The sequence below is a fragment of the Eretmochelys imbricata genome, chromosome 1, assembly GCF_965152235.1.
Source record: "Eretmochelys imbricata isolate rEreImb1 chromosome 1, rEreImb1.hap1, whole genome shotgun sequence".
Taxonomy (NCBI): Eukaryota; Metazoa; Chordata; order Testudines; family Cheloniidae; genus Eretmochelys; species Eretmochelys imbricata.
In genome coordinates, this window is record NC_135572.1 from 164,710,705 (window position 1) to 164,780,728 (window position 70,024).

The following is a 70,024-nucleotide window of genomic DNA, read 5'->3' on the forward strand; positions in this document are numbered from 1 at the left end:
TGAAGCAGGGCTTTTGTTGAGCTGATCCACAGCTCCCGGGAATATAGAGTTGTTGCTTTTGAAAGAGGGAGTTGGTTACACATCAAACCTGATCTTTCTTCTGGATAAACCAGCCTGCTGTGCAGCCAACAGCAATTGTGCGGTCTTCCCAGATTTATGCAGCCCACAAGGTCACAGATACTTTTGGTTAGCTATATCTTGAGAGAAAAATGTTCCTCTGCCTCTCAGACAGATCTCTAAGTCAACTGTCAGTTTTGACAGGAGTGCTGAAATAAACTGAGAAATTAGGGGCAGTAATAATCACACTAAATGTGTAAGAAGCAGGGAATTTTAGTATCAAAATTCAATATTTTTACCAAGAGTAACCAGCCAAATTGTAATAATTGTGTGCCAAGCCCATTACCGTAATTTCAACGAATGTTTGAATTTTGATCTGAAACCTTTAACTCAGAATGTGTAATACGTGTGTGTGCGTGTGTGTACACACACATAAGCAGACATACATACATATAATTTAAGGGTGAGCTTAATATAACGCAAGAAAAGAAAGAAGAATTGGCCAGTCACAGAACTTAAAATTATGCTGCATAATGTACTCTGTATTTATCTTGGTTTGTTCCCATCCAGCTCTCCGAAGAAATGTAGACTAGAGAGATCTTTTAATCCATCACTTCATTCTTTTTGCAACATCCAAATATGCAAACTCAATTTCTCGATCAGCAGGACAAGTATTTGTGAATTCATCTCTCGCATAAGCACTGTTCAAATATCTCCAGATCCCAGTCATTTCAGGTGGAAACTCAAAATTCCTATATTTTTTTGCCACAACCTTAAAAAAATAAAAAATAAAAGAGACTGCTAGAGGCATGAGCTGTGTAAACAAAGTGCACACAATGCTTGTAATCAATAGGTTTCTTCCATTCTTCTGTCTTAGCAATCCATTTTTGACGTTTTAAATTTTGAAAAAAGACAAAGAGGAGAAAGATATCAGATGTGGGGGAGGTGGGCTGGTTAGTTAGAGAGGGACTGTCAAGTAGTTTAAGCTCAAAATGTAGGTTTTGGGATGAAAAGATTTTACAAAACCAAATAACTGAGAGTTTCAGTGCTACTTAAGGACTTCAGTTGCCCATTTCCCATACATTTCTACCTGCATACCCAAATTCCACAGGTGGATTTGAAAAGCCCACCGAATATGAAGAGAAATCTTTTAATAGATGTTTGGTTGATATTTTAAAGCAAACATCTTATTTGGAACATACACAACTTGTGACACATTCCAGTTTTAATTAATACTTACTTCACATACTGAAACTTGAGATAAAAGATATTAGGGGAATATACCCTACCAGAGGTGATCTAAAAACCAAAATGGAAGCCAAATTTTTGAATAAAACATGCACTTGCGTACTCACAAATGACGTGTCAACTGTACCTTCTCCCTTACTGAAAAACTTTGCCTAGTCAGGTAAAAGCGCAACTCCTGCACCTCTGGGTCCTGCTAACTGACATAGCAGTCAACCTGCATGGTCTTAGGCACTGACAGAAAAGAGCACTACAGAGAGAGTTCATTGCCTGTGAGAAGTACCGAAAAACTCTCACGTCAAATTTCAGCCCCAAATTTATGAGGGAATAATGAAGGAGTGAAAAATGTTCTGAATCAGTCCATATATGGCAATTGGGTGGGTACAGTCCCCCTGAGGGAAGCGAGCTGACTTAGGAAGGCATGTAAGGCTAAAATGTCATTATGTGTGTGAGAGTTTGGGGAATCTGTCTGTTTTATGGATTTCATTTTGTTTTATGAAGGGGTGAGTAAGCGACTGGGGAGACTTGAAGGATCAGCAATGGTTCTGGGCCTAGGGCCATTGGACCTCAGGGTTCCACAGCCCAAGAAGAGATACTAGGCACATACTCTGTACCCTAGGAGAGGCTGGATGCTGCTCCGGCCCAGTAGACTAGGAAGCAGTTGGGATCCAGCAGTGGAGTCCAATAAAGCAGCCCGGGCCTGAATGCACAAAAGGCATTAGTCAGGGGTGAGGGCAGAGGAGGACCTCCCTCATAACTTTTAGCCCAATGGTTAGGATACTCACTTGGGATGAGGGAGACCCCTCACCTCAGGGGGAAAAGTGATTTGAACAGGGATCTGCTACCTCTCAGGAGAGTGCTCTAACCATTGGGCTATGAAATATTGTGATGTAGGGTGTCCCTCAATCTCGCCTACTGAAGCTGTTGCACAGTGGATAAATAATGAAACTCTCACTGGACCAGGGGGTGCAGATCCTAGGTCTCCCACATCCTCAGTAAGTCTGCTAACCACCAGGCTATGCTCATGCTCATGCTTGTACTCTCGAGTGAGCGAGAGAGCACATGTACTTTTTCAGGTCCCACAGGTGAGTTAAACAACCAAACACATGTCTTCCCCTGGTTTATGAATCACTCTGGGGCATAGGCAGAAACTAGGCATCCAGATGCCCACAGGGAGGCAACAGCATGCATGCTTAGAGACAGAAACATAGATTTATAGATATTAAGGTCAGAAGGGACCATTATGATCATCTAGTTTGACCTCCTGCACAATGCAGGCCACAGAATCTCACCCACCCACTCCTGCAATAAACCTCTCACCTATGTCTGAGCTATTGAAGTCCTCAAATTATGGTTTAAAAACTTCAAGGTGCAGAGAATCCTCCAGCAAGTGACCTGTGCCCCATGCTACAGAGGAAGGTGAAAAACCCCCAGGGCCTCTTCCAATCTGCCCTGGAGGAAAATTCCTTCCTGACCCCAAATATGGCGATCAGCTGAACCCTGAGCATATGGGCAAGATTCACCAACCAGATACCCAGGAAAGAATTCTCTGTAGTAACTCAGCTCTCACCCCATCTAACATCCCATCACAGGCCATTGGGCCTATTTACCATGAAACATAGGTGCCTAAGGAACTTTTACCGCAAAAACCTAGGCGTCAAGCAAGTTTAGGCACTTACAGGGTTTCAGCGTGACTTTTATGATGACACAGTGGTCCCGAAACTGGAACTAAGACACACAAAATAAGGACTTAGGCTCCTAACTCCTTTTGTGCATCCAGGCCCTTGTGTCCAACCACAAGGAGAATCTCAGCGATGGTCATAACAATGTGACTGTAGCCAAGGCAGTAATGCTATCTTGGAATCCATAAGCCTCCACAGCTGCCTAATGTGAGAGGCTGCAGAGCGTCTATCTGCTAGCAGCAGTACTCTTAGCTAAATTATTTATTTTTAGCTAGGCCATCTAACAAGTGTGGAATCCAGACATTAGGAATTACATTGTCAGATAAAAAAAGGAACTAGGTCATTATGCTGTTGTTTGGGTACCCCCAAAGGATGTTAGACATGCTAGGCTAAATTTTACTCTGACTCCATTCTCACCCTGGGTTGAGACAGCATTTGTGAGTCTGTTTCAGTAAAGGTGTGTCAATTTTTGTGTCATTTTTAAATGCACTTGTGCATCAGTGTTGCCAGTCTTTGCACATCATGAAAGAGAAAATCCAAACCTTAATGATGTGGAGCTTGGGTAAGAGGTTGCAGTCTGCTAAGGTGAGCTCATCTCCATCCAGGAATTTTCTGCTGGAAACAGTGATGTCTTCAGTGCTATAGGCATCAATTTCATCAGGCAAGGGGGTATTTAAATAGTTATCCAGCCTCCTTAGAGCCTTAAGTAAGGATTTTTCCAAATCTACATTCAGAAAAATAGACATTAGAGAAAAGTGAACTGAGTTCTCTCTAAAAGTAGAAGAATCCCAGGAGATCAGATATTTCCAAACACTAAGCCCACTCACACTGAGGTTCTCCCATGCCAACCCCAGTGCAAAGGAAAAACTCTGTCATATTCCAAAAGCTGCCCCTTGTCCTAATTCAAATCCCTCCTGAGAACTACCTGTGCTATGATGGTTATAAAACATTTCCATCTGACATCAGTTAGCTGCGATCTCTGTTTTTTTTCTAATCTGTTCAGTTTATTATTACCCCATTCTCTGAAACCATCCATACTGTTTATCTGTTTCCGCCATCAATTGAATCCTATCCGAAATGTAGGCCTAGTCCAGACCATAAAAGGTTTGCCAGTATAGCTATACTGGTATAGTCAATAGTCACACTGACAAACCATCCTACTGTAGATGCAGCTCCTGCTGGCATGACAGAAGAGTGCTTTTGCTGGTATAGTTCACACTGGTCCTCAAGCAAAATAAGCTGTATCAATAAAAGCACTTTTATGCTGGTTTAACTGTATCTACACTAGGGATTTTGCTGGGATAGAAATGTCATTAAAAATCACCTCCCCCATAACCAGTAATACTCTAGAGGCAAATGTTTTAAGTGTGTACCTGTCCATAGAGCTCTCTGGGATATAATGTTTGTTAAGTATAGCTGCCGTATCTATACCATCTCTGTCACAATGGGGCTCTGATCCTTTACTGGGCTTGCTAAATGCTAATGTAATAAGGGAATAACAAAAGTGCTAGTGAGGTCAATTGGTACAGAATTGCCAAAATCAGGTTTGGTGTAGCTAAACTTAATGGATTTACATTAAAGATGAATTTGGTTCTGTGATTCCTGCTGATGTTTATTTACCTTTACCCCCATTTAAAAAGGTGTATTTATAAAAAAAAAAAAAAAAAAAAAACCCCAACACACCCTTCAAACCCCCTGAAACATACTTTAACATAAAAGTACATCACTTCAAAGGATTAGATTAGTGCAATTTAAAAAACAAAGTTTGCCCTTTTCTTTCTTAGAGTGGTGGATGGGGGTGGAGAATGTCTGTCTGCAAATCAAACAAAAACTGTTCTCTTTTTACTTTCTTTAGAAGAATGGTAAAGCCAATTGAGTTGAAATGGTTTACAAAATATCCTTCTTGACACGTTTATGCCAAATTTCAGCATTAAGGGTAGGGCTGATTGAGAATATTCAATCAAAACAGTTTTTGACAGAAAATTGGGTTTGCAACTAACAATTTTCTTTTGTGAAAAGTGTTTTCTTTCTGTGAAAAAGTTTGATTTTTCATCCAAAAACCAAACACCTGAAAATCTAAATATTTCAGCCAAAACCAAAGATTTTGATTTGGAAATGCTGCCATGGTGCCTCATGAGAGCTGTAATTTAGGGTATGTCTACACTGCAATTAAAAACCCATGGCTGACCCATGCCAGCTGACTCAGGTTTGTGGGACTGGGGCTAATGAGCTGTTTAATTGCTGTGTGCATGTTTGGGCTTGGGCTGCAGCTCTCAGACCCTTCAGCTCGGGCTCCAACTGGAGCCCAAATGTCTACATCACAATTAAACAACTCCTTCGCCTGAGCCCCACGAGCCCAAATCAGCTGGCATGGACCAGTCATGGCATGGGTTTTTAATTGCAGTGCCGACATACCTTTAGTTGACTCATGTCTCCATTCTCCTCTATGAGCCGGGCTACCCAGGCAGACTACATCTCCAATAACAGAATATGGGCAAGAGTTCCCCTTAATTCCCTTCTCTCTCACAGAGGGAAGACCACAGTGCATCAAGGGAAATGTAGTTTGACCAGGGAGCCCACCCTCTAGAGGAGCAAGGGGTCATGAAGCACCTGAAATACAAATCTTATGAAGCACTAGGGCAGCATTTCCAAAAACTGTACTCTTTCAGTTTTTGTCCCAATTATTTTGGTATTTGAATTTTTGCTAAAGATCACAATTTTCCTGTCGGGGGGAAAAAAAATACTTTTCAACCAGCTCTAAAGAAGGGTGAAAATTCCCTAAGTGCAGACAGACAGGTGCAAGTACAAAGCATTCCACACCACTCAAGCCCCCATGTCAGCATACTGGGACATTAAGGATAGAGATGGTTATACTGGAAGGTGTTAATGGCTGACATCAAGTGGATCTTTGACCCACAGACATTTACAGGCCTAGATAAAGCTAATGGGGTATGCTAAGCACCTTTATTTCAGGCAGAGCAACTAAGCCCCTTTATGCAGTTATACAGCTGAAAACAACAGAAGCCACAGTCCAAGGCAATGGGACACATGGTAAGGCCTGATCAGAAGCTAAGACTTGTGCTTTTAAGGGTTCTATGATTTCAAATGCAGGGTCTTGGGGATTGGCTGTAGCTGTGTGTATGTCAGAGGCAGAAATGCCTGAAGAAAGCTAGGGGACAGTGAGAAAAGCAGTTGTGAGCTTGGCCCTGAAAAGGAGCAAAACCAGAACCCATTGGGGCACATAACTGACTAGAGAGACAGACTTGGAAACTGTGAGCAAGGAAACTGCCTGATGTTGGTTGTTTCTATTGTGTTCGAGGAAACAGGACTCTGTACATTCTTTGTAAATAAACAGAATTGCACCAAAGAAATGCCTGCTTTGTATCACCCATTTTTCCTCCTAACAGAAACAATCCAGCAAGGCCCTGAATATTGGAGAACAGCTCAGAGCAACAGAGAGATGGTAGTGGGCACCTTCACACTGTGTGTGCCCCGGATAATGGGTGGTGGGCTCCTCACCACCTGGCAGAAGAAGGGAGGTGTTGAAGGAAGGTTCAGCCATTGGACCCTTGCTTATACGAATGCAGTAGCTGGATAAACAGGAGCTATGAATTATGGATGTGGCAGTGTAGCCCCTCAGCAATGCTGGTAGGCTGAGAAAGGTGAATTCCAATCCTTGCTTGGTTTCCTACTTAAAGCTTATTGATTTCAGTTTTGTAAAGGGAGAGGGGAGGGGATTTCACCCACAGTGAATGTCGATGGCTGGTCCAGAGACTGAGGAATTTCTGTCAAATTCTCATCTATCTCTAGGCCAGGAAACATGATGACCATTTGTAGAATTATGTACCATAATTCCATTATCTTGGAAAAAAAATTAATTATTTGATTTAAAAAACTGCACTGGAATGAAAATTCCCACATTTTGGAGCTAATCAAATTGTTTCACAGAAATCCTAGAAAAGTCATTACTACACAAAAAGTACTATTCCAAATTAATTCTCTTAGCTATTTCAATTTCACTGTCAAAAAAATTAGACTATATTATACTTATGTATAACAAGGAGTCCGGTGGCATCTTAAAGACTAACAGATTTATTTGAGCATAAGCTTTCGTGGGTAAAAACCCCACTTCTTCAGATGCATGGAGTGAAAATTACAGATGTAGACATAAATATACTGGTACACGAAGAGAAGAGCACTCTTACAGCAGGATTATCTGGCTATTTGGACTCTCTCCTCAGACCCTCTGCTTCGAGACACCACCGACTTTCTGAGGAAACTACAATGCATTGGTGATCTTCCTGAAAACACCATCCTGGCCACCATGGATGTAGAAGCTCTTTATACCAATATTCCACATGAGGATGGACTACAAGCTGTCAGGAACAGTATCCCTGATGAGGCCATGGCACACCTGGTGGATGAGCTTTGTGACTTTGTCCTCACCCACAACCATTTCAGATTTGGGGATGACTTATACCTTCAAGTCAGTGGCACTGCTATGGGTACCCGCATGGCTCCACAGTATGCCAACATTTTTATGGCTGACTTAGAACAACGCTTCCTCAGCTCTCATCCCCTAGCGCTCCTCCTCTATTTGCGCTACATTGATGACATCTTCATCATATGGATGCACAGGAAGGAAGCCCTTGAAGAATTCCATCTGGATTTCAACAGTTTTCACCCCACCATCCACCTCAGCCTGGACCAGTCCACACAAGAGATCCACTTCCTGGACACTACAGTGCAAATAAGTGATGGTCACATAAACACCACCCTATACCGGAAACCTACTGACCGCTATACTTACCTACATGCCTCCAGCTTCCATCCAGGACACATCACACGATCCATTGTCTACAGCCAAGCCCTAAGATACAACCGATTTGCTCCAATCCCTCAGCCAGAGACAAACACCTACAAGATCTTTATCAAGCATTCTTACAACTACAATACCCACCTGGGGAAGTGAGGAAACAGATTGATAGAGCAAGACGGGTACCCAGAAATCGCCTACTACAGGACAGGCCTAACAAGGAAAATAACAGAACACCACTGGCCATCACGTACAGCCCCCAGCTAAAACCTCTGCAGCACATTATCCACGATCTACAACCTATCCTGGAAAATGATCCCTCACTCTCCCAGATCTTGGGAGACAGGCCAGTCCTTGCTTACAGACAGCCCCCCAACCTGAAGCAAATGCTCACCAGCAACTACACACCACACCACAGAAACACTAACCCAGGAACCAATCCCTGTAGCAAACCTCGTTGCCTACTCTGTCCCCATATCTACTCTGGCGACACCATCAGAGGACCAAACCACATCAGCCACACCATCAGAGGCTCATTCACCTGGAAGTCTACTAATGTTATATATGCCATCATGTGCCAGCAATGCCCCTCTGCCATGTACATTGGCCAAACCGGAGAGTCCCTACGTAAAAGAATAAATGGACACAAATCGGACATCAGGAATGGTAACATACAAAAGCCAGTAGGAGAACACTTCAATCTTTCTGGACATTCTGTAACAGATTTGAAAGTAGCTATACTTGAACAAAAAAACTTCAGAAACAGACTTCAAAGAGAAACAGCAGAACTAAAATTCATTTGCAAATTTAACACCATGAATTTGGGCTTGAATAGGGACTGGGAGTGGCTGGCTCATTACAAAAGCAGCTTTGCCTCTCCTGGAATTGACACTTCCTCATCTATTATTGAGAGTGGATTATATCCACCCTGATTGAATTGGCCCTGTCAACACTGGCTCTCCACTTGTGAGGTAACTCCCTTCTCTTCATGTGCCAGTATATTTATGTCTGCATCTGTAACTTTCACTCCATGCATCTGAAGAAGTGGGGTTTTTACCCACAAAAGCTTATGCTCAAATAAATCTGTTAGTCTTTAAGGTACCACTGGACTCCTTGTTGTTTTTGTGGATACAGACTAACACAGCTACCCCCTGATACTTGATACTTATATATACTTACTTAGTATGTTCATTTCATTAAATTTATACCCCTTCTTTTAAAGTTGAAGAAAAAAGCATTTGCTTTTTTGTATTCCATTCATAGGTCTGATCCTGCAAATTCTTAGGCACATGCCTAGCTTTTTGGACATGTGTAGTTTTATTTAAGTCAGTGGAACTACTCACCTTCAGCAAGTTAAGCATTTGCACGATCAGGGCCTTAAATACTATTCAGCCAAGCCATTGCGGTATGGTGAAGTTTGTTGACAAAAACAACAAGCTACTAATTCTTCCTTTCACCATAGTGCATATGTGTTGGCCTTTCTCTTGAACAGATTACCCTCCTCAGGATCTGCAGCTTTCCAAAGCTTTCATGTCCTGGAAAGCCATAGATAGCTTTTGCTTAGAATGAGTCCTTAGTGCAAATACAGATAGGTTTTGTTACTCTAGATTGAAAGTTCGTGCAAAACTTTATGCTGTAATTATGTAACTTCAACTCATTCAAGTTATCAACGATAATGATGTAGAGATTGCAGGTTCTTACTTTCATTAGCATCTTTTCTTGTGTTCTTTATGAAAGCAGAGAATTTTGCAAACACATCATTTCCTGCAGAATTAGATTCGGGGTGCTTTGGCCCAAGTTTGGGGTACCTGAGGAATTAAAAATACAAGGATGTCAAATAACTAGCAGGTTCTTTTCTGACATTCAGCTACTCCTGTATTACATGAACAGCAGTTTATTCCACCCCATTGCGAACAAAGTATGGCTAAGTATTTTTCATAGGAAACATTCCTAAAATGGAAACCACTTAGACCATACAAAATATATACTGTGTCAAATGTTTTTCAATTACTCCTAGTATCCAGAAGTTTAATTCTATTTCTTGCCATAATTACTCATCACTTTCATCATTTTACAACTTGAAGAAAATGAGGGAAATCTCAAAGCACAAATATAGAGAAATAGTAGGTTACTATAATGGTATGGAGGTCCTTGCATGAGCCCTCTGCACTAGAGTGAATTTTACTCTTTGAGAATTACTGTAGTGACATCATCAGTATTCCCAATTTCAAGAGGTCAAAAATGGTGAGTCAGACCCTCAAAAAGCATGAGATTTTTATTTTTTTTTAAAGATAATATTGTGGTGTTTTAGGTCAGAATCTTGATTTTTGAACTCCCCCTTGCTCTTTGCAAGGGTATGTGCATGTGACAATTAGCATTGCCCACTCTCCCACATGTACTGGAGATGGTGATTTTGGCCCCTGCTGCAGAAGCTCTCACCTCCACATCTGTCCATCTCCTGCCCAACAATTAATCCTGTCACCCAATCTTCCATCAGTTCTGTCCCCACCCAACCCCCCTCAATTCAGCCCCCCTCAGTTCAGTCCCCCAATCCCCATCATCAGCCCATCAGTTCAGTCCTCATTGACCCCCACTACACTCAGTTCGCTCTCCCAGCATTTACCACATCTGCTCAGAACCTACCATCAATACACCCACACACACAATCAGCGCTCCCCCTACACACACACACTTCAACCCCCCCTGCAGCCACCAGGCAGTATTTCAGCCCTACCAGCCTTACCTCTGCTCCTCTTAAGGTTCTTCTCCTTCCCCATGCCTAAGGTGGGCTGCAGTGGGGTCCCCTCTCCTATTTCCCAATCTGGCAGCAGGAGCCAGGCTTAATTTTACTTACAAATTGCATCTCTCACTATCAATTCGCGAGAGTTGGCATGTCTGTATCATAACAAACTTGCGGGATATAATCAGTTGATTAGTGCCATAAAGGACAGCTCCTATTGACTTAAATCGGCACTGGAGTCTTTTAATTGATTTCAATAGGTGTTGGCTCAGACCCTTTATTAACTCTAGGGAGTTGCTATTTTTGCCATCTCTTTGAAAAGGAAATTTTGATACTGAAATTGCAGACAGTTATTGCACGTTACACAAAGCAAATTAGTAGTTAATCTCCATTGCATGGATGATGAAACTTAATAATTTCTGATAACTTGCCCTTAACTAACAGCACATGCAGAGAGCCAGATCCTTGGCTGGTGTAAACCAACATAGCTCCATTGAAATCAATGGACCTGTGCTAATTAACAGCAGCTGAGGATTTGGCCCAGAGGAAATACTGCTGGAAGAGCAAATTTAAATAGAGATTTTTTAACACTGAAAATGTTTCTTTAATTTACAATAATTGAATCAAAACCTGTGAGGTGCTGAACACTGTCAATTCCCATTTACTTCAGTCATTGGGAGTCTAGCAATCAGCATCTAACACTCATGAGCTCACAGGAACAACACCATTATGCTAGGTCTCACTACTGCTTCCATCGGAGTCAACCGCAGCGCTCATTGAGTTCAATTGCAGCAGAATCAGTATTTCTAAATCTAATATATTTCATACATATTTTTTAAGGCAAGAAAGTAACCAAGGACCTGATCCTGCTGTCACTGAAACCAGTGGGAAATTTGTCAGGGAGTGCAGTGAAGGCACTTTGAAGGACTAAAAGCAAAACATGACACGCAAGAGCACAGTACCTTGGTGGTGGTAATTTTTCCTCTAGGAACTCCTCGATCTTATTGACATCAGTTTTCACTTCACCATCAAAAGTCATAAAGGGAGGGTTTGTTCCTGGGGCTAGATTCTGTAAGTCTGCAGGTTTTCTAAAAGGGTACAAACACCTGGGGTAAGTAGCTATGTGAGAGACATGCAGTAGTAGCAGTAGTAATCTGTTCCACTTTTGCAATAGTATACTGGTATTATTTAAAGCAAATAAAATAGTTTAAATTATCCTTGCAATTACTGAGTAGCCTTGGACAAACCACTTCCCCTTTTCTATCTCAGCTTACCTCTCTGTAAAGGTAAGACATAATCTCCTGCCTCATAGAGATGTTGTGAGCATTCATTAGTATTAATTAATTAATATCTGTTCCATGCATTGACCATATAGAACCTGAGTCTCCTCTCACTTACACCTATTTTACACCATGTTAACCCCATCAATTTCAGTGGAATTATTACTGTTTTACATCAGTTTAAATCAGATAATAATCAGGCCTATAAAGAGCTATGAAAATACCAATTAGCTGTATAAATAAGGTCTGTCAGTTTGCATGTGTATTTCAAAGTTACCACAAGCAATAAATTCTTTAAAAGTATCATTTTGGTAATTTTCTTCTGAAAATGAAAATATATACTGTAATCTTACCTTTTCAAGTCTACAGTTGTTACATTAAATATAACACCTTTTAGCCACAGAATCATAAAGAGACGCTGAGAAAATGGGCAATTTCCAATGCTTTCCCCATCACTACCAGCCTACAATGAAAAACAATAAAATATGCTTTTAGCAAAACTATTTTTATAATGGCAAAGTCAGTCAGCTGTCTGCTGTTTAAAGGATATGGACAAAATTGAGATCTGGTGAAAGCAGGTGCAACTCACTGTAATCATTTATAATGAAATAGTTTTATACAATGTTTCTTTATATACTCCTCCAAACACTTGTAATGTCTCCTTAGAAATGGATGTTCTAAAATGGTTTGTTTAGTGTATAACTAATGTTTTTATAAACTAGTGAACAAAATTCAAATCATAGCATTACTTGAAAAGAAAGATTCCATATTAACATAAATCTCTCTAAATAATTATATGTATTCTTAACATGTTTATACCAGTTATGACTTCTGGAAACACCAGTCCAAAAAGATGTAGCAAAATATATTACGTCATAAATTGAGATGTAGTGCCAAGAGCAGTTAGGAGGCTAAATCAGATAATTCTCTTGTGCGTCCTGTGCTTGCAATGCTCATCACAACAGTCAGAGTAGTGCAGGCGCCATGCTTCTGTCAGAGACGGTGGACAGCGAGAAGGGTCGTGCAGGTCCATGGGATTTTTCTTTTTTTAAAACGGCATGAAAATTGTGGGATAGAAATGACAGTATGGGAGGGAGAAAGTTGCATGCTGCGAAGTTGACCATTTGCTCCCAGTCAGCTCTGTGTGATCTGTTTCTGCCTCACCATGCGTTGCAAAGACTTCCCAAAGATAGAGTACTGGATGGTGGCAAGTTGCACCTGCTCATGGTGCACTGCACTGTGAATCAACACAAGCGCTCCTGGTGAGTATGAGCAGTGCCGATGAAAGAAGCAAAGTATGTAGGTGCACAAGCAATATACTAACTGTGGTGGCTTTATTCCAATGTAATTTGTGGTGGCAAAAGTTTGTAGTGTAGTTATGCCCTCTGTCTTTCCTTATACCCGTGTACCCCTTTCAGGAGTCTGATTTGTCTTGTGCGTCCTCAAGTTTCACTTCACTTAAAAACTACTTGCTTTCAACAATCAGACATAAAAATACAAAAGTGTCACAGCCCACTATTATTGAAAACCTGTTTACTTTCTCATTTTACCATATACTGTACTTATAAAATAAATCAATTGGAATATATTGTACTTACATTTCAGAGTATATAAACAAGTTATTGTCTGTATGAAATTCTAGTTTGTACAGACTTTGCTAGTGCTTTTTATGTAACCTGTTGTAAAACTAGGCAAATATCTAGATGAGCTGATGTACCCCCTAGAAGACCTCTCCGTACCCCTGGTTAAGAACCACTGCTTTATACAGCTTTGGCCTTTGATCTTCAGATTCAGGAAACAAATAATCTTCAGGGCCCAGCTTCAAAAGGCTAGTTTTTTGCATAACTAGAGCAGGTTACATTTGTATTTACCTCCTGCTAGAGATTCCCTCTTAACTCTGTCATTCTTGTCTGGCCCACTGTTCAGCATAGTTCTTTGAAGCTTATAACACTTTCCAAGGTTTACACTGGACACATCTCCTCCCTAGAAAAGTTATGTACAATCTCACAATAATACATAAACTTTGCATTTTTAATACAATAGACTCCATGCCTGTCACATGAGGGTTTTACAAAAACAAGATAGGAGTTACTGGCACACCTAACTTCTTGACTTCATTATGCTCCATTGCTAGGATGCATCAACAGTAATAAAGGCTATGATTATCAAGCTGATAAACACCACCATAATATCACAGAGAATTTTGTTTGGAAACATTAGTTAAATCAGATATAAATATTGTAGTACAAAGTTATACATCAGCCTAAGCTCTTGTTTTCAAGTTCTGGCTGAAGAAGGGTGCTATTGTATAACAGAGCTGGGGACGCCTATCTGCCCACCCAGGCTGCTTTTAATTTCACCAGCTCAAGTGAGCAGTCTGCCACGACTTACCAAAGTAAGGACAAAACACAGGCGTCAGCTTCCTCATTTCCCCAGGGGTGCTTGACCCCTCTCTGAACCCAGGCCCTACCTCCACTCCACCCCTTCCCCCAAGGCCCCACCTTGCCTCGCCTCTTTCCACCCCATTCCATCCCCTCCCCTGAGTGCCCTGCCCTCACTCCTTCCCCTCCCCACCTCACCTCCTGCATGCCACTGAACAGCTGATCCGTCCTGGGCAGGAGGTGCTGGGAGGGAGAGGGAGGAGCTGTTTGGCAGGGCTACCGGTAGGTGGAGCACCCACGGAGTCGGCGCCTAAGGGACAAAACACTATTTTCTATAAAAAACTGATGGGACCAGCCCTGAAAACAGGGATATGCCTGTCTTTAGGGACACATGTTTACCCTATTTATTTATAAAAAAACAGATAGTACAGAGGGAGGTGTGAGAATGGTGAACAAGTCAGTTAATTTTTATTTTATTTGGGGATGGTGGGACACCACACCTGTCCCCGCTACTAAATAATGATCAATGGTGGCATTTCAAAATGAAATGAAAATGAAAATGGAATTCTAGAGTTTTACGAATAGTGCGGAAAAGTAAGGTACAAAGGCTTTTAAACTCATCAAAAGCAGATGTATATTTACGACAAAGGAATTTGATTTATACAGAATAAAAAATAATTAAAAATAATCTCAAATGATAGTAAATTGTTGCACCTTGAGGAAACAAGGGGCATCTCCCCTGAAAAGCAAAACATATATCCATTCTTTCCAAACAAACTGACATTCACACTGTATTCACTAGGGCTTTGATAGCAAAAGAAATCCCCTTGAAGCCCTTGAGGAATTCCACCATGATTTCAACAATTTCCATCCCACCATCAACCTCAGCCTGGTCCAGTCCACACAAGAGATCCACTTCCTGGACACTACAGTGCTAATAAACAATGGTCACATAAACACCACCCTATACCGGAAACCTACTGACCGCTATTCCTACCTGCATGCCTCCAGCTTTCACCCTGACCACACCACACGATCCATCGTCTACAGCCAAGCTCTGCGATACAACCGCATTTGCTCCAACCCCTCAGACAGAGACAAACACCTACAAGATCTCTGTCAAGCTTTCTTACAACTACAATACCCACCTGCGGAAGTAAAGAAACAGATTGATAGGGCCAGAAGAGTTCCCAGAAGTTACCTACTACAGGACAGGCCTAACAAAGAAAATAACAGAACGCCACTAGCCGTCACCTTCAGCCCCCAACTAAAACCCCTCCAATGCATTATTAAGGATCTACAACCTATCCTAAAGGATGACCCAACACTCTCACAAATCTTGGGAGACAGGCCAGTCCTTGCCTACAGACAGCCCCGCAACCTGAAGCAAATACTCACCAACAACCACATACCACACAACAGAACCACTAACCCAGGAACTTATCCTTGCAACAAAGCCCGTTGCCAATTGTGCCCACATATCTATTCAGGGGACACCATCACAGGGCCTAATAACATCAGCCACACTATCAGAGGCTCGTTCACCTGCACATCCACCAATGTGATTTATGCCATCATGTGCCAGCAATGCCCCTCTGCCATGTACATTGGTCAAACTGGACAGTCTCTACGTAAAAGAATAAATGGACACAAATCAGATGTCAAGAATTATAACATTCATAAACCAGTCGGAGAACACTTCAATCTCTCTGGTCACGCAATCACAGACATGAAGGTCGCTATCTTAAAACAAAAAAACTTCAAATCCAGACTCCAGCGAGAAACTGCTGAATTGGAATTCATTTGCAAATTGGATACTATTAATTTAGGCTTAAATAGAGACTGGGAGTGGCTAAGTCAGCAAGGTAGCCTATTTCCTCTTGTTTTTTCCTACCTCCCCCCCCCAGATGTTCTGGTTTAACTTGGATTTAAACTTGGAGAGTGGTCAGTTTGGACGAGCTATTACCAGCAGGAGAGTGAGTCTGTGTGTGTATGGGGGTGGTTTTTGGAGGGGGGTGAGGGAGTGAGAGAACCTGGATTTGTGCAGGAAATGGCCTAACTTCATTATCATGCACATTGTGTAAAGAGTTGTCACTTTGGATGGGCTATCACCAGCAGGAGAGTGAATTTGTGTGGGGGGGTGGAGGGTGAGAAAACCTGGATTTGTGCTGGAAATGGCCTAACCTGACAATTACTTTAGATAAGCTATTACCAGCAGGACAGTGGGGTGGGAGGAGGTATTGTTTCATATTCTCTGTGTATATATAAAGTCTGCTGCAGTTTCCACGGTATACATCTGATGAAGTGAGCTGTAGCTCACGAAAGCTCATGCTCAAATAAATTGGTTAGTCTCTAAGGTGCCACAAGTACTCCTTTTCTTTTTGTGAATACAGACTAACACGGCTGTTACTCTGAAATATGTTCCCTCAGCTTCAGCAGCAAAAGTTAGAGGGACCCAAGCTTCTAACTTTTATGTCAAGGGAAATTGGTACAGGATCATGAAAAGAAGTTCATTCTATTGTGACTGTTGATCACTTAACGTTCTGTAAACAGTCACAATAGAATGAACTTCTTTTCATGATCCTGTACCAATTTCCCTTGACATAAAAGTTAGAAGCTTGGGTCCCTCTAACTTTTGCTGCTGAAGCTGAGGGAACATATTTCAGAGTAACAGCCGTGTTAGTCTGTATTCGCAAAAAGAAAAGGAGTACTTGTGGCACCTTAGAGACTAACCAATTTATTTGAGCATGAGCTTTCGTGAGCTTTCGTGAGCTACAGCTACCCCTTATGAAGTGAGCTGTAGCTCACGAAAGCTCATGCTCAAATAAATTGGTTAGTCTCTAAGGTGCCACAAGTACTCCTTTTCTTTTTGAGGGAACATAGACAGCCAGGCTGTCAATTTGTTTTGTCTCCCATCACCGTGGTAACAGTAAATTTCAGGGACTCAGAAGAGCAGCTTCCATCCTGCTCTTCTGTGTAACTTTCCATAAGGTGGAGTCAGGGATCCAGATGAAGACAGACACGTTACCATGACAAATGCAGAAGCGAAGTAGACAATGAGTCCATCAATTTGTTATTATACTGGAATGACAAATAGTCTACCAACAACCTAGTTACCTGTTTGCTTAGGAATCGGCAGCTTTTGGAACTGCTACAGAAGCACCAGGATGGCTTATTTATAAGTGCAATGTTTTAATGATTGAGAAAGTTTTATGTTCTGGGGGCATCAGCTTGATTTAGGGGAATAATACTGGTTTTCCCATTTGTCCATTTTGCAATAGATTATGAATACAATAACGAATAGCTGACCTCTTTCCTTTTTCTCCTATATATCTATCAAGTTGCTGGTAACCACCAGTGAGAGATGAACTTAAAATAATGGGGAAATGGCTAAAATGAATGACAAAACATTGCCAAAGAATTATACAACAAGCTTGAAATGTCTTGGAAATAATGTAAATATTTCTTTTCAATAATTTTAGGGCCCAGTCCTGTATGCTGTTGGGCTTTTTGTTTCCCACTGAAGTCCAACAGTTTGTAGGTTTTGTCCCTTTCCATATTGTGCAAGATGAACACCAGGGTGTATTAGCAGCATGATATTAGTCCATATATTTTCAGAAACCAACTATAAATTTTCTAGTGAATGTAGCTTACTGTGTTTGTCCAGTGGTGCTGCCTCCTGTGGTTACAAAAAAAGCATTTTGATTTAAAACCAAAAATAAATTAAATTGTTTCCCAGTGCCTCTCCATTTCCTTTTGGGATACAAGTTTTATAACAAGTTAAAAAGCTCCCAAGCTAAAAAGTTCTGTGGGAGTTCCTTGGCAAAACACTGGCATCACATCAATGCACTCCTCCTGACCCAAAAGCTTGGGCATACAGGCTGTGCAACAGGGGTGTCATTTGCTATGGGGCAGAGGGGGCAGTTGCCTTATGCCCCCAGACTTTGATTTTGCCCCTCCCACTAACTTTTCATAGCTCACTGCCAGCTGGTGATGTGGTATCTCCCTCAGGTCTCTGGGGGCCACTGTGGGGCAGGCTGGGCCAGGGCTCCTTATCAGTGCATTGTCAGCACCATTCTCTCTCCCCACTGGCTGGACAGGATGCAGTGGTGGTGCCCTGGGCTTGAGCTCAGCATGGAGCAGGTCAGGCCCCAATCTCTGTCCTGTGCCAGCCATCGGTGACACACATACACCTCAGCCCATCTTCCTCTCAATGTCCGGAATAGGACCAGGATGCCACCTTCCTGTCCCACCCCCCTCCAAGATGGGACCAGCCCATTAATACCCCAAGAGCAGCCATGAAGTGAGAATGCTGACCAAACTTTCCCCGTCTCTCCTAATTTTTTCTGAAACGATGGCCCTGTAATGTAACATGTCCTGAAGGTCCACAGACTCTGGCTATGCAAGCCCAAGACAGGGAAGTGAGCTCTAGAGCTGAGGACCCCAAACTGAGAATATTCTGCCAACAGCCATCTCCTGCCTACACTGGGGAACTACTCACTAGATGTTCCAACTGATCTCATCTACTGCAAGGAGAGAGGCAGTCTCTCATGTAGTCATACCCAAACCATTGTCTCTTCCTATTACTGGGGAGGACTGCCATGTAGACAGCACCATATTTAAAGGCCTGAAAGACTGGGAGCCGCACGGAGCCCCAACTTCATGGAACGGGGAGCAGACCAGCTGTCATGGGCCTTCAGGGGCTCTGCATCAGCCACCTCTGATACAATTATGGATGCCAGTAGCTTGCCTCCAATTTTGCAGGGTCAGCCTCTAACAACAGCAAAGTCGGAGGCAGGAGACAGCAAATCTTGAAAGCCATCAGCAGCACAAGAAGCTACTGACCTACAGCTACGGCAAGAGGTGGAACACAGGAACTGAGGCAGATGGCCCTAGGTTGTCTAAGTTCTTTCCTGTCATTTTAACAGTCTATGAATATGATGCAGACTTAACATCCTTTGAAACCTGAACTTCATTTTTTGTGCTTCAATGTTCTATTTGAGGATGGCAGTAAAGTGTTAATGGAAAACCTTGTGAAGATTCCACTTCCATTTTCCTACTGTAGTGGGGAAGCTACCCCACTCCTAGGGGAAAAGATTGCTTGGGGAGGCAGCCACAGCCGGATAGAAGGGCTAAGGGAGGAGCTGGGTCAGTCTCACTCCAGCCTTGGATTGAGAAGGACCTAGCGGCCTGGGAGCACAGGGTACCTGAAGCACAGCACTGCTGGGGAAGGGCAAGAGGAGCTGGGGAACTCCAGCCTGGCAACTCCCTAGGCTGAGGCCTTGTTAAAGGCCTAAGGAGGTACTGGGGCTGCAAAGGTGCAGCCTGGGGATAGGCAGAGGCAGCTGGTCCAACCCCCTTGCCAATGATGAGTGGCCATTACAGACTGCAGTCTGCCCCAGGGAAAAGGAGCTAGATGATGACTAGCAGTAGCCACTGAGGTAAGAGGGGCATAGGGGGAGGGGGTTCCCCTGGGCGGGGAGACCCAGAGCATGGGGGCACTCCTGTGGGGCAGCACCCCAAGGCAAGGGGCACTGGAGTCCAGGAGAGACACAGGGGCGTGAGGCAGGAGAGACACTGGCCAGCAGGAGGCGCTTCGAGGCTGAGGAGCTAATTCCCAAGGCAACCAGCAGGAGGCGCCATGCCAGTGAGTGCTCAATCTGCTACACCTACATGTATTGGGAAATATTATGCTGTACTCTCACAATAGGTTCCTAGGGAGCTTAGAAAAACCTATGATAGATACCTGAAATCTCCAAGATGCCATAGCAACTGATGACTTCTTATTATAAGGGTAGGATGGAGATGATCAAGCAGAAACCTTGATTTTGAATCTTTTTTCATCTTTAGTGTAAAGGTGCTGTGTTGGAGTGTCTGCCCCAGACTGGCTTGTAAGGTGTTAATGGAGCCCTAGAGAGGATACGCAGAAAGCAGCTAATAGGAGAGGGGCAGTGAGGACGAGTCAATGGGGGTTGGGCAGACCCATATAAGAAGGGCTGCAGGGCAGAGCAGCTTCAGTAGCTGCCTGGAGCTTGAGGAGGGAAAATCAGGACCCTAGCAGGAGGCAGGAGTGCCAGCACCTGGTCAGAGGAGTGCTACAAGCAGGGACGGGGGAAGCTAGAGAGAGCTCTTGCTAAGACTGGCAGGTTGAAGCCCTGAGGTAAGGGTGAAGAATGTGCTGGGGGTCGTGGGGAAGTGGCCCAAGGAAATGAATTGAGGCAGGGGCTGGGCTGAGGGACTGTGGAAGGGGGGAGCACAGAGTGCACCACAGCCAGTGGGTTGTGTCCTGAAGAGGACACCATGATCCTTGGAGTGACGTGTGACCTGGAGCAGACATGACTGTGGCAAGACATCAGCAGAAGAGGGCGCACTGGCGAGCAGAGCTAATCCCCAGGACAGCCAACAGGAAGCGCAGCAGTGGTGAGTGAAACCTGTTACCAGTGCATTTCTATGTTATAAGCAGAAAACTCAACAGAAGATACCATCCAAACATATAATTTCTAATAATGACAAAATCATAATCTTCAGATTGTAAATATGAATTTTAAATTCTTTCTTCAGCTAAACTTTGCCAATATACCTTCTAATATATACCAATCTTTAGACACTGGAACAAATTAGTACAAATATCATTACATTCAAAGTACAACAAAAACGTTCACATTTTAGTGAATCAGAGATGCCAGGCAGGCCTGATTCTCCACTGCCTTGCACCTTACATAGTCATACACACCAGTGCAAAGAGCGTGAAAAATGCAACCAAATCAAATATCACTAGCTTTCCCTCAGTGGCCTGAATTTGTTGTCTTCAGCATTCCCTGTTCCTATCCACCCTGACATGAGACTCAAGGATATGTCTACACTGGAGGTGTAATTTCCAGTTTAGGAAGACGTACATGTGCTAGCTTTGATTGAGCAAATATGCTAAAAATAGAAGTGTAGCCATGGCAGCGCAAGCAGCCAGAGGGGCTAGCCACCCAAACGTGAGCACATCTGAGACCCTAAGTATGTATTCAGGTCACTAGCCCCTTCTGCCATTAGTGCCTCTGTGGGTCCCCTTTTATTTTTTAGCATGCTAGCTTGATCAGAGTTAGTTTGGTTATGACTGCCTGAGCTGGTAATTACACCCCTAGCCCCAGTGCAGGCATACCCACAGAACCGCAAACACCTGGGACCCCTGTGTAACAATGCAGAATGCTACCACTAGAGATTGTACCCCCGTCTTCAAAGAAGAGTGAGACACAAATGAAGACCCCTGGCATAGGGGATCTGAGTGGCAATGCAGAGAAATAAAATTCTGGTATAGTGCCCTGCTAAAGATGTTAGTATGGCACACCAGCTCATGTGCCTCACTTTCTCCTCATTTCATTTTCAATCAGCTTAATTCACAGTACCAGTGTCAGCCTATAAACCCCTGCCAAGGCTCTGTACAGTCCAGACTCCAACCCTCTGACAATAAAGTTGTTAAAATGGGCCCCTGCCGTCAAATTTCAATCTATGTGCAATATTGGTTCCAGGGCAGCTTGCCCTGAATCTGGTAGCAGGAACTTTTGTACACATGCATCCTCATTCTAGCTTGCCACAGTGCTAGGACACACACACACACAGCTTCCAGAGCAACCAAAGCACAGAAAGATTACATGTCATCACCCTCACTAAAATTCTAATGCAATGTTGTCTAAACTGCCCCTAAAGACAAAAATCCCATCATACATAATATCACAGCTAACAGAATTGTACATCTTAGTACACTGTACAGTATCTTATTCTAACATGTTTTTGGTATATCTGCACAGCCTAATAGTGTTTACAAGGTCACTTTCACAAGTTAGAAACAGAATGGGTTAACAAATACCACAGTAAAATAAAACCTCCATCATTCATTTAATCAGTCCATCAGATATTTTGGCTATTAAGGAAATCCTTAATTATGACACTAAGGTTTAGTAAATAGAGGATTAAAATTGTCAGGGGTAAAATAATTATGTGATAATCACAAATTGTATAACTCCTAGAGCTGAGATTTTAAGAAAAGCACCAAATATCAGACCTATAATAAAATGAAATCAAGAGACCTGCCAATGCATCATGCTCCTCAACTCACCTTGTAAAATGGTATATCCTACATTCACCTCTGTGCAGGTCTACGCAAGGCCCATGCGTCACCTAAGCCCTATTTTGAGGGCCTAAGTGGTATATATTCATCTGCAGGCCCTCTGCAAAGGACTGAATTCATCCACAGTGCCTGTACACTTCTTATTAACCATGTTTTTAAAAAATATGTATGTCTCCCTGTGGCTTAAGCAATCCAGCTTTGACTGAACCATGCCATCCTGATGTGAGGAAGGATTTTTCTGTATAGTAAGTGCTGCTTCTTTTGGAAGGTAAGACTCTTTCCCTGTGTTCCACTGCAGGAACCTGATGCAGTGGTAAGAGAACCAAGTATGGCCCACTTGCCTGACTCACTAATGCTGTGAGACACGTAGTGTAGCTATGGAATTTTGCAGCCTGCAAGTAGAAATCCCTGTAATTTTCTCTGCAGTGCTGATCAGTGCTCTACTACTGCAAGCTCTGCTTGGTGTGTGTACAGAACTTCATTTTACTTTCTCACTGTCCTCTAAAGGACTGAATGGGTTTCCCCATTTTGCTATCACTGTGACTTAGAGCTGATTAGGAAAGGGCGAAAAATTGCTAACATTTTCTTTCTTTCTTTTTTTTTTTTTGGTGTGCATAGAAAATAGTTCATAGAAATTTTCCAAGCAGCTATAATTTTAATATCCATGTAAATACAGATAGAATGCCAGGTGGTATTGCAAGTTGCCTTCTACCTGTGAATCACTGTGATTGATGTAACACAAGCCCAATATCTTTGTTTTGTCCATGAGGGTGAGCTAATTCATCAGGCTAAGTCAAAAGCTGTTTTTTGTGTTGTTCTGCTACTTAAATAAATGATTCCAGCTACTATCCTGAACGAATGGCATTCACGTTTTAATTATGATGGGTCACGGGGTAAGTATGTCTTTCCTAGTCATGTCAGGGCTTAATGAGTTCATTAATCAAACATTTATGAAGGCTGTGTCTGCAGACAAGGAAAATATTAAAGCCTACATAAAAGCTTTCATTAAGTCCCCTTTTATGCAATGATCTGTATACTGTGACAGTGTCATTTGACTATTGCTATTTGTAATCACAAGCCATTGCTTAATGGGATTATTAATTTATGCTCTACTATTTTCATCAATTTTTTACTGTTCTTCTCTCCCATTGTTTGCTTTGTGTATGGGACCAGCACAAAGGTCCAAAGTGGAGGGAAATGTTCCATGCACCATTCTTTCCTCTTCTATTTAAGCTTACAGGGCTGGGTGTAATCCTGTTTTAAACTTTCAACATGCTAACAAAGGGGCTTCTACTAGGCAGTGTGGCCTACTGAATAGGACACTGGAGGGGGTCTCAGGAAACTTCAGTTCAAGTCCTGGCTCTGACATGGGTTTGCTAGGTGAGCTAGGGCAAGTCATGTCCATCCCAGTGCCTCAGTTTCCCCATCTGTAAAACGGAGATTTTCATAGTGCACTTCTTTGTGAAGGATTTGAGATCTGCAGATGAAAAGTTTTATATAAGAGTTAAGTAGTAGTATTTTTTATTGTGTTACATTTTATATATGGTTATGATCTAATAGTTAAGGCTCCATGTATTCTGCAGTTGCATGACCACAGAAATTGCTGCAACTAAAGTTCCATAATAGCTGCTATCAGAACCACTCGATGTTCAGTCACTCATAACTTCCTGAAACTTTCACATATTGAGCTAAAATTTTCCATGCCTCTAGCAAATGCCTGAGGGTGAAATTTTGTATTTCCTGTGTTTTTTGGTTTGAAGTTTGAACTAGGGCTGTCAAACAATTTTTAAAAATCACAATTAATCCCTAAATTAAAAAAATCAGGATTAGTCGCAGTTTTAACGGCACTGTTAAACACTAATAGAATATTAATTTAAATTTATTATAAACATTTTGGATGTTCTTCTATATTTTCAAATATATTGATTTCAATTACAACACAGAATACAAAGTGTACAGTGCTCACTTTATATTATTTTTATTACAAATATTTGCACTGTAAAAAGATTTTTAAAAATCTACAAGTTGAAGCATGAAAGGGCATATGAATGTTTAGCATCCCTGGCACGTAAATACCTTGCAACGCCAGCTACAAAAGTGCCATGCAAATACTTGTTCTCACTGTCAGGTGACATTGTAAATAAGAGGCAGGTAGCATTATCTCCCATTGATATAAACAAATTTGTTTGTCTTAACAATCAGCTGAAGAAGTAGGATTGAGTGGACTTGTACGCTCTAAACTTTTTTACATTGTTTTGTTTTTGAGTGCAGTTATGCGAAAAAAATTCTACACTTGTAGGTTGCACTTTCACAATAAAGAGATTGCATTACAGTATTTGTATGAGGTGAACTGAAAAATATTATTTCTTTTATCATTTTGCAGTGCAAATATTTGTAATAAAAATAATATAAAGTGAGCTGTGTACATTTTGTATTCTGTGTTGTAATTGAAATCAATGTATTGGAAAATGTAAAAAAAAAAAAAAAAACCCACAAATATTTATAATTTAAATTGGCATTCTATTGCTTAATCGTGCAATTCAAACTGTGATTAACTGCAACTATTTTTAAAAAAGCTAGTTAATCTGTTTTGCTTTAATTGCTTGAGTTAACTGCAATTAATTGACATCCCTAGTTTGACCAAAAATGGTTTGGCTTTTGAGTGTGGGGGAAATTTTTTCCCCCTATTCTCAAATAGTTCTTAATAGGATTAAAGTAAGGAGGAACACCAGGCAGCACAACTTCCCTTCCTTCACTGAAGAGCACAGGGGCCCTTCCCCTTCCTCCCTCTGGGATGAGGGAGTTTAGTTCTCTCGCCTCCCACTAGCAGTGGCTGATTAAATGAGGCTGCAGGAGGAAAAAGAATCTGAAGTGGGAGCAGGAAGAGCTGGTGCCTGGCTGGGGAGTTCATCCAGGAGGTGGAGCAGAACTATCACCTGATGGGAGAAAAAGAACTGTCCAAGTTGGGAGTGCCCGAGCTGGATCTGTCCCCATGCTTCTTAGCTCAGACACTGACTGACTGCAATTTTTCTGGAAGTGCTTTGTTTTAAACTCCAACTGTTAAACAACTTTTTATGTAATCTTCCTTACTGATACCAAAGTGACAATACTCTTTTTCATATAGGGCTTCTATAAATGCTTCCATACTTTCTCCAGTTCTTAGCACCCTTTGGTAAAAGCATGACCATCTATGTGTTACGTTCCTTTTGAAAAGAAATTCTCTTCAAACTTCTTAACAATGATATCCCAGTTAGTCTTATCTCCTTATCACCACCAAAGGTAAATGACTAACAGATGATCTTCTGCTTCACTTGTTGCATAAGGGCACATTTTCACTAGCAATATTAAAGCACTGCCGTGGCAACGCTTTAACGTGGCTTGTGTGGTCGCGGCAGAGCGCTGGACGAGAGCTCTCCCAGTGATCTAAAAAAACCCACCTCCACGAGGGGAGTAGCTACCAGCATTGGGAGCGCGGCTCCCAGCGCTGGTGAACTGCCTACACTCGCACTTTACAGCACTGAAACTTGCAGCGCTCAGAGGTGTTTTTTTCACACCCCTGAGCGAGAAAGTTGCAGGTTGTAAAGTGCCAGTGCAGACAAGCCCTAAGTTAACACAATGGCCAATACTTTGCTGCTCTCTGCGTTTAATCTTCTTTGTGGTTCTGGTGAAGTGTCCCATTCATTAGGCCTGTCTGTTGGCTTCTCATCATGAGTCTTTTGAAAGGCTGAAAGTATTTTCTGGTCCTTACTCATGCTGGTTCAAACTGAATTGGTTTCTGACAATGTCACTTTTTCTGTGATTCTTTACTTTTGTAATGTAACTTTGTCCTAATTCTGAGCAAAGACTTTTATTAGAATAAGAAACAGTACTATCCCTAAAGATATGTTGTTCGCTTCACTATACAGTTTCTGCTTAGAGTCTTTCCCAGCCCCTTCCTGCCTAGCTTAGTGTTACAGAGATAAAGAAACATTAATGATAATTATCAGAGAAAGAAAGAAATAATTCAATCACAATCTGTACTATTACACCTGGCACAAAAATTCTCTTTTTGCTCTGGTAAGAGTCCTATATGCACTTGAGTTATATTATGAGCTCCTAGACTGCTAGGAGATTTTACAATAACTGGTAATTTACACTACCATCTGTCTAAATAAATATATATTGTGATGAGGCAAGGCCAGATGGCTATAGAAAAGTAGTGGGAGATAGATATATTAGCTCTAGGCTAAACAAATCCCAATAAGACCAGGATAAGTTAAATGGCAGCAGCTTCAGGCCAATTAAGAACTTTCCAGAAGGCAGGGAGAATGTTAGGTTGATTAGGACACCTGAAGCCAATCAGGGGCTGGCTGAAACTAGTTAAAAGCCTCCCAGGAGCTGTGGGAGGAAGTTGTGCTGTTGGAGAGACTGAGCAGTACACACCATATCAGGCACAAGGAAGGAGGTCCTTACGTAAGGGTGAAGTGGAGCCTGAAGAAGTGGGGGCTGCTGTGGGGAAGTAGCCCAGGGAATTGTACGTGTCCTGTTTCTAAAAGGTCAGCTGCCATAGCTGATACCATTAGGGTCCCTGGGCTGGAGCCTGGAGTAGAGGGTGGGCCTGGGCTCCCCCCTTTGCCCGCTCCCTGATTAATCACTGAGACTGGGAGACAACAGAGACTGTGCAAGGGAGGATAGCTTCTCCTCACCTCCCTTGCTGGCTTATGATGAAAATGGCTCAGTAGACTGTGACCCTTGTCTCTAGAGAGAGAAGGGTTACATGGAGGATCACAGTGAGCCTGTGAGGCTAGTGAAGTCCGCCAGGAAACGCGGGACCCATGGAGACAAGGACAGAGCTTTGTCTATATATATATATATATATAAAATCAACAATAATTCTAAGTTTAAATTTTTATTTCTATACAAAATTTTGTTGTTCTCCGGTATAAATTATTGTAACAGATATTGAACAATATGTGAAATATAGTTAGCCCTGAGTTTACAAAACCTTATAAATATTTGTAGATGTTTGATACAGTGCTATTTATGCAGGTAGTGATAGAATTGTACCATTCCAAAATGCAAAATTTACCATATTCCAATGGTACTAATATATGAAAATATAGCTAGAAATCATTTTGGTTCACTTGACTGTAAATATAATGCATATTAGTCGCATGTAATACATTGTGGTGATCAGAAAGTCATCATATAGGCTTGTTGTTTGTGTAATAACATGTTCAGACTAAAGCTTTTTGTGAGGCAGAGGCAAACAACCTAATTTTTTCTGTATGTAAAACACATTCATTTGGGGGCTTAGGGCATAAGTGCTCTGTAAATTTTGCCAAACTGTTTTGATGCCACCTAGTGGTTTTATAATGAACATCTTTACTTCCTTGCATGCAGTGTTGCTGTAGCTGTGAGAGTCCTAGGCCGTTAGAGGGACAAGGTGGGGGAGGTAATATCTTTTACTGGACCAACTTCTATTGGTGAGAGAGACAAGCTTTTGAGTTACACAGAGCTCTTCCTCAGGTCACCCACCTTGTTGTATTTACTTCCATTCATATGATACCCTGTACAATGGTAACCTTCAATATTAACAGGTTTTATCCGTCATTTGGGAGCAAAGTCCCAATGCAGATTCTTTTCCTTTTTTATTAAGTTCCCTCTCAAGAAAACCTTAGATGTTGGCCTTGAATTCCAAATATAAGAGCTAATACTGATCTTAATCTGTAGAAATTTTAAATTCATCATAAAACTTTTGAGCTAAAGAAGTCAAAAAACATCCTGCTGTAGGTTAAAAATATTTCGTTGAAATAGCTAGGAGTAAAATTGTTTGGGCTTCTTAGGTATCAAAAATTATTTTAAACAGCCATATATCTTCATCTACTTGATTAACATCAAACTTGTTTAATACAGATGTGTGCAGCTTCTATTTATCTGATGAATTACAAAATGTAAAATATGACTGGCAGTTCATGAAACCTTTGCGCATTGTGGTCTGCCAGCATGGACCCCTGACTCATGCTCTGACACGTGGGCACAGGGATCCACACTAGCAGATTCCAAGGCAGGATAGAGGCCTTGCTAAGGGTTGGATTCACATTTAGGGAAAAGAAGGCATAGAATAAGAATAAACAAACAAAAACAAACTGTGCCCTCAACTATTTTTGCTCCTGTATAATATTGAAAGGGGGGTATGAATGGCTTTGCTGGTGGAGTTGTGTAAGGCTCAGAGAATGTATACTGTTTCCTCTCACAACTTGGTTGAAGGGACAAGGGTGTTGAATTCAACTTTAACAAGATAGCCTTTGTCCCAAATGTTAACTAGCAACTGAAGTTAAATAGGTGTTAACAAAACAAAATTATAAACTGTCTGACTAAAAATCTCTTCCCCTCTAATTGTTATCATTATTGACACTTGTGATGTGGTCATTTCATTAGCTGTCCAGTCATCCAGGCTAGTCAGAATCTAAATGTCTAACGTTTAAAAAAAGGGGCAAAAAAAAAAAAAAAAGAACTTTTGAAAGAATCTTCTAGCTTCTCTTTACAGAAGGTCACAAGCTCACTTTCTTCCTTTATAGGGCCACTTTTAAAGATTTTGCTTACTGCTAAAGAGGGAACTCTTCTTTACCTTCACTGAATCAAATGCAATAAGAAGCAAATCTTGCCAAATGTGTGGGGGGTGGGGCAGAGGAAGGAGGAATCTTTAAGCCTAAAATAAGCACAAGTAATATCAACCAAATAATTTTTTTCAGTTATACTCACCAAGATATATGGCTTTGTAATGCAAATGTTTCTATAACCATTAATGATTATAGTGTTGCTAGTATGAAGGTATAATTCCCAATGAAGTTATTAAGAAGCCTTCATTACTATTTCTTTTCTAGAAATAAGAGGCCTACAGCTGCTCGTATTTACTTAAATGGGAGCTGGATTTGGGACCATCGTTCACTTTTGATGTTAAATATTTAACACCTACCCAGTGCTCCAGCACCTACCCAATCTGTCTACAAACAGTCTTTCCTATTCTGATCTGGATTACATAAAGCAAACCAATAAATAATTATTCCATGAAATACAAAGAGACCAGACAGTGTACATAAAAATCAAAAATGAATAATAGTACAGAACTCGTCTATTTACTACTAAAACATGTGCTGCTCTCAAATATACACCTTCTACCCATTACAAACGGAAAGATTTGTCCAGAGAAACAACAAAAATGAAATATAAACAAATAAGTTGTGAACATAGTAACCTTGGGGCCAATACTGTTATCAGTGATGCCAGGGGAGATTTACCAGTGTCTTTAATCAGAGCAGGGACCCTAAATATTGTCATACAAATAGGATATTTTCATCTAAAATTGAGGCTCACAGCAGGGCTATGAAAATAACTGCAGGCAGTTTTTAAAAGATTTAATCCTGCGATAGAATCAGATTATTTTACAGGTTGAAGAGGAATGTGATTTACTAAATTACTTTTCTTGGGTATGTTGGCGGTCCTGCATTGTGTATGAGTAATGATACCATGCTAGCTATGGTACTGTTATATGAGCTAGGTGAAATGTTATGGGTTGAATTAAACCCCCATTGAGATTGATAGGTGTGAACTCACCCTTTAATTAGCATAACTGTAAGCATAAGCCCCCAACCAAGACAAGAGGTGTGTGACCCACCTATCAGCTGTGGCTGAGTATTATTTTGGGTGTTGGAGAAAGAGACCACACAAACTGAGAAGAGGCAAGAGCAGAGAAGGAAAGCAGTACAAAAGCCAAGCAGGAGCCTGTAAGCACAGTGTGTCTGGAAAAAGCTAGGGGGAGTGATTGGGGGTTTGGTGTTGGCTAAAAGACTTGGGGGGCTGTAAATGAAGGAAATTGCTCCTTTTGTTCTTTATTCCTTCTACATTCAGATATCAGGACTTTTGTAAATTTTTTATAAATAAACAAGATTGCATCAAAGAAATACCAGGCTTCAACAATTTCTGCTTCCAGCTGAAACCTCCTCAGGGCCCCAAACTTTGACTGGCTACTCAGGTCAAAAAGGGTCAACATTGTGACCTACTATGTACTGAATATGCAGAACTTGTATTGGACTCATGTTGGGTCCTATAGTAATTCAAGAAGAAACCCCCAGTATCTCTCATGATGGGAGGTCAAACTAATGTAAAGTGGGTCTAATTTTTTAATTTTTAAGTTTAATTTTAGGGGGGAAGGGATAGCTCAGTGGTTTGAGCATTGGCCTGCTAAACCCAGGGTTTGAGTTCAATCCTTGAGGAGGCCATTTAGGGATCAGGGCAAAAATTGGGGATTGGCCCTGCTTTGAGCAGGGGGTTGGGCTAGATGACCTCCTGAGGTCCCTTCCAACCCTGATATTCTATGGGTGCCTTCTACTTCTGGTAGCTGAAATCCAGCAGTGTACATGATGCAGAAGTAATCAGTACATAGTCATCTGCTGCTTCTCTGACCGAGAAATAATTAGTAACTTATATAAATCAGTAACTTAAGCCCAGTTCAGCCCTGGGAGATCTTTCTGCTGAGGGCTCCCATTACATGCAGATTTCTCGTACGCTATGTTGGGGAAGAGGGGCAACCCGCTGCCTCTGTGGCAGTGCTAGCCCTTCTCGGGAACCTACAGGGTCAAGATTCATGGTGGGAATGAATCCGTCTCCATCATTCTCCCACCGCTCTTAAGGAGGTTACACAAAAAACGGTCATGCAGTCTAGGTCTGAAGTACATTTTTTTGCTGTCTCCCTCCCTTTCATGGAGGTCTGTGGGCAGCAACAGCCAGAAGAAACTAGGCAGAACACCTCCAGCGAAGCCAGTCTGCCAGAGGGTAGTGGGGAGAATGGGAGGGCAAGAGCCCGCATGAAAGCACCGCCCTTTCTGCAAGGGGAAGGACAGCCGCTCGAGAGAAATTCCATGCTCTGCAGCGATTTCCTCCCCCAAGTCTTGTTCCTAAGGATTGTTCTGTTGTCCTGAGCTTGTAAACTGTTCAGTGTGTTTTCTATGGTCTGGTAGGTCCTGAGCAAACTGTAATAGTAAAGTAATCAGTAACATGTAACCGATTACCCCTTGGATCTAGTAATCAGAAGTTTGTAATATATTACTCTTTTTCTCAAAGCAGCTTTAACAATCCTGTCTGCAAATAAAGTATCTTTCTCCCATTAGTAATTTACATGACAATTCCATAATTCTTTTATGGACAACTCCTGAATTAAACAATTATGATTGCTTTTACAAAGATGATTTTTAGACTGTATTTAGAAAATCTGCAAGAAATGTGCATGGAATATTTTAAATAACCTTCTATTAATTTGCCAGTAAGTTAATAAAGGCTGAAGCCCTCAAGTACACCTCAGTGCTGATTAAACAAATATTGCCAAACTTGCAAGTATAGTTTAATTACAAAAAGACTTTGTACATCATGTTAATGGTGCTGCTTGTAGATCCTGTCAAACCAGCATTTCTTTTAATGACTGTTTTCAACATATTTTACAATGGGTTCCACAAGTGTTCAAGCACAGGGGTTAAGACTTTTTCAAAGCAGTGTAGGTGATTTAGCCATTCATTCAACACAGATTTTAAATCAAGACTAGATTTATTAAAAAGACGTGTTCTAGTTCCACCAGGAATTATTCTGGGGAAGTACTATGGCCTGTGTGAAACAGGCGGTCATACTAGATGATCATAATGGGTCCTTCTGGCCTTGGACTCTATGAATCATTCAGAACGGAAGCCGTTTCATTGTAGTGGAAAATATGTGGCTAAATTCCTTACACCACTTACAATACAATCTGCTTGGTCATAGACTGACGGGAGGCTCGTTCATAGAGGCAGGTTTAACGTAAGAGTGGTAGCAGCAACAAGTCTTCTTCTCCCCGGCTTGGTAAGCACTGCTTCCCTGCTTCCTCTCAGCTGCTGAGATGGGAACCCTCCCCTTTCAATCTACTTTTAACCACTACAAAAATAAACCTACTGGAAAAGAAAGTTGTGTTCTTTTTAAGACCCACACTAGGTTGCTTTGTTTAACTCTTCTCTTCACCTGGCTGTATTCTTAGATTTAAAAACCTACACAAATATAGGCAATGACAGTCAAAGAAACTGAATGCTCTGAACCTGCACATGGCTAGCTATCTGTGGTTCTGTGAACATTTGGAAATGCTGTACCCATTTATAGATCACTGGATTAAAGGGTCTGATATTTTTACTCCACATAGTTCAAAACCTGAATGTCCCTTCACTTTGAATGCTAGTGAGAGACTTAGTTTTGTCTGTTTGTGTTAAAATAACGATAACCAGGTCACAAGTGCACAAGCAACAAACCAAATGCTATTAGCTATTTATCCTGTTACAAGAATTATGGTTTAAATACCTCAATGCTATTTCTAATCCGTATTTAATAACATGGCAAAATACCAGCTGAACATTTTACATCAAGACAAAAAACTTGTATCCTTGTTAAATTCTTACAGGGAATTATTGCAACAAAAGAGCATTATATTCTGGAACACATTATAGGTCTGGGAAAAACAGATTAACTGGGATTTTAATGACACATCCTGTTTAACATGATATTTAACATGTTGTATAGCCACATTATTTAATCTACATGCAAAACCTACATTTATAAAATATCTATAATATGCCTTGTAAGAAAACAAAAAGCATTTAATAAGCTACGGAGTGGAAAAAGATGGAGGGGGTGGTGAGGTGGACAAGAAAGCAATCTTGCAATGATAATCCTAATTCCTACACTTGGGCCAAGTAGGGAAAATGAAAGAAGAGGCTGGCTGTTTTTGAATTGGGGGGGGGGGGGGCGTGTTTCATTTATTTTCTACTCAAAACAAACATTCATGCAGAATGTTACAAAAAAGGAGCCTGTTGGCTTCAGAGGGACCTGGCTCAGAACCTCCCACAAAGCACTGGTAATAGCTGGGTACATTACCCAGTGAAATATTGGTAATGAAAAATACCAGCCAAAGAAGCAAAATGATAGTGGGGATCTGGTGGAAGTGATCTTTTTCCTCTCCTTTCCACTGTAGGCTCCCAGTGCAGAGTATGCTCTCCCCTCTTCTCCCCCCCCCCCCACCCCTATTGAAATACTTTGTAATCTGTGGGAATCAATTATTGCTAAATAAACAATTTTGTTAAGTAAAAACATGCTCTAGAAATCCTCCTACAGACTAACCAACCTCAAGTGTTCAAAAATCAGGATTCAAGCCCCAAAACGTTGTAAGTTTGGTTTAAATATATATTAATGACAAATTTTGGGGAAAAGGTGTATTTGCCTGCTGGTTTTTAAATCTTTTGGGTTCATTCAACACACATTTTTAAACTTTTGTATATAACCATAAGGGCTAGGAACCTTATTTACGTAATAAAATCTCAGATTCTCATGTAATTGCTCCACTCCAGGGGCTGGAGGTTCAAGAAAAAACACCCAATATTGCAGAACTTGGAAACACTGCAAATCCCTCACACCTTCAGTCTACAACATTGTATAAAGTAGCCTGTAGTCTGGCTCGTGTGAAACCAAATTGTATTACGACTTGGTTTGGGGTTAAAAGTGTTTGAAAATAGTTCCAGACATGATTATATGTCCTAATGTGAACAGGGTCTAAAGTAAAGAAAGTGGCAGGATTCTTTTTATTTCGCGTTTCTGAGAAACCAAGTCCCATGTAAATAATGATGTACATTTAAGATATTCTATTCTGCTGTTGTTGAACTCATTAATAACGATTATAGTCCTGATCCACTTTCATCCCAGATGAAAAACAGAGTATTGTTATATTCTGAAATTTCTGTTTATGAATGGAAACAGAACCAGAGAGGGAAACATCACAACCACAGCACTGTCAGTCTGCCAGTGCCAACACTACCCTTTCTGAGGAAAAAGAAATAAGTAATCGCGCGCCCCCCTGCCCCCGCATCCCCCAGTCATTAAGCTAATGATCTAAAACTGTTCTGTGTCTCTAAGGGCATGGCTGTACTTGCAGATGTAGAGTGCTTTGAGTTAAACTAGACTTCTTAGAGCGCAGTAGGGAAAAGTGCTGCAATCTGTCCACACTGACAGCTTCAAGCGCATTGGCGTGGCCACATTTGCGGCGCTTGCAGTGGCATTGGGAGCAATGCATTATGGACAGCGATCCCAGCATGCAAGTGGCTACAACGTGCTTTTCAAATGGGGGAGGGAGGTGGAGAGTGATAGGGAGTGTGTTGTGTGTATGGGGGGGGAGGAAGAGTGGGTTTTTGGGGGGCTGAGAGCATGTCAGCATGCTATCTTGTAAGGGCAGACAGCAGCAGACCCCACCACCACCTCTCTCTCTCACACACAGCATTCCACAGTAATGGTTACTTTTTCTCGGAGCAGATAAGCAGCTGACTGTCAGAAACAGAGCTTTGAAAGGGCATATCCGCATTCCTATAGTGATTCAAAAACAATGACAAGAGTGGCCACTTGACTTACGGGGATTATGGGACGTTTCCGGAGGCTGATCAGAGCGCAGTAATGCAACACCTCATTCATGCTGACGCCCAGGTGTTGTAGCGAAAGCCGCAGCAAACGTTATTCCACTCACCGAGGTGGAGTCCCAGGAGCGCTCTAGCTGCGGAGTCAGAGCGCTCTATGTGCCTTGCCAGTGTGGACAGGTAGTGACCTAGGGCTCCCGGGGCTGGTTTAATGCACTCTAATTCGCAAGTGTAGCCAAGCCCTAATGTTTTGTAAAAGAAGAACTGGAAGGGGCAAAACTCCTCCCTGTATGATCTGAGCAACAATTTCCTTCCCACACATGCCACAGCTCACTTAATACATAATCATGGAAAGCGGTGTTTATTTCTGAATAAAGCCCTCTCCAAGAAACCTTGGGCTTTCTGCGTCACACATTACTGCATATCATGTGTCACACGTTGTCAACGACCATTGAAAACCTCAAACTATTCATTCATATAAAATTCTATATAAATTTAAATGTATTATCATAAGCAGGTTTTAAACAACTAATTAAAATGACATGCACTGTGTAAAGCATCAACATTTTGTTTACAAAACTAGAGAAACTTAGTTTGGAAAACTAAAAAAAGTTTGCTTAAATGCTAAAAAAAGTTTGAAATTACTGAAAGATCAATTGGTACGTAATCATTCAACTTCTTCAGTCTTTTATCAGTAAATAAACATAGCAAATGGAAATGCAAACAACTCCTTATCACATGACGTTTTATCAGTTAGCAGCAAAAAAAAATCATATAAACTTCAGATGCCATTTAATTATGCTCCTTACAATAACCTGTGTTCTAACCAAGGGATATGTGATTCTTTTCTTCAGGAAAACTGGCATTAGAGACCACCTGGGGTTACATTGTATTTTAGTCCAAGGAATCAAAATATGCAGAAAACTATGTGGACACTAACAGTGATAGAAAGTCAGAAAGGTCCAGAATCCTCAAAGATATTTAGGCTTCTAACTCCCCTTGATTTGGACACCTAAATACCTTTGAGGATCAAGACCTAAATCTCTACTTGTTTCAGTTCCCCATCTGTAAAATGGGGATAACAATATTTGCATGTATTAAGATGGTACTCATTGGAGTGAGGACTGTCTCTTGGAGTGCACAGTACAATAGAGCCCTCATCTCAGATGGACTTCAGTTCTATTGTCCTATTAATAATAATAATCAATGCAAGGCTGCATACCCTCTGCATGTCCTCACAATCACTAGAAAGACTATTTTTTAAAAAACTTTTCAAAATAGGGCCGTGTGTATGAGTCTGTGACAGGTTTGGTCACAGACACCTGCTTGGGACTGTCACCTTACATGCTGAGATTACCTCTGAACCCGTTTTCCCTGCCAGCTTGGGACTCCAGAACCCTGCCTTGTTGAGCCAGACACACTAGCATGCTACAACACTGACCCAGGTCTGGTCCACACACACCAAAGCTGCAGGCTTAACTGAAAATTGCTCAGCAGGTTACCTGCCTCCAGCACCCAGACACCCAGTTCCCAATGGGATCCAAACCCAAAATAAATCCATTTTACTCTGTATAAAGCTTATAAATTGTCCCCCCTCTATAACACTGATAGAGAGAGATGCACAGCTGTTTGCTCCCCCAGGTATTAATCACTTACTCTGGGTTAATTAATAAACAAAAGTGATTTTATTCAGTATAAAAAGTAGGATTAATGTGGTTTCAAGTAATAACAGACAGAACAAAGTAAGTCACCAAGCAAAAACACGCAAGTCTAAGCCTAATACATTAAGAAACTGATTGCAGGTAATATCTCACCCTCAGAGATGTTCCAATAAGCTTCTTTCACAGACTAGACTCCTTCCTAGTCTGGGCCCAATCCTTTCCCCGGTACAGCCCTTGTTAGTTCCAGCAGACATCTTAGGTGGAAAGCAGGGGTGTTCTCATGTCTGCCACCCCCCTTCTTCTGCTCCACCCCCTTTCATAGCTTTGGTCCAAGGCGGGAATCCTTTGTCTCTCTGGATCCCCACTCCACCTTCTAAATGGAAAAGCACCAGATTTAACAATGGATTCCAGTATCCTATGACATGGTCACATGTCCTGTGAGATCCCAGTCTTCATTCTTCGAGAGGTGGCCCACACACACCCAGGAAGGTCTGCAAGTAAACAGACCATTTACAACCAATTGCCCTAGTCAATGGGAGCCATCAAGCTTTCAATCCACCATTAATGGCCCACACTTTGCATGAATTATAATAGGACCTCAGAGTTATATTTCATATTCCTAGTTTCAGATACAAGAATGATACATTCATACAAACAGGATGAACACACTCAGGAAATTATAAGCTTTGTAATGATACCTTACAAGAGACCTTTTGCATAAAGCATATTCCAGTTACATGATATTCACATTCATAAGCATATTTCCATAAAACATTATGGAGTGCAACGTCAGAATCCATGAGAGAGAACTGTAAAAAAACAAACAAAATCACAGAACCATAAAAAAATGGAGACAAAAAATGAAGCACAGCTACTGTGCATGCTATGACTGTAAGCAATGCCACACACACCATGCATGTGAGACACTTGTAAAGCAAGATAATGTTGTGTGACATTCTGTAGTAACCATAAGGCTATCTAACTTTTCCCCCAGTAATAGAATAGTGATGCTGTAGATCGGAATGCCAGCAGAAGTTGTGTGCACTGGTATTTTCTTTCTTTCTACACAAATAAAAAGTGGATCCTCTTCTCCCTGCCCTAAACTACAAAAACATATAAAATTAAACAACTAGCAGAATGCAAAGCTCTGAGCACAGCCCTACAGCAGTTTTCTGCAGCCACAGGACATTAGGGAGGGCTGCTGTTACCCAGATGCATTTACAAAACCAAGGCTAGTCCCTGCCAAATTCAGGGCATTGGCAGCAACGAGATAAGGAGAACTCTTTTCTTTGCCCTGGGAGTTTTGTCTGTGAAGAGTGTAGAGTAACACCCAGAGTAAGGTTAATAGACCTTCTTACCTAGAAGAATGCTCACGTGAGGAGCAAAGGTTGTAGGATTGAGCCCCTAGGGACTTCATCCTGCATTCCTTGAACATTTAAAACTACCACTAGTATCAGTTGCAAGGATCAAGCCCTAGCCACTGATTCAGACCCTGACTCTGTTCATCAAAGTGTTTCAGGCCTATGTGACTAAAGCACGTGCTTAAAGTAAAAACACACACTAATTTGATAAGTGAAAGCAATAAATGTTTAAGAACATAATTGTGAGGACATAAAATGTTTAGGTTTTGATTTTTAATACTTTCTGACTAAACTAATTCTAGACCAAGAAGAAGTCATTTGCAATGACATTATAGAGGACAGATGCTGGAGAATGACACAGTATTATGTGCATAAACTACTCTTGGGGCCTTTACAGACTTCAGCCAAATAAACAAAATTTATACATCTTATCATTTGCAATCCTCACATTACAGGACAGAAAGGGAACTCAAGATGTTTGGAAGGATTGTGGGGAAAAAAAAATCGACACAGGGTGGATTCAGCTTTACATATGTGACCACATTATGATACCTCTATAATTTTGTGGTTGTGTCTTTTAATTTGTCTATTTTTGGAGCAGGGTTTGGGGTGTATGTTGTCAGAATTGGCATTAGTATACCTCAACAAAGCACTAAATTGCTGCATAATGTGTAAGCATGCCTTCAAGATCAAAGCTGCAAAATGAGGAACTTCAGTGTATAGCTTTTAAAGCTATTTTTCAGTGAACAGGTTCAGGGAGTAAATTTATCTATATAATTTTAAGTGCTAAAAAACAGCTCAGAATTGCCCCCCCAAAAAAGGGGGGGAGAGCAATTGTAATCATAAGTAAAGCTGAACCTCTCCCCGTGCTTTTAGAATTAATAAACTGTTTTTTGCTGCCATTGAAACAAAGGATTTCAGTTTAATATCTCCTTAAACATGTGTAGCTTTTGTTTGCCAAATTTATGTTGATCCTTTTCTCTAAAAGTGTACCACTTTAATAAACTAAAAAAGACCTCAAAATAAGTAGTCAACTCTATAAGCATCTGCAACCAGTGCATAGAGTACACACAATAACCTGAAGAGTTATGAAAGGAATTCATAATGCCAGCTCCTCTTAAGCTGTATTATGGTATCCTAAATTGCCATACTCCATCCAACAAAATAGCTGAGAAAAGGCAAATGCTTGTGGGAAGTTGGCCAGTTTCCTGTTTTGTGAGAGTCTTGGGAACAAAACAGAATCCCTGGCTAAAGTGTTTAACTACTGCACACAATTGTCTCTGCAAACTCAGCACTTCAAAATATATACAAGATTTGAAACTGCAATACAAATATTTTATAAATGGCTATTTGATAGGAATTGCCTGGTTGTGATGGACAGCCCCAGGTGGCCAGTTTGAATGAAAGCACGATTTGGTTTTGTTCTGGTTTCATTAAAATAAGCTAGTTGATGGATAGTTGCCCTTTCCTCACCCATTCCCTGATGTAAGGTTGAGCTGTGCTTATGCTCTGCCTGGGGCAATGATTCTCTTTTCTGGCTACCTCCTTTTTAAGTTAGACTGGTTGCTATGATATGAATTATGGGGCGTGATTGGAAGACCCTACAATTAAGGCTACGTTTCCTTTTTAAGTTAGACTGCTGCTATGATATGAATTATGGGGCGTGATTGGAAGACCCTACAATTAAGGCTACGTTTTAGTCACAGATATTTTTAATAAACAAAACTTCATGGCCTGTGACCTGTCTAGGACTTTTAATAAAAATACCTGTGACTAAATCTTGGGTGGGAGGTTCGGGGGGGAGGGCAGACCAGGGGGCACCGCGGGCGCTGGTGTGGTGACCCGGGACCCCACCAGTGCTGGTGGGGAGGATTGATAGGGCTGGCAGGGTTCCCTACCCGGCTCCGAGTCCCTGAAGCTCCTAAGCAGCAGAGGGGCACAGGCTGCCGGGAACTGCAGCCAATAAGAGCTGCGGGGGCGGGGCCTGCAGGTGCGGGCAGGGTGGAGCTCTTCCCACCCCCCTCCAGCCCCTCCACTGCCTAGGCGCTGCAGGGCCATGCCAGTGGGAGCCCCCCACCCCAAGGTAAGCAGCCCCCTGCCCCTAGCCCCCTCCTACACACCCAAACTGCTGCTCCTAGCTCAGGGGCTGCCCGTGCCTTAGCAGCACCAGGAAGAGTGGAAGTACAGAACCAAATAAAGGCATCTTGTCCCTGGAGGTTTGGTGATTTTAATTAAATATGTAGAGAACAGGTAGGATGCAAGAGAAGGAGGGACAGGCTATATTCATTAAGAAGAGCGTGTAGAATGAGTGTGGAAAGAAGAGGGAAGTTGGAACTTTAGGGAGTAGGGTTGCCAGGCATCTGGTTTTTGACCGGAACCCCTGGTCCAACAGGGACCGTGGCAACTTTGTTAAAAGTCCAGTCAGCGGTGCAGCGGGGGCCCGGGGATAAGGCAGGCTCCCTACTTGCCCTGGCTCTACGCCGCTCCTGGAAGCGGTTGCCAGGTTCCTGCGGCGCTTATGCGCTGGGGCAGCCAGGGACTGGGAGGCTCGGTGCACTATCCCCAGTGCCGGCTCCACAGCTCCCATTTACCAGGAACAGCAACCAATGGGAGCTGCGGGGATGCGGCAGCACCTGCAGGCGCAAAGACAGCACACACCACGCAGAGCCACCTGGTCGCCCATGTGCCTAGAAACTGCAGGGACTTGGCAGCTGCATCCTCAGAGCTGGGGTAAGCGCTGCCGGGACACTGCACCTCCTCCCACACCCCAATCCCCTACCCCTCATCCCTGGCCCCACCCCAGAACTCACACCCCCAGCCAGAACCCTCACCCCACCCCCTGCACCCCAATCCACTGTAACAGCCTGGAGCCCCCTCCTGCACCCCAAACAGCTCATTCCCAGCCCCACCCCAGAGCCTGCACCCCCAGCCCAGAGTCCTGACCCCCTCCTGCACCCCAACCCCCTGCCCCAGCCTGGTGAATATGGGTATGGGGAAGAGCGAGTGACAGAGGGAGAAGGGATGGAACAAGCGGGGCCTCAGAGAAGGGGCAGGGCAAGGGGGCAGGGCAGGGTGTTTGGTTTTCTGTGATTAGAAAGTTGGCAACCCTACTCTTGCACTCTAACTCTCTCCCAGACCCCACATGCCCACCTGCACCCCAAACTCCCTCCCACACCACAACCCCCTACCCCAGCCCTGAGCCCCAACCCGCACTCCAAACCCCTTGGCCCCAGCCCAGATTCCCTCCTGTACCCCAAACCCCTCATCCCCAGCCCCACCCCAGAGCCCACACCCCCAGCCAGAGCCCACACCCCTCCCATATCCAACCCCCTACCCCAGCCCTGAGCCTCCTCCCATACTCCAAACCCCTTGGTCCCAGCCTGGAGCCCCCTCCTGCACCCAAACCCCCTCCCCCAGCCCAGAGCCCCCTCCCGCATCCTGAACCCCTCATTTCTGGCCCCACTTCAGAGCCCACACCCCCAGCTGGAGCCCTCACCCCAGCCCTGCCCCAGTGCAGTGAAAGTGAGTGAGGGTGGGGGAGAGCGAGCGACAGAGGTAGGAGGGCTGGAGTGTGTGGGGCCTCAGAGAACGAGCGGGGCAGGGGTGGGACCTTGGAGAAAGGGCAGGAAAGGGACGGGGCAAGGGTGTTCCATTTTGTGCAATTAGAAAGTTGGCAACCCTATTAGGGAGGAGGTTGAGGAAAAGAACCAGGTTGTCTAAACCTAATCAAATGTTCCTCTACTCACTCCACAATGTCATGTCCTGGCTTTGCATTTAACAAATCCAGTCACCTTAGGCAAATCTGAAATGATTTGCTTTGCTCTGGATCAGCAATGCAAGCTTATCTGAACTTTCCCAAAAACTTTTAGTTTGCAAAATGGGCTCGAAGCTTCACAATAAGAGGCCTTTTGTGAGATTCCCTGTATTTCATATATTAACAAGAACAGAAATCCATAAAAAACAGGGCAATGTAACCCCACATACTTGCATATGTATTTATACCCTTTAAAGGTGATCTAAATTCTGCCCCCGATAACAATGTGTCTGTATCATAAAGATTAACAGTGATTTTTTCTCTTTTTTTACATATATTTGTTTGAGTAACAGAAGTCAGTTGCTCTCCTCATAAACCATACTCAATCAAATTGATTTTCACCAGTATATAACCCCATGGATGAGCAAAAATCCAAATCTGAGGTATAAATCTTTCCTCTGTGATTTTCCTGGAAATCTGCATGTCAAACGTCAGATACAGAGTGAAGTACATCAGATGGGAATACAGGCTGTGATTTTTTTTTCCAATGGAATTTGAGCACCTAATTCCTACGGGCTCCTTTGAAAATCACAGCCACAGTACTTAAAGAAAGATATCAAGTCCAAATAATTTAATTTTAGGATAGTCTTTTTTCTTAATACATAGGCTAGACCACAGTTCCATAACTGGATCCTATAAACATTTCATGGAAAGTAAAGGTGTGAGATTGCACTCCATATGATTTTATGAAAATATCCTAATGAGTGTAAATACAATGTAACTGGAATATGCCTCATGCAAAAGGTCTCTTGTAAGGTATATTACAAAGCTTATAATCTACTGAGTGTGCTCATCCTATTTGTATAAATGTATCATTCTTGTATCTGAAACTAGAAATATGAAATATAACTCTGAGATCCTATTGTAATTATGCAAAGTGTGGGCCATTAATGGTGGTTTGGAATCTTGATGGCTCCCATCAACTAGGACAATTGACTGTAGATGGCTCTGTTTATTTGCAAGCCTTCCTGTGAGACAGGCTCGGAAGAATGAAGGCTTGGGTTCTCACAGGACATGTGCCCATGTCACCTGGTACTGGAATCCATCTTAAACCTGGGGCTTTTCCATTTAGGAGGAGGGGTGGGGACCCAGAGAGACAAAAGATTTCCGCCTTGTGCCAAAGCTATATAAGGGGATGGAACAGAACAAAGGGGGCTGCAGTCATGAGAAATCCCCTAGCTACCACCTGAGCTGGAACAAGGCCTGTATCAGGGGAAAGGATTGGGCCCAGACTAGGAAGACATCCAGCCTGTGAAAGAAGCTTATTGAAACATCTCTGAGGGTGATATTTTATCTGTATTCAGCTTCTTACTGTATTAGGCTTAGACTTGCGTGTTTTATTTTATTTTGCTTGGTAATTTACTTTGTTCTGTCTGTTACTACTTGGAACCACTTAAATCCTACTTTTTGTATTTAATAAAATCACTTTTTACTTATTAATTAACCCAGAGTAAGTATTAATACGGGGGGGGGGGGGGAGAGACGACAAACAGCTGTGCATATCTCTCTATCAGTGTTATAGAGGACGAACAATTTGAGTTTACTCTGTATAAGCTTTATACAGGGGTAAAACTGATTTATTTGGGGTTTGGACCCCATTGGGAGCTGGGTATCTGAGTGCTGGAGACAGGAGTACTTCTTAAGCTCTTTTCAGTTAAGCCTGCAGCTTGTAAGGGGACATGGTTCAGACTTGGATCTGTGTTTGCAGCAGGCAAGCGTGTCTGGCTCTAACAAGGCAAGGTACTGAAGTCCCAAGATGGCAGGGAAAATGTGTTCAGAGGTAGTCTAGGCACATCAGGTGGCAGTCCCAAAGGGGTTTCTGTGATCCAACCCATCACAAAAGGTTCCTCCTCTTCTGTATTATAAAGCATGCATCAGGTGAAATATCTGTAAGCATGGTACAGTAGCTAGTTTTTTCCTACTCTTTCTTTCAGTGGCCAAAATGTGTCTGCCTTGTTTACTTTCTTGTGCATCAGAATTCCTGATAATTCAGCAAAATTCTAAAACTATAGGGCCAGATCCTCGGAATCAGCTATTTGGTGCACAATACTTCTCAGGAAAGGTGCAATGAAGGCTGGAAATCAATGGAGTTACTTCAGATTACACAAATGTAACTGAGATCAAAACCTCACCCATTGGAAGGATGAATGAAATGAATCACCCCGTGAATAAGAGACCAAAAAGGTTACAAAGATTGGATGAAATCTGTTATTTTAATCTTAGCCTTTTGAAGAGCTCTTAAGATACACCATTTATTGTTAACCAGAATCTGAGCAAGAACAAATTTGATGGAAGATCCCATACTGAAATGAGTAGTCCAGCTGTTTGAGTTCTGCACTTACAGCCAAATTACTAGACCCTCTGATCTTCAGAATCACTGAAATTTGTAGTTAAAACTATGAGGTTTAATTTTGATCTTAAAAAGAAAAGGAGTACTTGTGGCACCTTAGAGACTAACCAATTTATTTGAACATAAGCTTTTGTGAGCTACAGCTCACTTTGAAGTGAGCTGTAGCTCACAAAAGCTTATGCTCAAATAAATTGGTTAGTCTCTAAGGTGCCACAAGTACTCCTTTTCTTTTTGAGAATACAGACTAACACGGCTGTTACTTACCTGGAATATCTTAAAGGTGACCTGCAAGTATGTTTTTAAATGAACCAGGTGTAGAATTATGTCCTGAATATCCTAAATAGTAAGTTTAAAAGCAGTATTCAATTCCTAGGCAATTTTAAACTTACCAGAGAAGATCTGCAAAGGCACATCTGGTGGTTAGATGCCCACATCCCACAGAAAGTCAATGGGAGTTAAGTGCATCACAGCCATTTGTGCCTTTGAAAATCTCCTTCACCCTTCTTTATGATTGTTTTATGGCCCCTGAAGTCACAAATCCCTGGTTCCCATGAGTGATCTCCCAGTATGCCTGAGGATGGTGACAGTACAGCCAGCAGGAATCCAGCTGAAGCATGAAGGTGCCCTAGAATGAGATAGGTAACTGTTTTTACTACACTGGGCAGGTTGGCAACTTAATTTTTAAATATTATGAGGTATCTGTTGGGAGATAATGGTGCTGGCAATTCAGGAATTCAGAAAAATAGGTAACAATGGTAACTTTTTAATACTTTATGTAAAGATATGCTTCAAACTAATGTTTTCAGGTATGCAACAGACTTCCGGTGTATCCCTGTATTATTGTACCTGTATTTTTAAATATCTTGAGCCCACTCTGAGCCAAGGTGGGGACCCACCTTCTCTTTCCCATCCCTTCCCAGTGGGCAGGAGGAGTACAGAGAGACGGTGCAGCTCCTCACAGCAGTAGAGAGAAAGAGGCATGATTCCTTCCAGCAGTAGAAAAGAGCGGGGCTCCCTGTACTCTCGAATGCTATGAGTGGTTTGGTGAAGGGGGAGATGCTGGGCTCCCAATACAGTACTGCTCTAGGATGCCAGGCTGAGAGGTGGAAAAACAAGAGACCAGTCTTAGCTAATAAATGTAGTCCTTTACCAAGTAGGTGTACAGTAAAATGTTCGGATCTGGTTATATCCTGCCAGTGAAGTCATTAGAATGACGAATGCATTATTTTCAAAGCATTCTTAAATTACTAATGTTAAATCAGTCATGAAAATGTTCCTCCTTCCTTTTAGAAGTCCACAAATATTTCAATTAACTATGCTTAAACCTTATATTTTTGGATTATAAGCAAATTCACATTCTTATCCTTATTATGTCCGGCTCTCCAATTCTGATCCCTCAGATATTCTACAAGGACTGGAATCATGCTCCAAGTGTGGTTTGCCTTTGCAAAGTGACTTTATGAAAGTGACAACATGGGATTCTGCATTTATGATGTCTCAATGATAATCCGTATCAAATACTATCAGTTTTTGACATACAAAAATATGTTTTTCTGACTGGCAGCCCTTCAATCTCTGCTTGGAATTTGAAAATCAGAAATTGTTCTCATTTATACTGATGAAACCGCTGCCACATTATGACCTTAATTACACCTGTGCAATCCTGCTCCATTTGTGGATGGATCTATGATCATAATACAAAACAAAAAGGAAGTTGCATAAGTGGCCCTACAAATGGTAGTTAACAGTTTACTCAACCTATGAGCAAAAATAGAATGGAGTTCTCTCTGCCAGATCTGAGTTGGCCCTGCAGGGCTGACAGCAGTAAAAATGTAACTGTCATTAAAGAAAGCACAAACGACTGAATATGCACAGGGTGCAGATCTACTGAGTAAGAAGGTAACATTTTTTCACGGTCACTTTTCAGAGTAAAATTGTACTACACAACTTCTGCTGTATAGATTTCTACTTTGTCCCAGAAATATTAATTTCAACTCTAGCCTCCACATTCAGCTAATGGAGATCAATATGGTAGAGATAAGTTATTTCCAGTAACTTTATATCACTAACCAAGCTTGTATTTTAAGAAAAAGCTGTGGGGGGCGGGGGAAGGGGACATAAAAATAGAGAACATTTATCTTTTCAGTATGGCACTATACAGTACATTGGATATTCAAAACTCAATAGCACTTGTAAAAATAGGGTTTTTCCCCTGTTTTTGTTTGCTGTTTGTTATAGACCTAGCTTTATGTATGCAGTCCTAAGCTTCAAGAAAGGGGGAGAAATCAAGGCATAAATTGCTTGGTCTTCTGGATTCATTGCCAAACGGGAGGGGGTGATCAGACAGTGATTTTTTTGTTCTGACTTCATTCTTGTGCTGGTGGATGAGACTGGGTCAACCCATGAATGAGTTGCACATTCTGCGTGGGAAATATTACTTCCAGTAAGTTAAGACCCAAAGTGGCCCCTTGTTTTCTTTGTTTATAAGACTAGCCCTGACTTGGTCAAACTATTCCATGCTGCTCACTGTTGTGCCTGCTAAATGTGGTTGTTGCCCTCCAACAGTGGGGGACTTGGTTTTCATGGTGCTGACCCAAGGGTCTACCCATGCTGGTCTGACTTCAGGATCAAGGCCATACTTTGTAAAACTGAGCAAGTAGGCAGAAATTAATTTCAGGTAACATGTCATAAATGTTACAGTCTTTTTTTATTTTGCCTGGGTTTTTTTTCTAACCTAGATTTCACCTGCTTGAATTATAGGTATTTTGAACGTATGTAAATTGTGTATCTTTAACTGACATACTAACATATTACACAGCAACATGGGGTTGGTTGTTTTAAAAAAAAAAATTTCTGAATCCAGAATTGCCACATTTATCTGCATTTATTATCTGAAATTAATTTCAATTCTCCGTATCTGTCAAACACTTCCTGATCTTTTAGCATAAAACATGCTATATAAATGTGACATATTATCAATGCTCTTAAAAAGGAATTTTCTATTTTCTTCCAAGTAAGTCCCTATAATGTCACACCTTATGTATTTTTCTCTAGGGGTAACTGTGGTGTATCTTCTATCTCCTCCTCCTTTGGAGATTTTAAACTCTCCAGGGACCTTTAACAGGTATTTCTCTACTTCACAAAATGTTGCGAGAATGAATTATCACATTCATGTACTTCATGTGCTCAGATACTACGATAATTAGCACCACAGAGAAGCCCATGAACAATCCAGAGTGATACCTAGATTCTCATACACGTTTCATTTAAACATATGGAGATATCTAGACAAAAAAGGCAAAACACATCAGAATAGTTGTCGGTGAAAGACCTTACTGCCAGTTTTGCACTTTCCCTTTTCTTGTTGGTGTTATTATTAATTATTGTAACTATTAGAATGATAAAACCACTATTTTCAGCACAATGGAGAGTGGAAAACTTTGCACCATGACTATATTTAACCAGGAAGGAATGAAAAGTCAAAGGAAATTTATCTAGGGATTACATAATAACCAAACCATCTTAACAAAACTGGATTTGCGTCTGGCAGATTTAAATGACACTGGTAACAGCAAATGCACAACCAAAGGCTCTCTCCCGTATAGCTGCGCTCTGTAAGGAATATGGGGCTGGGGGGGGGGGGCGACTAGATGGAGCTCCCTCAAACTACTCCACGTTATTGTAACGCTGAGCTGCACAGTGTCACCTTTTTTGGTAAAACTGCATACACATATGGTTGGACAGAGGAGTCACTGCATTCATTTAGGCTGTGTCACAGGGCGATCGCTTTATCTAGATCTCCCCCGACCACGCATGATTATAGGAAACTGCTAACACCAGCCCATGACCGGCAATCATGATCTACACAACAAATCTTCCCCAAGCTTGAGGATCGCCGGCAGGGAGCCGGCTACTGGTCTAAGGGAAGAGCAAGGGTACAAGCGGATTGACTGATCAGGCAGTTTTACCTTGACGAAGAGGGAAATGTCATGCTCTTGCGCCTCTTCCCCGGGTTCACCAGGTGTGCTCGCCTCCTCCTCCTCCTCTTCTTCTTCTTCCTCTCCCCTGGCCTGCATGCCGTTCAGGTTCATGGCTTCCTCGCCTCTCTCCGCTCCCGCAGGCTCCTCGGGGTCTCCGACTGCATGCGGCTCTGTTAGGTGGTTGCTCAGTTCATCCCCACCTGGGATGCCCTCTGGGCTTTCTCCTGTAGCAGCGTCCTCTGTGCTTGCGTGTTCTGCTGCTGGTGGTATTTCCTCGGTGGCATGGCCTGCGGCGTCTCCTGCCGCGGGGGGTACTTCGCTTGTCCCAGTGCTTTCGGGATTTGCTCCCGCTGGTGCAGTGCTTCCCAGACTTTGTCCTGCCCCAGTTTCGTCCTCCCCTTCCTCGGGCTTCGCTTCTGCCGTTGCATCTGCTTTGCCGTCCTCTTCCTCTCTCTCCTCCTCTTCGCGCTCTTCTCCTTCGAGGGCTCCTTCCCCCCCTGCCACCTCCCCAGGCTTTTCTTCCTCTCTCACGTCCTCCCCAGGGTCTCCTTCTCCTTCAGGGTCTTCTTCCTCCTCGGCAGCCTCTGCAGGATCTTCTGCCTGGGGCGGTTCTGCCCCGGGGGCAACCCGTTCTGCGCCTCCCCCTTCCGCGGGGCTCGGCCCCGGGCTCTCCCCTCCGGGGCTCTCCTCCGCGGGGGGCTCTGCAGGTCTTTCGCCCGCCCCGCTGCCCCCTGCGTCTCCTTCGCCCCTTTCCGCCGCGCGCTCCCCAGCTGGGCTGTGCGCGGGGACAGGCTCCTGCAGCTGCCCCTCGGGGCTCCCTGCTCCTGCCTCCTCTTCCCCCGCTCCTCCCTCCCGCGGGCTGCCCTCGCCGCCCCCTTCCCCGGGCGCCCCCCGGTCCTTCCCTTCAGCTGCTCTTTCTGCTGCATCCTCCTCCGGCCGGGGCCCGGGGGGCTTCTCCGCCGCCGCCACCCCTTCCTCGCTCCCTCCCTCCTCCGGCTCTTGGGAGCGCTCTGGCCCGAGCGGCTCCGGGCTCTGCGCCCCGCTGAGCCCCACCGCGGAGCGGGGCTCTTCTGCGGGAGAAGGGGGGCTGCTCTCCATGGCAAGGGGCCGGAGCGTGGGTCCTGCGAGAGGCGCCGCCGCCGCCGGGGACTCCAGCCGCTTGGCTATGGCGACTCCTCGCTGCACCCGCGGGGATTAGCGACTGGCCCGCGCCCAGGGCCAGCAGCACCTGCTCGGCGCCCCAGAGCGCCACGGGGCCGTCTGCGCATGCTCCCTAGCGGCCGCTGCCCTAGCTCGACCCTAAGTCGCCCTCGGAACCGGCTCCCCGAGCCAGGCGGGGACAGCCCGTGGGGGGGCAACACCAGGGGGCGACATAGGTGCTGGAACTATCGGTGCTGGGGGGGGGGTTGTCACTGCCGCACCCCCCTGGCTTTCCATTATAGACCAGCTTCGCAGTTCGGTGGAATGGCTCTCAGCACCCCCACTGTACAAATTGTCCCAGCCACCCTGCGGGGCGAGGGAAAAGGGAGACAAGATAGAGAAGATTGGGGAGTGGGGGTGGGGAAACGGGGGATGCAGGGGCAGAAATGGGGGCTGGGAGTAGGATGACCAGATGTCCCGATTTTGGGGTCTTTTTCTTAGATAGGCTCCTATTACCCCAACCCCCCTCCTGATTTCTCACACTTGCTGCCTGGTCACCCTAGCTGGGAGTAGTTGGGCTTGCGGTCCTCCTTAGCCATTTTATCTCTGCACTGAGATGTGGCAGCTAAGCTATTAGCTAGCCCCCTCCCCCCCTCCCCCCCAAGACTCAGCACTTTCTGTTGTGGGGTTTTTGGGGTGAAAAAGGCTTCCCGGCCAATGCCGTGCTGGGACTCACAGGGCTACAACAACACTGCTTGGGGGGAGGGAGCGGAGGAGCCAGTAGCTCCTCTGCATGCAGAGCACAGGCAGGAAACTGGTGGGGAACTGCTGCTGGCACAAAACAGACGTGTTTCTCTAGGACCAAACCCCTTGATTTTTTTCTCACCGGCGGGTCAGAGCTCTCAGTGGGCAACACGTGTTCGCTAGAGCAGCCAAGACACTTAGGGATCGATCCTTCACGAGGATCTTGGCCGCAGTCAAATCTGCGCAGCGTGAGTTGCTCTGCTCCCAACTCGGCACCTAAATACTCTCGGGTTCAGCGCAGCAGGCCTCCCCGGCAAGCTCCCAACCGGGGACCGAAATCCGCTCGCTGTGCTCGAGCTGCATTTGCTTCTCCGGTTCCCGCTCTGGTTTCCCCTTGCCAAGTTTTAATAACTCGCCCTTTGCTGCCCTTCAAATATCCTGCCCTTGCCTGACTACAAGTGTTTGGGACGTATCCTGCCCACAAGTCCTTGAAGCAACCTTCATACCTTTATTGTGCTTTGAGCAGGATGTAACCTTTTGGGTGGCCTGTTATTGACGAACGTAAGAAAGTAGCCCAAACTGTAACTGTATCCCAAAATGCTTCACGGAGTTCAATAATAAAACGATTGGGCTGCTGTATAAACAATAGCCAAGGCAGAGGGAAATGAAGAAGAAGAAAGCTAATTCTACAGATGATATTTGGAAAGAAATGGAAAGCTAATGCTGCAGAGACAGAAGAAGGCTGTTTCAAAAGGCAGGAGGCGATACTGGGAGTGGGGGGAGATTAAGGAATTTCTACTTGAGAAAGAGGTTTGTGAGAGAGACTACTGCAAGTCCAGGGAGGGTTTCAAAATTAAGGAGAGAAATCTTGGACTGGATTCTGGTCTGCACGGGGAGTCATGGGAGCTGGAGGATAAAGATGATGGAATTGTGCCCTTCTTTGTATAGGTGAGAAAACTCCATTCTGCACAGGCTGGAGTCTGGGAAGCTGGGTTTTAGGGAGGCCCTATAGAAGGAAAGAAATTGTTCAGAGTGGGAGAGAGGATATAAAACATGGGTAAAGGTTTCTGCATAGATAGTGGGGAACGCAGATAACGTTGCAAAGGTGGCGACAGGCAGACTTGCAGGCATAGCTGATGTGGAAAAAGAGGGTACAGAGGAAAGAATGGCACCAAGGTTACTGTGATTGATAGCTAAATTGGGATATCTGATTTTTCATTTTGATTACATTTCTGAACTCCTGTATGGGAACTAAACTCAAGGCTCTGGATAATATGACCAAGAATAAGAAGGTGGCTAGCAGAGAGTACAGAACTGAACGTCATGGGCTAAGGACTGTGGTGCAGAAGTGGAGCCGCTATCATAGCTAGTGTGGTTTGATAGCTAGAGGGAACCAGAGTTGCCTGCATAGCTATGTACATGGTCCAGCAGTGTTCCACAGTGCCACAGGCTGCAGTGAGAACAAGGAGAATGATTTCATTTGCATAAATCCAAGTTTATCAAACGTACCAGTATCCATTCAAATTGTTATCTATTTGGCAACGTACATCAAATTCTCAAAATTCTTGTGCCAAAAAATAACCACTTGATCACCGAGAAGCAGAAGAGCGCACAACGCCGCAGGTCCTGTGCAAAAAAAATATTTAAAAAAAGACAGCTAAAGAACACTTACATAATTTCAATTGTTACCTCGAAGCTGAAGTATATTCCCAAACAGTTTGTGGGCTGCGCTAAGTTTTTTTTTTTCCTGAAGCAAACCTACTTTTATATTAATATTAACCTTGCATAAAGCAGTTCAAGTATTTATACCAATTTGCATGCAGTCATAAGAATGAGCATTGCATCATGCTGTGAAAAACACTAGCCTTGCAATGCTTATTCTAAGTAGCATTCAGATATTATCTAGCTATATATTACAATAATACTCTGTAAGCTTTGTGAGTTTACAGACTGAGTTGAAATGGATACAAAAATATAGTAAGGCGGGATTACCAGTATCTTTAAATTATGATAGGGATACGAAGATTCAGGGTGCATAAATTTGGTTATATAGCACTGATTTAGGGTATCTCAGCAGTTTTTTGCTTGTTTGTTTGTTTTTTGTTGGGGGGGTTGTTTGTTTTTTGTACTTCTCTTACTCATGGCATAATTTAAACGTTTTACAAAGTTTTTAGCTGATTTTGTTATAAAGATAACCTTCCAATTAATGTGAATTGATGTGAACATTTGTTTGTAGACGGTCTGAAATTAGGGATTTCGGAGAATTGTGAGCAAAGAGAGGTGTGACCAGAGAAGTCTAGTGATGACAATTTAAATGTCAACATTAACTATTTCATGGCTGATCAGTTTATCAGAAACATCCTCTCATCTTCTTATATGCAGGGCTGGATTCATTAGGAAGAAAGGTCTCCATGAGATGCCAGATTTTAAAGATGAGAGTAACTGAGTTTAAAAATAAGAGTAACAGTGTTTAGGGGGTAGGGGGAGGAGAGATTCTTAGCATAGGACTCTGGGAGAGATGGGAAGAGAGAAGAACTGGAGTCTGGAGAGATAATAAGATCTGGGAAAGAGTGGAAGATCTGGAGGAATAAATCACAGGATGAAGTGAAAGCTCAACTCTATTTAAAACTATTCAGTAATGATGCAAATAAATTACCATATAACTTATTAAAAAGAAAAGGAGTACTTGTGGCACCTTAGAGACTAACCAATTTATCTGAGCATAAGCTTTCGTGAGCTACAGCTCACTTCATCGGATGCATCCGATTCATCGGATGCACTCCTTTTCTTTTTGCGAATACAGATTAACACGGCTGTTACTCTAAAACCTGTCATATAACTTATTAGTAGTTTCCATGTGTTTATAGTAAGTTTAATGGTGAACAAAAAAAATATATAATGGTGGGATAAAGAATAGCTTTGTTCTCTTAGTTTCTCATGTCACTAGCATCCTTTGATAAATGTATAGCCTCTTAATTCATAGTCATTTGTGAGTATTTCCATAGCTCCATTTGTCTTATCTCTGGTTAACTGAAGATTGGTCAGGTCCCCCAGTCACAATGCACACCATACATTGCTCCCCTAATTATTTTGCAAAAGTTTCAGGTGTTACATGGAGTGCAGCTGAAGACAATAGTGAAGGTAGGCCACTAGCCTTAGCCATCATGTTGTCTGATCTGCTTGGATTCAGGTTAGATGGCAAAGTGGCTAAAAGAATGATGATTAGTCTACGGTGGTGCTCCCACCAGAGCTACAAATTGTGATGCAGCAATCAATGATACAGTCATGGTGGGAAATTTGTAGACAAATGCTAGTGTACACACAGCCATTGAAGTAAACAGATTGACTTCACTGAAAGCACTAATGAGGCCCCACTTGTTTAAATATATAATTAAACATAGAAGAAATTATCTTGCCAAAATAGGGTCCCCTTCACATGTTAGCACCACTATTTCTCCTATTTCATAACACACAAGGAGAAACAAGCTGTTGAGGTAGCTGCCCACTGATTGTATCCTTGTTCCCTTTTTGCTCATAGGCACATACACATATACAAAACAATTACTTATTTTCATATATCACAGTGAAACCCAGTTGTTTCTATTGCCATCCATATCTTCCCTTGCACCTTTTATCAGTTTATTATTCTAAAAACCAGCTTACTTTCCCTTTTAAAATTTAAACTTGAAAAATATATCAAACAATTTGAACTCTGAATTTTCCTAACAGTTTATTTTCTTTTCTAGTCTATTTCTCTGAATCTGGGATCTTCCCCTGTCTCTGGTACTTCTTTACTGGCTCGCTATCAGGGAGGGAAGGGGGTGAGGCAGAATTTGCTTAGGCACCTCTGGAGATTTTCTTCTGGTTCTTCGACCTTGCTTTTCACTTTCATGGACCACTCCAATGTCCTTTCAGATGTCTTGTTTGCCTTTCAGCCTGACTGTGTATTCCTTCAACTTCAGCACAGCACTTCTCAGCTTCTGTCTGACTCCAAAAATCCACTGTGTTCAGCAATGTTCTCTTAGTAGTTCCTGAATGGTCCCTTTGCTTCTGAAAGTGGGTATTGCATGCTTTGTGCTTTTCTTAAGTGGTGATTCCTTACCAGTATCCATGACAATCCAGTTTCAATCAGCATGGTTCTCTAGTTTTGTGTGGCAATAGGCACCATAGCATCCTGTTAGCTCCTACTCGTTTGTTCTAAGTGCTTATAGGAGGCTTCTTCTTTCAAACTGTCCTCTGGATAGCAAATCTTCACTTGTCCAATTGTCTATTTTAGTCTTAATTTCAGTTTGTCTTCAGATTGCCATTCCAACATGGTAGCATGGAAGATCAGATCTGCACCCAATCAAGCCCTTTGTTTATAATGGATTTAGAATGGAGATGAATTTTGGCTAATGGGCCCAAATTCAATAATGATATAAGTTATGCGCCAAGTGTAAATCAGCCAAAGATAGGTGAGTTGGAAGTAGGTTAGTAGTAGAATTTACACCATTTTAGTCATGAGTGGGTGACTGAAAAAGGATAATTTACACCAGTTTGGTATTCTGGGATGGTGAGTGTGTGGCAAATTATATCTTTGCTTAGGTGGGTGTAACTCCCATTGTTTTCAATGGAAGATGAACCCACCTTCTTCAAGCTGATTTTGGCCTACTACGTGAAAAATAATTGGCTCTGGCCAATGCTCATTCATTGTAGATCAGTTTTAATTTCTATATTACCCATACTTCTGTATCTTTCTGAAGGCTTGTCTGTGGGTCTCAAGCAATCACTGGCTTTCAAGGTTAGCAAAAAAACTTCCAAAGATTAACACTGTTTGCTTATAAATGTTAGGCAATTTTACATACAACAATAGATTAGCTATTTAAATACTTGTGAGAGTGAGACAAAGGCAAAGTGGAAAAAGACTACAAGCTGACATTGGAAAGCTGTTAATTATTATCTTTGTACCATGGGGAAGACCATAGGTACCGTATAACATTTAATAAAATTGGCAATTTTATGGAGAAATGGATAAATAACTTGTGACAAATCCCATTGTATTCTCCTTAATTATAATCCAATAAATGTTTCTAACCATGACATAGCTAAGGTTTGGCAATGATATTTTCAGACATCTAGCGAACAGTATTCTTCGAGTGCAAAGAAAATAAATTTTTGGATGGGTTTTTGGACAAGTTAAGTGTTGAATCAAGATCTTTTGTGGATCCAGGGTAGATACATTAACAATGTGGTTTGTGCATTTTTTGTTTGTTTGTTTTTTCAAACTGATTTAAGTACTTTTCCTCTATTCTTTCTATACTGAAATCAAGTAATCTATTCTTAAAATGCACATATATTTTTTCAATGAAAAAATATTTTGATAGTTTCTATATTAGCTCTTCCTAGTATCTACAAGTGAAAGGACTCTAAATGGAGGGTTGATGTGATATATATGTACCTACCATATATATGGTGACAGTCATGTGATAAATTGCAGACCCATATGTTAAATATTATTTGACTGCCAAGTTGGAAGAGCAGGATGGGCAACATTTAATCCTGGACCAGTGAGAGATGTGAAGACTAGTATCTGTCAACACATCACAGCTGGAACTGGAGCTTTATAACATTAGAAAGCCAGGAATCCTCCTTTTCCAAAAGGATAAGGTTTTTGGGTTTAGCCCTATTAAACCTTGAAATATCAGTCTTCAAATTTGCCCCATGCTTATATATGGAGAAGGTACCTTTGTACAGGTATATGGAATATGTTAGTGAGAATTATTTTCTACCACAGAGGTCTCCCAGGAGTAAGGAAGTCTGACATAATGGGCCAGATCTTCAGCTGTTATAAGTTGGTTTTGGTCCATTGGACTACAAGGAACTATAGGCATTTACATCATCCAAGGACCTGGTACCAGATTCCACATGAGGAGAGATGAATCAAACTGGGACTTTTCAGCCTGGAAAAGAGATGACTAAGAAGGGATAAGATAAAGGTCTATAAAATCATGACTGCTGTGGAGAAAGTAAATAAGGAAGTGTTATTTACTCATAACAGAAGAACTAGGGGTCACCAAATGAAATTAATAGGCAGCAGGTTTCAGACAAACAGAAGGAAATATTTCTTCACACAACATACAGTTAACCTGTGGAACTCTTTGCCAGAGGATGTTGTGAAGGCCGAGACTATAACAGGGTTTAAAAAAATAGGTAAGTTCATGGAGGGTAGGTCCATCAATGGCTATTAGCCAAGATGGGCAGGGATGATGTCCTTAGCCCCTATTTGACAGAAGCTGGGAAAGGATCACTTGATGATTGTCTGTTCTGTTCATTGGTCTGACCCAGTATGGCTGTTCTTATGTTCTCACCAGTAACAATTTTGTAAACTTTCTAAAGCATTCACAAAATAGATTTTCTGTAAAAGATGTGGTTTAGATGGTGTCATAAATATAAAGGGAAGGGTAAACCCCTTTGAAATCCCTCCTGGCCAGGGGAAAGCTCCTCTCACCTGTAAAGGGTTAAGAAGCTAAAGGTAACCTCACTGGCACCTGACCAAAATGACCAATGAGGAGACAAGATACTTTCAAAAGCTGGGAGGAGGGAGAGAAACAAAGGGTCTGTGTGTCTGTCTATAGTCTGTCTTTGTCGGGGATAGACCAGGAATGGAGTCTTAGAACTTTTAGTAAGTAACCTAACTAGGTACGTGTTAGATTATGATTTCTTTAAATGGCTGAGAAAAGAATTGTGCTGAATAGAATAACTATTTCTGTCTGTGTATCTTTTTTGTAACTTAAGGTTTTGCCTAGAGGGGTTCTCTATGTTTTTGAATCTAATTACCCTGTAAGGTATCTACCATCCTGATTTTACAGGGGGGATTTCTTTATTTCTATTTACTACTATTTTTATTAAAAGTCTTCTTGTAAGAAAACTGAATGCTTTTTCATTGTTCTCAGATCCAAGGGTTTGGGTCTGTGGTCACCTATGCAAATTGGTGAGGCTTTTTATCCAACATTTCCCAGAAAAGGGGGGGTGCAAATGTTGGGAGGATTGTTCACTGTTCTTAAGATCCCAGGGTCTGGGTCTGTAGTCACCTAGGCAAATTGGTGAGGCTTTTTACCAAACCTTGTCCAGGAAGTGGGGTGCAAGGTTTTGGGAAGTATTTTGGGGGGAAAGACGCGTCCAAACAGCTCTTCCCCAGTACCATATTAGTTTGGTGGTGGTAGCGGCCAATCCAAGGACAAAGGGTGGAATATTTTGTACCTTGGGGAAGTTTTGACCTAAGCTGGTAAAGATAAGCTTAGGAGGTTTTTCATGCAGGTCCCCACATCTGTACCCTAGAGTTCAGAGTGGGGGAGGAACCTTGACAGATGGGGGAAAAACATAATGATGGTATGGTACACTATAAAGCAATGTGGTACAGATGGTGTGTTAAACTGCTCACTCATGATGTAGCCATTCACAAATAATGCAGGCTTCCCTAATTTATGCCGATGTAGTCTGTATATCATATTCCACTATAATGTATTCTTTCTTACATTCATCTATGATAAATGATCTAATATGTATAAGGAGGGAAGGGGCATGGCTTCCTTATTAAGGTTGAAATCAGGGTTTCACTACAAGCCTTAATTTAGCACTCACATCTCTCTAATGTTTTCCCTTTTCTCCTCCTCTATGCCCACAAACTCACACATGCATAGATCTTAAAACACACAGTACAGATTATTAGACACATTATTTTTCAATTAAAGTTTTTTGCAATGTTTGTTATAGTTTCATAGATTCATAGATACTAAGGTCAGACGGGACCAATATAATCATCTAGTCTGACCTCCTGTGCAACGCAGGCCACAGAATCTCACCTACCCACTCCTGCGAAAAACCTCACCTATGCCTGAGGTATTGAAGTCCTCAAATCATGGTTTAAAGACTTCAAGGAGCAGAGAATCCTCCAGCAAGTGACCCGTGCCCCATGCTACAGAGGAAGGCAAAAAACCTCCAGGGCCTCTTCCAATCTGCCCTGGAGGAAAATTCCTTCCCGACCCCAAGTATGGCGATCAGCTAAACCCTGAGCATATGGGCAAGATTCACCAGCCAGATACTACAGAGAATTCTTTCCTGGGTAACTCAGATCCCACCCCATCTAACATCCCATCACAGGCCATTAGGCCTATTTACCATGAATATTTAAAGATCAATTAATTACCAATTAATTAAGGTATTGACTGGCTCACTGTAAGTGGCATGCTGTGTGCCACAGGCTAGCGGGTGCCTGAGGGGATCAGGCACCCAGCCTTTCTGTGACTGGCTCCGTTAAGAAAAATGAGCTGACCCAGATCCACCTGTGAGTAGTTAATTACCTAGGTGGCTGGGTGCCAGTTAATTAGTTAAGGAACGCCTAGGCCTAATAAAGGCGTATGAAGGTTCAGTCAGAAAGCCAGAATAGAGGAGACTCCTAAGGAGGAAGACCCCTCATGGGAGCTAGTTAGGAAGCTACTCCCAGCAGTGCCTCCCTGGAAAGTATAGGCTCTCAGACAGAGGAACAAGCCTGGGGAGAAAATGTTCCCACATAAGGGACTGGTGCTACCCAAGAGAATGAAGTGAGTTTGGGACCTCCTAGGGAACTAGTAGAGACTTGCTTGGCAAAGAATAATGAACTGTCAGGAGAAAAACAGCATTTAGCTGAATGCCCAGCAGAGGTACAAGCTCTGGGCAGGGAATTCAACCATGGATAGAGGAGCAAGACTTAAGACCTATTAACCCAGAGGAGAGAGTTTTTAGTAGAGTAGTTGACTGAAGTTTTTATTTATGTTTTTATTATAGAAATGAGACCCTCTGAAGAGGGTGCACTGTAAATACTAGCAAGGCCTGCTTGGACTTGCTTATATTCGGAGTGAGGAGAAACTGAGGCAAGGGCTCCCCTGTGGTATCCTGCCTGACCACAGGGAGCATGCTGGGGTAATCTCTATGCCTACACTGTGTGTAAGGATTTTAGATCAGTCCTCTATTCTTTCCTACCCCATAGATCCTAGATGCTTCCATTCTCTCCCTGATCCCGCATTTATCTTTCCCACACTCCCTACCAGTTCTGCTTTCCTTTTCTCTATTTCACTTTCCCTCTGGCTTCCCATCTCTCTTCCTTCTTCCCCTTTTCCAGCCTCTTTCTGTCTTCTACTTGGCTCTAGCATCTTTTTTGTCTCATCCCCCACAAACTCGTTCCCTATGTCTCATGCTTTTCCTCTCCCATGGGTCCTCTAATCTCTTGACCTCCTAATCATGGTCCTGAGTGCCTTTTTCTTTCCTCCTTGGAACCCTTATTTATATTTCACTGGCTCCTCAGCCTTTTTCTCTGCTGGTCCTTTCCCCATCTTCTCCTTTCCTGTCACTGAAGGGCTTTTTCAGTAGCTATTGTTATGTCTTGCTTTTTTTTTTTTTTTTTTTACCCTTCCCAACTCCATGACTCATTACCTACATATACCTCTAAATGCAAGCAAACGACTGAAGCAGAAAGCATAGGAGCTGGGAGGCAGCTATGAGTCAACCAATCAGCCCAGTAGAGGGCCCCCAAGTTCCTTGGCGTCAGATTTGGAGATGGATCTGATTTTAATAGACCAAATCAATGAAATCTGGCACTTTACATCGAGCATAGAATGACAAACTGTGTTTACTGAAAGACTTAGCCCTATATCTTAATGGCTTGAAGATTACTCTGCTCCCACTGCAGACTCATTTTTTGTATTGCTATGTAACCTTCACACATTTCATGCTCTGTCTGTCACTAAAACTTGCCCCTACAACCCTAAAGAAGGGTTTTTCTAATAGATATTGCCCTTATGATTCAGCCATCTTGGGCTTAGAAAAGATTATTGCATCCTTATGTTCATTTTGAAAATAAATTAATACAGCAGTTAATACATAGCCAAAAGTATGGGCAGAAATCCTAATGAAAGACCTAACGAGAGATACTTTCAAGATCCCTTTACAATGTGTTGTAGAATGCATATTATATCCCTACAGAGACCTGTCAGACCACACCAATTTGCTCTTGGAGTGAGATACAATATTTAATCTCAAAACCCTATTCAGATTTCTTTTGCTCATGGTTCAGGAGGGAAGGCTTTGTGATAAGGGATACAAAATGGGAAGTCAGGAAGCCCAGACCCTACTCTTTCTCTGCAGGATAATAGTAACTTCCATAAAAGAATTACTCATATTCTTTGCAGGTAAAAATAGGACCCCAGGATTTTATTGTCAGCTCTGCCATGGACTTCCTTTGTGATCTTGGAAAATTCACTTACGCTGTCTATGCCTCAGTTTCTTCAACTGCGAAAGGAAGATGACATTCATATTTGTGAAGGTAAATTGATTGTAAAGCACTGAAGATTCTTGTATGGAAAGCACTCCAACTGCTAAGTTTTGCCATTCTGTCTAGATTACACCTCAGATTTTTTCCTTTAACCAGTTTATGGTTTATAGTGAATAAACTGGAAGAGCCTGGAATTAGGAATAAAAATGGAGAGCCTGGAATTTATATTACATTATATGACCAAACTGAGGCTCTGCTGTGAAGGATATTATAGCGTTGTCAATAAAAATGATGGTTCTGTGGCCTAAGCATCATGGAAATAACTAAAACCACTGTTCAAATGCTGCAGCATTAATTTAACCCTACATTTGATCAAAGTATTGAATAACTGCATTCATCTGACTAGCGAAAAGTCATGGGGGAGGTGATCTTTTGTGTGATATCTGAAAAAACAATATCTGTTCTGTGCTGACACTCCCCCATCGACTCCGCCTGAGCCTCTTGCTCCGATGGAGTACTGGAGTCGACAGGAGAGCGCTCGGCGGTCGATTTATCGAGTCTAGACTAGATGCGATAAATCGACCCCCCCCCACACTGGATTGATCACTGCCCCTCAATCCTGCGGGTAACGTAAACAAGCCCTTACTGACTTAGATTATAACTTTCCTTCCTCTCACTATTGTGTAGCAGCCTGCATGCTCCTTGTCCACCTGACTTCTGCTTTCTACTGCAGAGATGTCTACAATCACTGATGAAGCTACGTAGTCACAGGCCAAAACTTTCTAACCTAAATACAGCAAATTAAACACCTATTGGGTTCTGAGAGGTGCTGAGCATCTGCACTGAATTCACTGGGAGTTGTGGATGCCCAGTATCTCTGAAAATCAGGCACTATTTGGTTAGGTTCCTCAGTGTCGATTTAAGTGATTAACTTACTTAAAGATCTGTGTGAAAATGTTGACCTTAGTTTGTGAAACATTGTGGCCCATAGCACTGAGTTGTACCTAATCCCACAGGTGGGCCCACTGAAGTCAACACAAGTTAGTTATGTTGAATAGTACTCTATGACAGTGGTTCTCAACCAGGGGTACGGAGAGGTGTTATGGGGGTACAGCAACTCATCTAGATATTTGCCTAGTTTTACAACAGGCTACACAAAAAGCACTGGCAAAGTCAGTACAAACTAAAATTCCATACAGACAATGAGTTGTTTATGCTGCTCTATATACTATACACTGAAATGTAAATACAATATTTACATTCTAATTGATTTATTTTATAATTATATGGTAAAAAGTAGAAGCTAAGCAATTTTTCAGTAATAGCGTGCTGTGAAAGTTTTGTATTTTTATTAGGGCTGCTGATTAATCGCAGTTAATTCACGTGATTAACTCAAATTAATTGTGATTAAAAAAATTAATTGCACTGTTAAACAAGAGAATACCAATTGCAATTTATTACATATTTTGGATGTTTTTCTACATTTTCGTATAGTATTCTGTGTTGTAATTGAAATTAAAGTGTATATTATTTTTATTACCATATTTGCACTGTAAAAGATAAACAAAAGAAATAGTATTTTTCAATTCACCTTGTACACGTACTGCAGTGCAATCTCTTCGTTGTGAAAGTGCAACTTACAAATGTAGGGTTGGGTTTTTTTTGGTTAAATAACTACACTCAAAAACAAAACAATGTAAAACTTCAGAGCCTACAAGTCCACTCAGTCCTACTTCTTGTTCAACAAGTTGCTAAGACAAACAAGTTTGTTCACATTTACAAGAAATAATGCTGACCTCTTCTTATTTACAATGTTACTAGAAAGTGAGAACAGGTATTTGCATGGCACTTTTGTAGCTGGCATTGCAAGGTATTTACATGCCAGAGATGCTAAACATTCGTATGCCCCTTCATGCTTCGGCCACCATTCCAGAGGACATGCTACCATGCTGCTGACACTTTTTAAAAAAAAAGAATGCATTAATTAAATTTGTGACAGAACTCCTTTAGGGAGAATTGTATGTCTCCTGCTCTGTTTTACATGCATTTTGCCATATATTTCATGTTATAGCTGTCTCGGACAATGACCCAGCACATGTTCATTTTAAGAACACTTTCACTGCAGATTCAACAAAACACAAGGTACCAATGTGAGATTTCTAAAGATAGCTACAGCACTTGACCCAAGTTTTAAGAATCTGAAGTGCCTTCCAAAATCTGAGAGGGACGAGGTGTGGGGCATGCTTTCAGAAGTCTTAAAAAAGCAACACTCCAGTGTGGAAACTACAGAACCTGAACCACCAAAAAAGAAAATCGACCTTCTGCTGGTGGCATCTGACTCAGATAATGAAAATGAAATGTCAGTCCGCACTGCTTTGGATTGTTATGGATCAGAATCTGTCATCAGCATGGACGCATGTCCCCTGGACAGGTGGTTGAAGCATGAAGGGGTATATGAATCTTTAGCACATCTGGCATGTAAATATCTTGCAATGCTGTCTACAACAGTGCCATGAGAATGCCTGTTCTCACTTTCAGGTGACATTGTAAACCAGAAGTGAGCAGCATTATCTCCTGCAAATGTAAACAAACTTGTTTGAGCAATTTGCTGAACAAGGAATAGGACTGAGTGGACTTTCAGGCTCCAAAATTTTACATTGTTTTATTTTTGAATGCAGTTTTTTGTACATAATTCTACATTCATGATAAAGAGATTGCACTACAGTACTGTAGCCAGACAGCCAGCCCCCCCCCCCTCAGACCAGCATTGCTGGAAACACAGGAGGAAGCCGGAACAGGGCACTTAACATATATTCCAGCACAGCCTTTGAAGCTGTGAAAGCACAGGTGTGCTGCTACAGTGTGCCTCTGGGAGCAGATACAACGATTAAGCTCACAGCAGGCAGAGGCCCTGTGACAGACATGGCTTTTAGCCCCTACTAACTAGCGTGATGCACACACACCAACATCCTAGTTGGGAAAATATTTACCCTGATAAAAGAAATGTCCAGTAGTCGACACTTATTGTTTCTCTCCCTTGCAAGTGTAAACTACTCTTGCGAAAGCTGGCGTCACCCAGACAGACCAGCCTCAATTTGGCATAAGAAAGGAGAAAGAGAATAAAGGAGTACAGAGGTATAAGTAGGGGACCTACAGCACCATGATTTTTGAGTGCTTTTCACTATCTATCTGCTGGTCAGATAAGTGACAGCCTCCCAAGGCTTCTGCAGCTAAGAGGGTCCCTACGCCTTGTCCCTTATTCGTCTTTCCGCGGAATTGAGTGACCGATCCTGGCTTGGCACCGCTGGAATCGAGAGATGCAAGGAGGGTAAGAAGCACCCACACCTGATCTCCTATCTTTAGTGTACACATATTTGAAATAGAGCTCTATACTTTGTTTTCTTTCTTTGGGATTGTGGCTTCAGTTTTGTAACTTGTTTGTGTGTGTAACATCTCTACATTTAAATAAGTAGGCACTAGCAATTTTGTAACCACATGATTAGAATCTAGCTTAATAAATTTTGGTAACCATTTATGCATAAGCCTGACTTGTTTTCTCTGGTTTACTGTAAAGCAGCCGACACAATTAAAGAACCTCAGCCGTTTTGGCTCTAAAGCCTGGCCATTAGGTGAGAGTACTAAGAGCCTAGCGTTGAGTTGTGCCGCCTCCACGGGGCAAACTCTTGGGGCACCTGTCAGTCAATCCTGGCTGCCCGCTGCGAAGGAGCTCTGAGCTCTAGCAGTTAAAGTCACGGGTGTGGAGAGGCTCTTAGTGCTGCCATTGGGGCACCTGTCAGTCAGTATTGACTGCCCGCTGCGAAGGAGCTCTGAGCTCTAGCAGTTAAAGTCACGGGTGGTTAGGACCTTGGGGCATCCGTCAGCCTAGCCCGGGCTGCCCGCCGCGAAGGGACAGTGCGTCCTAGCGGTTAAAGTCACGGATGGTATAAACGGGCATAGCTGGCACCTCACCAAACATCCTTGGCCGTCGGCTAACAAGTACTTGTATTAGTGAATTGAAAAATATTATTTTTTTACAGTGCAAACACTTGTAATCAAAAATAAATATAAAGTGAGCACTGTACACTTTGTATTCTATGTTGTAACTGAAATCAATATATTTGAAAATGTAGACAACATATCCCAAAAATATTTAAATACCTGGTATTCAATTATTGTTTAACAGTGCGATTAATCGTGATTAATTTTTTTAATTGGTTGACAGTCCTAATTTTTACATATGATTTTGTAAGCAAATAGTTTTTTAAGTGAGGTGAAACTTGGGGGCATGCAAGACAAATCAGACTCCTGAAAGGGGTACAGTAATCTGGAAAGGTTGAGAGCCACTGCTCTACACCACAAGCATATCACAATCTAACCCTTTTGGATGAAAAGTGCTATATACACAAAGTATTATTACACATATATTTAATCTATGTCTCCCCTTCTCCCATCCATGTTAAGGTGTTGCTGGTAGGGAAAAGACTCCCATTAAATAGCTTTAGAGGACTCTAACTTTTACTTTACCACTGAGTATGTAAATTTAGATTTGCCACTCTTTTGTTGATTCTTTAAATACTTGACTAAAATTGAATGTGGTATTCTATCATCTTGTATTTCATAGTACTCAGTTCAGCCAAACAAAATTAAAACAGATACCTCATTTTTCATAGAGGAGGTAACAAGGAAAAAAGGATGCCATCTGTGTTTAGTGTTCTCAGCTCCCCAGCATTAAGCTGATTAGGGGCAATCAGTTCCCTTCACAGCTGCTTAGAGGCAGTCTGCTGTGGAAGAGCTAGCTATGTGCAATAACAGAAGAAACATTTGTGTAAACAGAGGTTGGAGGCAGACTGATGCTAACAGGAAGAAAAAGCAGAGTGTTGGGTAATTTATTTGAGACAACCAGGTTTTGTATCCTTTATTTTTACTTTGGTTTTAATTTTCCTTGCTTATTGGTACAGCTTTAATAAAGCAGTATAGTGTCCTAGGTGCATGCAGATAGATCTTGTACATGGAAATCCTTTCCACATTACTTCAAAAAATTAAAATAGACAAACCTCAACAAAAGATAGTATAAGGGACCTCTAACAAGCTGGTGGTTGTCAAGGATGGGATGGAAATCTAGATCTCAAGTTCCCTCCATCTCAACTGACAAGGTGGAAAGAAATAGATGCATTTCCTTTTTAGATGCCAGAAGTCCCACCTACCTCTCACAAGCTCTCGATACCTCCTGCTCACCAACGAAACATATACAACAGAGTTTTGTTTTCAATACAAAATTCTGCAGCACATTGAAAAATTGGAAATAGAATACATTGAAAAACAGTCTAAAATCTCTACTGTTTAACGTAAAAGTAAACTAACAAAATCTCCACTAGAACTGTACTGTTTCTCTTGTCCCACATCATACTTAATAAAATAATGGTTTTGAATGTGCTGCAGGAATTCCAATGTAATGCAAAGCCTGAGTACTGTAGTCGTAGCCATTCCTGCCTCATCTCACCTCCTCCACTATGCAAATAATGCCAGCCTCAATATTCCCTTCTGCCACCACATCCACATCCCTTCTGAAAACTCAGTTATCCTGTCTTGCACACAAGAAATGAGGGGAAGGATGGTACCAGACAAATCCTTCTCCTCCCTGGCTGTGTAGACCCTGGAGGTTCATGGCTTCACAACTTGCCCCCGCTCATCCCTTTCAGTGAAGAGTGTATTGTTCCTATTGATAGTAATTCGCATTAAAAATCCTCCACAAATAATAGCAACATTATTTAAACAAGCCTCATGATTTGTACATGAGCTCAATAGGACTATTCACATGCTTAAGGTTAAGCAAGTACCTTGTTCTGAGGTCCAGAAGGAGGTGGGAAGCAGGCCAGTGGGAAGTTTTTAGATGAAGATAAAAGGGGGAAAACAGAGATAATGTTATGGTAGGGCTCTACAGAAGACCCACGAGGTCAGGAGGAGGAGGAGGAGGTAGATGAGGTATTTCTAGAACAAATAACAGAAATATTCAACACACGAGACATGGTAGTAATGGGGGAGCTTACGTATCCAGATGTCTGTTGGAAAAGTAGTATGGCAAAACACAATGTCCACTAAGTTCTTGCAATGTATGGGGGGACAACTTCTTGTTTCAGAAGGTAGAGGAAGGGGGATAGCCATTTTAGACTTTGTTCTAACTAACAGGAATTGGTTATGAATCTGAAGGTTGAAAGCAATTTGGGTGAAAGTGATCATGAAATGATTAGAGTTCATTATGATTCTAATGGAAGAAAGGAGTCGGAGCCGTAGAATAAGGACAATGGACTTCAAAAAACAAACTTCAACAAACTCAGAGAACTGTTAGGCAAGGTCTAAGGGAAAAGAGTTCAGGAGAGCTGGCAGTTTCTCGGAGGCAATGTTACAGGTACAAAAGCAAACTATCCCAATGCAAAGGAAAGAGAGGAAAAATAGCAAGAGGTCAATATGGTTCCATTAGGAGCTGTTGAATGATCTGAAAATCAAAAAGGAATCCTATGAAAAATGGAAACAGGGACAAATTGCAAAAGGTGAGTACAAAAGAATAGCACAAGCATGTGGGGACAATCAGCAAGGCTAAGGCACAAAATAAGTTACCTAGCAAGAGGCATAAAAAAGCAATAAGAAGAGGTTCTGTAAATACATTAGGAGAAGAGAAAGGTGAATAAAACTGCAGGTCGTCTACTTGGCAAAGGAGGAGAGGTAGTAATAGAAAACATCGAGAAGGCTGAGGTGTTTCATGCCAAGCTTGCTTTAGTCTTCACAAAAAAGGTAAATTGCAATCAGATACTTTGATTGTGTTAACAACAAAGATGAAGGAACACAGCCCAAAACAGGGAAAGAAAAGGTTAATGAATATTTAGATACGTTAGAAGTATGCAAGTCAGTGGGACCTGATGAAATTCATGTTAGGGTACATAAGGAATTAGATGATGTAATCTCAGAACTGTTAATGATTATCTTTGAGAATTCATGGAGGACAGGTGAGGTCCATGAGGACTGGAGAAGGGCAAACATAGTACCTTGTATTTTAAAGGTCTTTTTAAAAAAAAGATCCCAGGGAACTCTAGACCAATATACCTTCTTTTGATACCTGGAAAGAGAACAAATTATTAAATGGTAAATTTGTAAGCACCTAAAGAATAAGGGGGTGATGAGGAATACCTAGCATGGCTCTGGCAAGAACAAATCATGCCAAAACAGCCTAATTTCCTTCTTTGACAGGGTTATTGGTCTAGTGGATGGGGGAAGCAGTAGATAAAAATATGTCACTTGATTTTTTATTTTTTTTTTTAGTAAGGCTTTTAACACACTATCACTGAGCTTCTCATAAGAAAGCTAAGGAACTGTAGTCTAGATTAAATGAATATAAAGTGCATGAAAAACTGGTTGAAAGGCTGTACTCAATGAGTAGCTATCAACAGTTTGTCAAACTGTAGGGTTGTATCTAGTGGGATCCCACAGGAGTCTGTTACTAGTCAATATTTTCATTAATGATTTGGATAATGGAATAGAGAGTATGCTTATAAAATTTGCACATGACACCAAGCTGGGAGGGATTGCAAACACTTTAGAGTATAGAATTAGAATTCAAAATGATGACAAATTAGAGAATTGGTCTGAAATCAATGCAAGCAAATGAAAGTATTACATTACAGAAAGAATCTGGGAGTAGTAGTGGATTACAATTTGAATGGGACTCAACATTGTCATGCAGCTGCAAAAAAGACTAATATAATTCTGCGGTATATTAACAGGAGTGCCATATGTAAGACATGGGATGTAACTGGCCCACTTTATTTAGCAACGTGACTGGTGAGGTCTCAGCTGGAGGGCTGTGTCTGGGTGCCACACTTTAGGAAAGATGTGGAAAAATTAGAGAGACTCCAGAGGAGAGCAACAAAAACGATAAAGTTTAGAAAACCTAATCTATCTTTGGGGGTTTTATTAAAGGACATTTTGGTTTTAAGAAAAGAAGACTGGGGATGGGAGACAGAATCTTTTATAACAGACTTCAAGTATGTTAAGGGCTAAATAAAAAGGATGGTATGTTCTCCATGTCCACTGAGGGCAGGGCAAGAAGTAAAGGGTTCAATCTGCAGCAGGGGTTGGCAACCTTTCAGAAGTGGTGTGCCGAGTCTTCATTTATTCACTCTAATTTAAGGTTTTGCGGGCCAGTAATACATTTTAACGTTTTTAGAAGGTCTCTTTCTATAAGTCTATAATATATAACTAAACTATTGTTGTATGTAAAGTAAATAAGGTTTTTAAAATGTTTAAGAAACTTCATTTAAAATTAAATTAAAATGCAGAGCCCCCCGGGCCGGTGGCCAGGACCCGGGCAGTGTGCGTGCCACTGAAAATCAGGTCACGTGCCGCCTTTGGCACGCGTGCCATAGGTTGCCTACCCCTGATCTGCAGCAAGGGAGATCTTAGGTTAAATATAAGAATTTTTTTTCTAACTACAAGGCAGTTAGACTTTGGAATAGGTTTCCAAGGGAGGCTGTGGAATCCCTATCACTGTAGGTTTTCAAGAACATGTTGGACAAACACCTGTCAGGGATAGTCTAGGTTTACTTGGTCCTACCTTAGTGCAAGCAGCTGAACTAGATGACCTCTCAAAGTCCCTTCCAGCCCTACATTTCTATGATTCTATACATCTTTGCAGGATTAGGGCCTTACTAAGTAACTGTATGATCTTACTATTGCCACCTTTCTCTTTCCTCTCTCCTCCTGTCCTCTTTTTCTGTTTGAGTCTTGCCTCTTGTGTCACTCATGTTAAATTTAGAGCTTGATTTTTTTTTTCAAAAGCACTGAGCAATCACAACTCCACTTGAAGTCAATCTGTAGAATGTAAACTATTTGGGGCAGGGAATATGCCATTACTTGTTTTGCAGTGTCTAGCACACTTCTGGGTTCTCAAAAAATTTAATCAATGTACAGTAGAATTTTGTACCTATTTTTAACTGTAAATATTTCCCTCCTTATATTAGCTGGCACTTACAACCATACATGTTTGCCCTAACACCCTAACTAGATGTATTAGACTATTCTAATACTCTAATACTAAACTTGGAAACAACTGGAGCTTGATTTTTAAAAAGACAAGATACTTTCCCACCCAATAATGCTGGTGCTTTTTCTGACTCTCCCTTGTCACATTAGTCCTATTGACTTATATCAATAAAATTCTGGCTTACTCTAGTTCCTGTTTCTCATCTTACTGCTGCCTCAGTTTCTTGCAACAATTGCTTAAAACTTCTACTGCTCAGCATCCCCATCACTGTTCATTTATACCATTGTTTGTTTATGGTTACCTCCAAAGCTAAGATTTATGTTCTAAATTTTAGCTTAGCTCTTACAAGCGATTATCCCTTGCAGAACTGGGTTCCTCTCTGTTCCTTTCAATTTAATTTGGCTTCTGATGGAATGCTCACACCTCAATCTCACCATTAGTGTAAAAAAAAAATCATACTTTTTAATTTAAAGTTGTGCTATAACATCAAGTATAAAATATTACAAAAAAAAAAATAAATGACCAGATTGGAGAGATAGTAAGTTTCTAAATACTTGAATTACATGGATTAAATAGAAATAAGGTGCACATACAATGAGATGTATATTAAATATTGGTCTTATAATGAGTATATGGTAACTAAGAAATGAATTACTGAATATCATACATAAAATAAATTAAAAAGTTGAACAGATTACTTGTAATTCTCAATATAAATGTGTTAAAGTTGTTGAAAGTTAGCAAAAGTTCTACTTGGGTGAATGCTATTTGATGCGCTTATTGCTAAAATCATAGAAATAACTTTTAAAATCTTAATTTTAAAACTTCCATGATTCTGCTCATCTGACATTGATGTAGAATTCCTATGAAATCCATACAGCTGACTCTT

At 42.0% G+C, this 70,024-nt stretch overlaps 1 protein-coding gene across 1 annotated transcript; it reads right to left on the reverse strand.

Moving 5' to 3' along the window:
• Positions 1–667: 667 nt before the first annotated feature.
• Positions 668–49,030, reverse strand: CLIC6 (chloride intracellular channel 6). The gene is made up of 6 exons (XM_077807250.1): positions 47,921–49,030; positions 12,174–12,283; positions 11,503–11,628; positions 9,502–9,608; positions 3,527–3,708; positions 668–829 (listed from the first exon to the last, which is right to left on the reverse strand). The coding sequence occupies exons 1-6, from the start codon at positions 49,028–49,030 to the stop codon at positions 668–670; spliced, it is 1,797 nt and encodes a 598-aa protein (XP_077663376.1).
• Positions 49,031–70,024: the final 20,994 nt, after the last annotated feature.

What these genes read in the sequence shown, in the direction of transcription:
- CLIC6 (XM_077807250.1), bottom strand. Translation starts at nt 49,030, where the DNA reads ATGGAGAGCAGCCCCCCTTCTCCCGCAGAAGAGCCCCGCTCCGCGGTG. An exon ending in ACAACTGTAGACTTGAAAAG is followed by an intron (nt 11,629 to 12,173) that starts GTAAGATTACAG and finishes GTACCCTTTTAG; the next exon opens with AAAACCTGCAGACTTACAGA. An exon ending in GAAAAATTACCACCACCAAG is followed by an intron (nt 9,609 to 11,502) that starts GTACTGTGCTCT and finishes TTAATTCCTCAG; the next exon opens with GTACCCCAAACTTGGGCCAA.